Source organism: Equus asinus, chromosome 27 (genome assembly GCF_041296235.1).
Source record: "Equus asinus isolate D_3611 breed Donkey chromosome 27, EquAss-T2T_v2, whole genome shotgun sequence".
Lineage (NCBI taxonomy): Eukaryota > Metazoa > Chordata > Mammalia > Perissodactyla > Equidae > Equus > Equus asinus.
Window position 1 is genome coordinate 41326252 of NC_091816.1, and position 72089 is coordinate 41398340.

Below are 72089 nucleotides of genomic sequence, written 5' to 3' on the forward strand. Positions count from 1 at the left end.
AGCAGATGTGAGCTCAGCGATGCACTTCTGCCAGAACAAAACCGATTCCAAGTTGCAAAGCATAGAGAAACTGAAGCTGAAAAGAAAAAGTGAAAAACTGCATGCCAGTGAGAAGGCTGAGATCTCTATGAAGAAACTTAGCAGAACAGGTGAAAGCCATGGCAATGCAAAACTAACCAACGTTGGGGGAAAGAAATTCAAGAAGACACAAGGAGAAAGAAGGAGATTCCAGGATCTAGGAGTGGAAGCATCAACACACTGGAAACGTCCCTACCAGAGCAAGGAATCTCTGGATTCCATGCAATCCCAGTCAAAGTTGCAGCAATGTTTCCCACAGAGACAGAAGAGGGAATCCTAAAGTTTCTAGCCAGCAACAAGAGACCCTGACTAGGCAAAGGAATCCTCAGGAAAACGAAAAAAGCAGGACGTGGCACACTTTCCGATTTCAACATATAGGACGAAGCACTAGGTACCGAGACGGCACAGTCTGGGCCCCAAAACAGGCACACAGACCCATGCAACAGAATCGAGAACCCAGAGCCCAACTCAAACCTACATGGACAGCCCATTTTCGACCAGGGAGCCAAGAGGAGACAGCGGAGAAAGGAGAGCCTCTACCATAAACGGTGCTGGGAAGCCTGCACAGCCACATGGAACACAACGAGAGTACACCATGATGTTACACCTGGCACACACACCACCTGAAATGGATCAAAGCCTTGAATGGCAGACTTGAAACCGTGAACCTTGTAGCCGAAGACCTAGGCAGAGTGCTCTTTGCCATCTGTCTGAGCCGCCTGTTTGGAAGAAGCAAGTCCGACTGGGCCAGGGCAACCAAGTCAACAAGAAACCAACGGGACCACGTCAAATGCGGACGCTTCTGCCCAGTGAAGGAAACCATCGACTGAATGCAAAGATAGCACAACGACTGGGGGAGGATGTTTGCAAACCACACATCGGACAAGGGGTGAAAAGCGCAAAGATGCAATCATCTCGCACGTCCCCACAGGAAAAAAGAAAAAAAAAACAACAAGCCAATGAAAACCTGGGCAGAAGATGGAAACAGAGATTTCTGCCAAGAAGATGGAAAGAAGGCCAATGGGTGCATGAACACTTGTTCACCGTCATGAAGTCTCAGGCCAATGCAAATGCAAACTGCAAGGGCACAGCAGCTCACTGTGGTCAGAATGGCTATAAGGAAGCAGACAGGAAGCCACAAGTGTCAGAGAGGAGGTGGAGAGAAGGGAAGCCTCCTGCACCGTTGGTGGGAGTGCAGACCGGTGCAGCCACTAAGCCAAGCGGTGTGGAACTGCCTCAGAACTTGAAGAATCCATGTCCCATATGATCCAGCTATTCCTCTGCGGCGTGTTGATCCAAAGAACTCGGAAACACTCCTGCATAAAGACATGTGCACCGCTGAGTTCACCACAGCGTCGCTCCCACGACCCAAGGCTTGGAAGCCTCCCTGGAGCCCAGCAAGGGACGAGTGCAGAAGGAAGATGGGCTATAGCCACGCAATGGCATACCAGTCAGCCGGAACCAAGGATGCAATCCAGCCATTTGTGACCACCAGAATGGCTGTGAGGGTTTTAGGGAAGTGAAACAAGCCCCAGGGAGCAAGGCAAGTACCGTAGGACCTCACTTAAGAGTAGGAGAAGCCAAAACAAGCGGTCAGGAACAGGTGGCACGGGACATTTGATTGGGGGTTCCCAGAGACAAAGCGGGGAGGTGTGAGAGGGTGAAACAGATGATGAGGCACAAGTGTGTGGTGAGGGCCTGCTATTAGGCTTACGCAGGGGAAGATGATGTCAGCTACACGGAAGTCTACATCGATGAGGATGCAAATCGGAAAGATATAGGATGTTCTAATGCAGGGTTGCGGCAATAAATTCACCTAAAAGCAAAAAAAATCCAAAATGGGGTCCAGAATGACGGCATAAAGCTTTGGGGCTGAAAGAGATTAGAGAAGGTGAACTTCCAAGGCTGGAAAGTCACCTCAAAATGCGTACTGATGCTACAGAAAGGTAGACCATTCCAAATAGATGAAGAGGAATACTACCCACAGAACATGCTGCCTGCTAAACCCATGCACCCACGGAAAAGGTTACCGTCCAGGATGTTACTACTAATCACCTTCACGAATAATCCAAACAGGCCCACGTGTTCCCAAGCTCAGGCAAAAGGTTGGTCCAAAAGTCCAATTCAGGGCCGGCCCTGTGGCGGAGCGGGTAAGTGCCCACATTCCGCTTGGCCGGCCCAGGCCTCACTGTTTCACATCACGGGTGCAGATCACATTAGCAGTGTTAGGAAATATAGATTTCATGGTACGGTGCGGACAGGGATCATAAACTAAGTAGCAATGGTGAGGTCACCTTATCAATATGCACCAGAAAAAGAACCGTGAGGCTTTTACAATCCATGAACGCCTCTGGTACACTTCCCCAGAGGAAGAAGGAAGGAAAACATGGGACCTGCCAAGGTGGAATCGGCAGAGTGCTAGGAGATGACACGATCATTGCGCATCAGAGGATGGCCCGGGCAACTTCAACCTGGGAGGGAGTCCAGGACTTTCTCTGGGGAACGTCCACCCACTTGGCCATCTACATAAAATGTAAGAGGAGAAACCCAGGATCATCTTACAGGACAGAAACCAGTGTCTAGAGAGAATGTAGCAGGCCTTCCAAAGTTCGAGGGGCAAGACAGAAACCGACAAGAAATCGAGAAAAAGGAAAACTATCCTACCAGGAAAGGGTGAGGAGTCAGACTGGCCTGAGATGGCTCTGAAACTCTGTGTGCACGCAGGTTGTCAGGACAACTTCGAATTTTGAGGTTGTTTATGACATCCCGAGGATCATGTCCGCCAAGATGGCCGCACGGTTACAGACTGAGGATTGGCCTAGGCTAGGCTATTAAAGGGAGGGATACCGAGAAACAGCTTTGAGAAACAGAAAGCGGACACAGAAACTGGAAGACATAAAACAGACGCTGATTCGAGGGGTAAGAAAGGAATCCTTGGCAAGAAGCGAGAATAGAGGGACAAGCCCCGAGAGGAGAACGTTGTCATCTATTCAAGTCTATGGGGAGGCCATGCTGATTCAAGCTTGCAACTTGATTGGAAGCAAGAGGCCGGACTTGGGCCTTATCAGACCTACGTGGTCCTTCTGCCTTAAGCATAAGCCAAAGTGAAGAATGAGGTCTTGAGGACGTTGAAGAGAAGACTCGATGCCTCCTTTCCTAGGCCCCTGGCATTCTTTGCAGATCAGTCTCACTTTCCATAGCTCTGGCGTCACGGGGGCCCACCGGGTACAGGCTAATGTGTCCCAAGAGATGTCTTGGAAGCCTTGAAGGAATGGAGCCCCGTCACGCTTGGGCTATGTCTCTTTGTTTGGAAGTGCTCTACAAGGGTGCTGAAAAGCACCCTTTACCACAGGGATCCGTTCCTTCGTGAAGGCTGCCCACCCAGGCTAGTGTGCTCAGTTTGCCTCCATCGAAATTCTCTCCCCCTACCTCTTGCCGTAGAAGGATTATGGATTATGTGTTTTGACACCACATGTAAGGAAGTGGGCTGAAAATGAGAACATTACAATTCTGTTTCAAGAAAAATAAACAGGCCAGGGCTGAGGATGTAAGGCAAACAAATGGCACAGCCTATAGAAATAAAGGAAGCCCGTATCTAGACGGCACCTGGGGGAACGTTCCAGGATCAGGGGTGAAGTTCGAAACTTCCCAAATCCGGAAAGGAGACAGAAAAATATCTTTCCTGGAGAGAGGGATTCATCAGACTCGTCTAATTTGTCCTGGAAACATTGTGTCCGTGAAGGGGGATGCCAGGACCACCTCGAGTTTGGAGTTTCTGACCTCAGGATGTCAAACCAACCCAGATGACCACGTGTTCCCGGTGCTTAGTTTGACCCAGGCTAGGACAGCAAAGACTCCTTCAAGTGACCGGCGCAAATTCAAAGACAACAACCAAGAGTCACGAAAGCACTCACACCTCGGCCTAGAGAACATACGGTGATTCCAGAAATGCAAAATGAATCACTTGGAAGGAAGGGGAACGGACTGATAAGCATGTCTAAGGGGGATAGCTGAGAAATCCCATGACGATTCTCCTATGGAAAAGAGACCAAGGTCCCAGAAAATGCAACTCGAACAGAAATCACACCTGGATGATCCACAATGAAAGATGATGTCCGTCTTTCGACAGACTCTGCTGGAACGTTTGAAAGGCAGAGAAATTCACAAGCCAAAAGACGGCAGCGAAGGTCAAGGCTGGGCTAAGAGGGAAGGGTGAGTTATGAGACTGCTCCAAGCGGGCCAGGAAACCGTGTGTCCGTGAAGCTTGCCGGGACAGCAGAGACACGATTCTGACAAATCCTCTGACATCGCAGTGGACCCGAAAAACAACCTGGCCTCATCTACACAGTGCCAGAGTTGGGCTCAAGTAGCATATTCAAGTCCCATTGCCCTCAACTGCAGGTTGCCAACGGAACATGAAACGGGCCGGCCGGTGGCGCAGCGGTGAGGTCCGCACCTTCTGGGTCGGTGGCCCGGGGTGGGCCGGGTGGACCCTCGGGTGAGCCTGCTCACCACTGCTTCAGGCATTCTGGGGCAGGCGTCCGAGGTAGTGTAGAGGCAGACGGGAAGGGACGTTAGACAGGGCCAGACTTCCACAGCAAAGACAGGAGCATTGCCAGCAGATGTGAGCTCAGCGATGCACTTCTGCCAGAACAAAACCGATTCCAAGTTGCAAAGCATAGAGAAACTGAAGCTGAAAAGAAAAAGTGAAAAGCTGCATGCCAGTGAGAAGGCTGAGATCTCTATGAAGAAACTTAGCAGAACAGGTGAAAGCCATGGCAATGCAAAACTAACCAACGTTGGGGGAAAGAAATTCAAGAAGACACAAGGAGAAAGAAGGAGATTCCAGGATCTAGGAGTGGAAGCATCAACACACTGGAAACGTCCCTACCAGAGCAAGGAATCTCTGGATTCCATGCAATCCCAGTCAAAGTTGCAGCAATGTTTCCCACAGAGACAGAAGAGGGAATCCTAAAGTTTCTAGCCAGCAACAAGAGACCCTGACTAGGCAAAGGAATCCTCAGGAAAACGAAAAAAGCAGGACGTGGCACACTTTCCGATTTCAACATATAGGACGAAGCACTAGGTACCGAGACGGCACAGTCTGGGCCCCAAAACAGGCACACAGACCCATGCAACAGAATCGAGAACCCAGAGCCCAACTCAAACGTACATGGACAGCCCATTTTCGACCAGGGAGCCAAGAGGAGACAGCGGAGAAAGGAGAGCCTCTACCATAAACGGTGCTGGGAAGCCTGCACAGCCACATGGAACACAACGAGAGTACACCATGATGTTACACCTGGCACACACACCACCTGAAATGGATCAAAGCCTTGAATGGCAGACTTGAAACCGTGAACCTTGTAGCCGAAGACCTAGGCAGAGTGCTCTTTGCCATCTGTCTGAGCCGCCTGTTTGGAAGAAGCAAGTCCGACTGGGCCAGGGCAACCAAGTCAACAAGAAACCAACGGGACCACGTCAAATGCGGACGCTTCTGCCCAGTGAAGGAAACCATCGACTGAATGCAAAGATAGCACAACGACTGGGGGAGGATGTTTGCAAACCACACATCGGACAAGGGGTGAAAAGCGCAAAGATGCAATCATCTCGCACGTCCCCACAGGAAAAAAGAAAAAAAAAACAACAAGCCAATGAAAACCTGGGCAGAAGATGGAAACAGAGATTTCTGCCAAGAAGATGGAAAGAGGGCCAATGGGTGCATGAACACTTGTTCACCGTCATGAAGTCTCAGGCCAATGCAAATGCAAACTGCAAGGGCACAGCAGCTCACTGTGGTCAGAATGGCTATAAGGAAGCAGACAGGAAGCCACAAGTGTCAGAGAGGAGGTGGAGAGAAGGGAAGCCTCCTGCACCGTTGGTGGGAGTGCAGACCGGTGCAGCCACTAAGCCAAGCGGTGTGGAACTGCCTCAGAACTTGAAGAATCCATGTCCCATATGATCCAGCTATTCCTCTGCGGCGTGTTGATCCAAAGAACTCGGAAACACTCCTGCATAAAGACATGTGCACCGCTGAGTTCACCACAGCGTCGCTCCCACGACCCAAGGCTTGGAAGCCTCCCTGGAGCCCAGCAAGGGACGAGTGCAGAAGGAAGATGGGCTATAGCCACGCAATGGCATACCAGTCAGCCGGAACCAAGGATGCAATCCAGCCATTTGTGACCACCAGAATGGCTGTGAGGGTTTTAGGGAAGTGAAACAAGCCCCAGGGAGCAAGGCAAGTACCGTAGGACCTCACTTAAGAGTAGGAGAAGCCAAAACAAGCGGTCAGGAACAGGTGGCACGGGACATTTGATTGGGGGTTCCCAGAGACAAAGCGGGGAGGTGTGAGAGGGTGAAACAGATGATGAGGCACAAGTGTGTGGTGAGGGCCTGCTATTAGGCTTACGCAGGGGAAGATGATGTCAGCTACACGGAAGTCTACATCGATGAGGATGCAAATCGGAAAGATATAGGATGTTCTAATGCAGGGTTGCGGCAATAAATTCACCTAAAAGCAAAAAAAATCCAAAATGGGGTCCAGAATGACGGCATAAAGCTTTGGGGCTGAAAGAGATTAGAGAAGGTGAACTTCCAAGGCTGGAAAGTCACCTCAAAATGCGTACTGATGCTACAGAAAGGTAGACCATTCCAAATAGATGAAGAGGAATACTACCCACAGAACATGCTGCCTGCTAAACCCATGCACCCACGGAAAAGGTTACCGTCCAGGATGTTACTACTAATCACCTTCACGAATAATCCAAACAGGCCCACGTGTTCCCAAGCTCAGGCAAAAGGTTGGTCCAAAAGTCCAATTCAGGGCCGGCCCTGTGGCGGAGCGGGTAAGTGCCCACGTTCCGCTTGGCCGGCCCAGGCCTCACTGTTTCACATCACGGGTGCAGATCACATTAGCAGTGTTAGGAAATATAGATTTCATGGTACGGTGCGGGCAGGGATCATAAACTAAGTAGCAATGGTGAGGTCACCTTATCAATATGCACCAGAAAAAGAACCGTGAGGCTTTTACAATCCATGAACGCCTCTGGTACACTTCCCCAGAGGAAGAAGGAAGGAAAACATGGGACCTGCCAAGGTGGAATCGGCAGAGTGCTAGGAGATGACACGATCATTGCGCATCAGAGGATGGCCCGGGCAACTTCAACCTGGGAGGGAGTCCAGGACTTTCTCTGGGGAACGTCCACCCACTTGGCCATCTACATAAAATGTAAGAGGAGAAACCCAGGATCATCTTACAGGACAGAAACCAGTGTCTAGAGAGAATGTAGCAGGCCTTCCAAAGTTCGAGGGGCAAGACAGAAACCGACAAGAAATCGAGAAAAAGGAAAACTATCCTACCAGGAAAGGGTGAGGAGTCAGACTGGCCTGAGATGGCTCTGAAACTCTGTGTGCACGCAGGTTGTCAGGACAACTTCGAATTTTGAGGTTGTTTATGACATCCCGAGGATCATGTCCGCCAAGATGGCCGCACGGTTACAGACTGAGGATTGGCCTAGGCTAGGCTATTAAAGGGAGGGATACCGAGAAACAGCTTTGAGAAACACAAAGCGGACACAGAAACTGGAAGACATAAAACAGACGCTGATTCGAGGGGTAAGAAAGGAATCCTTGGCAAGAAGCGAGAATAGAGGGACAAGCCCCGAGAGGAGAACGTTGTCATCTATTCAAGTCTATGGGGAGGCCATGCTGATTCAAGCTTGCAACTTGATTGGAAGCAAGAGGCCGGACTTGGGCCTTATCAGACCTACGTGGTCCTTCTGCCTTAAGCATAAGCCAAAGTCAAGAATGAGGTCTTGAGGACGTTGAAGAGAAGACTCGATGCCTCCTTTCCTAGGCCCCTGGCATTCTTTGCAGATCAGTCTCACTTTCCATAGCTCTGGCGTCACGGGGGCCCACCGGGTACAGGCTAATGTGTCCCAAGAGATGTCTTGGAAGCCTTGAAGGAATGGAGCCCCGTCACGCTTGGGCTATGTCTCTTTGTTTGGAAGTGCTCTACAAGGGTGCTGAAAAGCACCCTTTACCACAGGGATCCGTTCCTTCGTGAAGGCTGCCCACCCAGGCTAGTGTGCTCAGTTTGCCTCCATCGAAATTCTCTCCCCCTACCTCTTGCCGTAGAAGGATTATGGATTATGTGTTTTGACACCACATGTAAGGAAGTGGGCTGAAAATGAGAACATTACAATTCTGTTTCAAGAAAAATAAACAGGCCAGGGCTGAGGATGTAAGGCAAACAAATGGCACAGCCTATAGAAATAAAGGAAGCCCGTATCTAGACGGCACCTGGGGGAACGTTCCAGGATCAGGGGTGAAGTTCGAAACTTCCCAAATCCGGAAAGGAGACAGAAAAATATCTTTCCTGGAGAGAGGGATTCATCAGACTCGTCTAATTTGTCCTGGAAACATTGTGTCCGTGAAGGGGGATGCCAGGACCACCTCGAGTTTGGAGTTTCTGACCTCAGGATGTCAAACCAACCCAGATGACCACGTGTTCCCGGTGCTTAGTTTGACCCAGGCTAGGACAGCAAAGACTCCTTCAAGTGACCGGTGCAAATTCAAAGACAACAACCAAGAGTCACGAAAGCACTCACACCTCGGCCTAGAGAACATACGGTGATTCCAGAAATGCAAAATGAATCACTTGGAAGGAAGGGGAACGGACTGATAAGCATGTCTAAGGGGGATAGCTGAGAAATCCCATGACGATTCTCCTATGGAAAAGAGACCAAGGTCCCAGAAAATGCAACTCGAACAGAAATCACACCTGGATGATCCACAATGAAAGATGATGTCCGTCTTTCGACAGACTCTGCTGGAACGTTTGAAAGGCAGAGAAATTCACAAGCCAAAAGACGGCAGCGAAGGTCAAGGCTGGGCTAAGAGGGAAGGGTGAGTTATGAGACTGCTCCAAGCGGGCCAGGAAACCGTGTGTCCGTGAAGCTTGCCGGGACAGCAGAGACACGATTCTGACAAATCCTCTGACATCGCAGTGGACCCGAAAAACAACCTGGCCTCATCTACACAGTGCCAGAGTTGGGCTCAAGTAGCATATTCAAGTCCCATTGCCCTCAACTGCAGGTTGCCAACGGAACATGAAACGGGCCGGCCGGTGGCGCAGCGGTGAGGTCCGCACCTTCTGGGTCGGTGGCCCGGGGTGGGCCGGGTGGACCCTCGGGTGAGCCTGCTCACCACTGCTTCAGGCATTCTGGGGCAGGCGTCCGAGGTAGTGTAGAGGCAGACGGGAAGGGACGTTAGACAGGGCCAGACTTCCACAGCAAAGACAGGAGCATTGCCAGCAGATGTGAGCTCAGCGATGCACTTCTGCCAGAACAAAACCGATTCCAAGTTGCAAAGCATAGAGAAACTGAAGCTGAAAAGAAAAAGTGAAAAACTGCATGCCAGTGAGAAGGCTGAGATCTCTATGAAGAAACTTAGCAGAACAGGTGAAAGCCATGGCAATGCAAAACTAACCAACGTTGGGGGAAAGAAATTCAAGAAGACACAAGGAGAAAGAAGGAGATTCCAGGATGTAGGAGTGGAAGCATCAACACACTGGAAACGTCCCTACCAGAGCAAGGAATCTCTGGATTCCATGCAATCCCAGTCAAAGTTGCAGCAATGTTTCCCACAGAGACAGAAGAGGGAATCCTAAAGTTTCTAGCCAGCAACAAGAGACCCTGACTAGGCAAAGGAATCCTCAGGAAAACGAAAAAAGCAGGACGTGGCACACTTTCCGATTTCAACATATAGGACGAAGCACTAGGTACCGAGACGGCACAGTCTGGGCCCCAAAACAGGCACACAGACCCATGCAACAGAATCGAGAACCCAGAGCCCAACTCAAACCTACATGGACAGCCCATTTTCGACCAGGGAGCCAAGAGGAGACAGCGGAGAAAGGAGAGCCTCTACCATAAACGGTGCTGGGAAGCCTGCACAGCCACATGGAACACAACGAGAGTACACCATGATGTTACACCTGGCACACACACCACCTGAAATGGATCAAAGCCTTGAATGGCAGACTTGAAACCGTGAACCTTGTAGCAGAAGACCTAGGCAGAGTGCTCTTTGCCATCTGTCTGAGCCGCCTGTTTGGAAGAAGCAAGTCCGACTGGGCCAGGGCAACCAAGTCAACAAGAAACCAACGGGACCACGTCAAATGCGGACGCTTCTGCCCAGTGAAGGAAACCATCGACTGAATGCAAAGACAGCACAACGACTGGGGGAGGATGTTTGCAAACCACACATCGGACAAGGGGTGAAAAGCGCAAAGATGCACTCAACTCGCACGTCCCCACAGGAAAAAAAAAAAAAAACAACAAGCCAATGAAAACCTGGGCAGAAGATGGAAACAGAGATTTCTGCCAAGAAGATCGAAAGAGGGCCAACGGGTGCATGAACACTTGTTCACCGTCATGAAGTCTCAGGCCAATGCAAATGCAAACTGCAAGGGCACAGCAGCTCACTGTGGTCAGAATGGCTATAAGGAAGCAGACAGGAAGCCACAAGTGTCAGAGAGGAGGTGGAGAGAAGGGAAGCCTCCTGCACCGTTGGTGGGAGTGCAGACCGGTGCAGCCACTACGCCAAGCGGTGTGGAACTGCCTCAGAACTTGAAGAATCCATGTCCCATATGATCCAGCTATTCCTCTGCGGCGTGTTGATCCAAAGAACTCGGAAACACTCCTGCATAAAGACATGTGCACCGCTGAGTTCACCACAGCGTCGCTCCCACTACCCAAGACTTGGAAGCCTCCCTGCAGCCCAGCAAGGGACGAGTGCAGAAGGAAGATGGGCTATAGCCACGCAATGGCATACCAGTCAGCCGGAACCAAGGATGCAATCCAGCCATTTGTGACCACCAGAATGGCTGTGAGGGTTTTAGGGAAGTGAAACAAGCCCCAGGGAGCAAGGCAAGTACCGTAGGACCTCACTTAAGAGTAGGAGAAGCCAAAACAAGCGGTCAGGAACAGGTGGCACGGGACATTTGATTGGGGGTTCCCAGAGACAAAGCGGGGAGGTGTGAGAGGGTGAAACAGATGATGAGGCACAAGTGTGTGGTGAGGGCCTGCTCTTAGGCTTACGCAGGGGAAGATGATGTCAGCTACACGGAAGTCTACATCGATGAGGATGCAAATCGGAAAGATATAGGATGTTCTAATGCAGGGTTGCGGCAATAAATTCACCTAAAAGCAAAAAAAATCCAAAATGGGGTCCAGAATGACGGCATAAAGCTTTGGGGCTGAAAGAGATTAGAGAAGGTGAACTTCCAAGGCTGGAAAATCACCTCAAAATGCGTACTGATGCTACAGAAAGGTAGACCATTCCAAATAGATGAAGAGGAATACTACCCACAGAACATGCTGCCTGCTAAACCCATGCACCCACGGAAAAGGTTACCGTCCAGGATGTTACTACTAATCACCTTCACGAATAATCCAAACAGGCCCACGTGTTCCCAAGCTCAGGCAAAAGGTTGGTCCAAAAGTCCAATTCAGGGCCGGCCCTGTGGCGGAGCGGGTAAGTGCCCACGTTCCGCTTGGCCGGCCCAGGCCTCACTGTTTCACATCACGGGTGCAGATCACATTAGCAGTGTTAGGAAATATAGATTTCATGGTACGGTGCGGGCAGGGATCATAAACTAAGTAGCAATGGTGAGGTCACCTTATCAATATGCACCAGAAAAAGAACCGTGAGGCTTTTACAATCCATGAACGCCTCTGGTACACTTCCCCAGAGGAAGAAGGAAGGAAAACATGGGACCTGCCAAGGTGGAATCGGCAGAGTGCTAGGAGATGACGCGATCATTGCACATCAGAGGACTGCCCGGGCAACTTCAACCTGGGAGGGAGTGCAGGACTTTCTCTGGGGAACGTCCACCCACTTGGCCATCTACATAAAATGTAAGAGGTAAAACCCAGGATAATCTTACAGGACAGAAACCAGTGTCTAGAGAGAATGTAGCAGGCCTTCCAAAGATCGAGGGGCAAGACAGAAACCGACAAGAAATCGAGAAAAAGGAAAACTATCCTACCAGGAAAGGGTGAGGAGTCAGACTGGCCTGAGATGGCTCTGAAACTCTGTGTGCACGCAGGTTGTCAGGACAACTTCGAATTTTGAGGTTGTTTATGACATCCCGAGGATCATGTCCGCTAAGATGGCCGCACGGTTACAGACTGAGGATTGGCCTAGGCTAGGCTATTAAAGGGAGGGATACCCAGAAACAGCTTTGAGAAACACAAAGCGGACACAGAAACTGGAAGACATAAAACAGACGCTGATTCGAGGGGTAAGAAAGGAATCCTTGGCAAGAAGCGAGAATAGAGGGACAAGCCCCGAGAGGAGAACGTTGTCATCTATTCAAGTATATGGGGAGGCCATGCTGATTCAAGCTTGCAACTTGATTGGAAGCAAGAGGCCGGACTTGGGCCTTATCAGACCTACGTGGTCCTTCTGCCTTAAGCATAAGCCAAAGTCAAGAATGAGGTCTTGAGGACGTTGAAGAGAAGACTCGATGCCTCCTTTCCTAGGCCCCTGGCATTCTTTGCAGATCAGTCTCACTTTCCATAGCTCTGGCGTCACGGGGGCCCACCGGGTACAGGCTAATGTGTCCCAAGAGATGTCTTGGAAGCCTTGAAGGAATGGAGCCCCGTCACGCTTGGGCTATGTCTCTTTGTTTGGAAGTGCTCTACAAGGGTGCTGAAAAGCACCCTTTACCACAGGGATCCGTTCCTTCGTGAAGGCTGCCCTCCCAGGCTAGTGTGCTCAGTTTGCCTCCATCGAAATTCTCTCCCCCTACCTCTTGCCGTAGAAGGATTATGGATTATGTGTTTTGACACCACATGTAAGGAAGTGGGCTGAAAATGAGAACATTACAATTCTGTTTCAAGAAAAATAAACAGGCCAGGGCTGAGGATGTAAGGCAAACAAATGGCACAGCCTATAGAAATAAAGGAAGCCCGTATCTAGACGGCACCTGGGGGCACGTTCCAGGATCAGGGGTGAAGTTCGAAACTTCCCAAATCCGGAAAGGAGACAGAAAAATATCTTTCCTGGAGAGAGGGATTCATCAGACTCGTCTAATTTGTCCTGGAAACATTGTGTCCGTGAAGGGGGATGCCAGGACCACCTCGAGTTTGGAGTTTCTGACCTCAGGATGTCAAACCAACCCAGATGACCACGTGTTCCCGGTGCTTAGTTTGACCCAGGCTAGGACAGCAAAGACTCCTTCAAGTGACCGGTGCAAATTCAAAGACAACAACCAAGAGTCACGAAAGCACTCACACCTCGGCCTAGAGAACATACGGTGATTCCAGAAATGCAAAATGAATCACTTGGAAGGAAGGGGAACGGACTGATAAGCATGTCTAAGGGGGATAGCTGAGAAATACCATGACGATTCTCCTATGGAAAAGAGACCAAGGTCCCAGAAAATGGAACTCGAACAGAAATCACACCTGGATGATCCACAATGAAAGATGATGTCCGTCTTTCGACAGACTCTGCTGGAACGTTTGAAAGGCAGAGAAATTCACAAGCCAAAAGACGGCAGCGAAGGTCAAGGCTGGGCTAAGAGGGAAGGGTGAGTTATGAGACTGCTCCAAGCGGGCCAGGAAACCGTGTGTCCGTGAAGCTTGCCGGGACAGCAGAGACACGATTCTGACAAATCCTCTGACATCGCAGTGGACCCGAAAAACAACCTGGCCTCATCTACACAGTGCCAGAGTTGGGCTCAAGTAGCATATTCAAGTCCCATTGCCCTCAACTGCAGGTTGCCAACGGAACATGAAACGGGCCGGCCGGTGGCGCAGCGGTGAGGTCCGCACCTTCTGGGTCGGTGGCCCGGGGTGGGCCGGGTGGACCCTCGGGTGAGCCTGCTCACCACTGCTTCAGGCATTCTGGGGCAGGCGTCCGAGGTAGTGTAGAGGCAGACGGGAAGGGACGTTAGACAGGGCCAGACTTCCACAGCAAAGACAGGAGCATTGCCAGCAGATGTGAGCTCAGCGATGCACTTCTGCCAGAACAAAACCGATTCCAAGTTGCAAAGCATAGAGAAACTGAAGCTGAAAAGAAAAAGTGAAAAACTGCATGCCAGTGAGAAGGCTGAGATCTCTATGAAGAAACTTAGCAGAACAGGTGAAAGCCATGGCAATGGAAAACTAACCAACGTTGGGGGAAAGAAATTCAAGAAGACACAAGGAGAAAGAAGGAGATTCCAGGATGTAGGAGTGGAAGCATCAACACACTGGAAACGTCCCTACCAGAGCAAGGAATCTCTGGATTCCATGCAATCCCAGTCAAAGTTGCAGCAATGTTTCCCACAGAGACAGAAGAGGGAATCCTAAAGCTTCTAGCCAGCAACAAGAGACCCTGACTAGGCAAAGGAATCCTCAGGAAAACGGAAAAAGCAGGACGTGGCACACTTTCCGATTTCAACATATAGGACGAAGCACTAGGTACCGAGACGGCACAGTCTGGGCCCCAAAACAGGCACACAGACCCATGCAACAGAATCGAGAACCCAGAGCCCAACTCAAACGTACATGGACAGCCCATTTTCGACCAGGGAGCCAAGAGGAGACAGCGGAGAAAGGAGAGCCTCTACCATAAACGGTGCTGGGAAGCCTGCACAGCCACATGGAACACAACGAGAGTACACCATGATGTTACACCTGGCACACACACCACCTGAAATGGATCAAAGCCTTGAATGGCAGACTTGAAACCGTGAACCTTGTAGCAGAAGACCTATGCAGAGTGCTCTTTGCCATCTGTCTGAGCCGCCTGTTTGGAAGAAGCAAGTCCGACTGGGCCAGGGCAACCAAGTCAACAAGAAACCAACGGGACCACGTCAAATGCGGACGCTTCTGCCCAGTGAAGGAAACCATCGACTGAATGCAAAGATAGCACAACGACTGGGGGAGGATGTTTGCAAACCACACATCGGACAAGGGGTGAAAAGCGCAAAGATGCAATCAACTCGCACGTCCCCACAGGAAAAAAAAAAAAAAACAACAAGCCAATGAAAACCTGGGCAGAAGATGGAAACAGAGATTTCTGCCAAGAAGATCGAAAGAGGGCCAACGGGTGCATGAACACTTGTTCACCGTCATGAAGTCTCAGGCCAATGCAAATGCAAACTGCAAGGGCACAGCAGCTCACTGTGGTCAGAATGGCTATAAGGAAGCAGACAGGAAGCCACAAGTGTCAGAGAGGAGGTGGAGAGAAGGGAAGCCTCCTGCACCGTTGGTGGGAGTGCAGACCGGTGCAGCCACTACGCCAAGCGGTGTGGAACTGCCTCAGAACTTGAAGAATCCATGTCCCATATGATCTAGCTATTCCTCTGCAGCGTGTTGATCCAAAGAACTCGGAAACACTCCTGCATAAAGACATGTGCACCGCTGAGTTCACCACAGCGTCGCTCCCACGACCCAAGACTTGGAAGCCTCCCTGGAGCCCAGCAAGGGACGAGTGCAGAAGGAAGATGGGCTATAGCCACGCAATGGCATACCAGTCAGCCGGAACCAAGGATGCAATCCAGCCATTTGTGACCACCAGAATGGCTGTGAGGGTTTTAGGGAAGTGAAACAAGCCCCAGGGAGCAAGGCAAGTACCGTAGGACCTCACTTAAGAGTAGGAGAAGCCAAAACAAGCGGTCAGGAACAGGTGGCACGGGACATTTGATTGGGGGTTCCCAGAGACAAAGCGGGGAGGTGTGAGAGGGTGAAACAGATGATGAGGCACAAGTGTGTGGTGAGGGCCTGCTATTAGGCTTACGCAGGGGAAGATGATGTCAGCTACACGGAAGTCTACATCGATGAGGATGCAAATCGGAAAGATATAGGATGTTCTAATGCAGGGTTGCGGCAATAAATTCACCTAAAAGCAAAAAAAATCCAAAATGGGGTCCAGAATGACGGCATAAAGGTTTGGGGCTGAAAGAGATTAGAGAAGGTGAACTTCCAAGGCTGGAAAATCACCTCAAAATGCGTACTGATGCTACAGAAAGGTAGACCATTCCGAATAGATGAAGAGGAATACTACCCACAGAACATGCTGCCTGCTAAACCCATGCACCCACGGAAAAGGTTACCGTCCAGGATGTTACTACTAATCACCTTCACGAATAATCCAAACAGGCCCACGTGTTCCCAAGCTCAGGCAAAAGGTTGGTCCAAAAGTCCAATTCAGGGCCGGCCCTGTGGCGGAGCGGGTAAGTGCCCACGTTCCGCTTGGCCGGCCCAGGCCTCACTGTTTCACATCACGGGTGCAGATCACATTAGCAGTGTTAGGAAATATAGATTTCATGGTACGGTGCGGACAGGGATCATAAACTAAGTAGCAATGGTGAGGTCACCTTATCAATATGCACCAGAAAAAGAACCGTGAGGCTTTTACAATCCATGAACGCCTCTGGTACACTTCCCCAGAGGAAGAAGGAAGGAAAACATGGGACCTGCCAAGGTGGAATCGGCAGAGTGCTAGGAGATGACACGATCATTGCGCATCAGAGGACTGCCCGGGCAACTTCAACCTGGGAGGGAGTCCAGGACTTTCTCTGGGGAACGTCCACCCACTTGGCCATCTACATAAAATGTAAGAGGTAAAACCCAGGATCATCTTACAGGACAGAAACCAGTGTCTAGAGAGAATGTAGCAGGCCTTCCAAAGATCGAGGGGCAAGACAGAAACCGACAAGAAATCGAGAAAAAGGAAAACTATCCTACCAGGAAAGGGTGAGGAGTCAGACTGGCCTGAGATGGCTCTGAAACTCTGTGTGCACGCAGGTTGTCAGGACAACTTCGAATTTTGAGGTTGTTTATGACATCCCGAGGATCATGTCCGCTAAGATGGCCGCACGGTTACAGACTGAGGATTGGCCTAGGCTAGGCTATTAAAGGGAGGGATACCCAGAAACAGCTTTGAGAAACACAAAGCGGACACAGAAACTGGAAGACATAAAACAGACGCTGATTCGAGGGGTAAGAAAGGAATCCTTGGCAAGAAGCGAGAATAGAGGGACAAGCCCCGAGAGGAGAACGTTGTCATCTATTCAAGTCTATGGGGAGGCCATGCTGATTCAAGCTTGCAACTTGATTGGAAGCAAGAGGCCGGACTTGGGCCTTATCAGACCTACGTGGTCCTTCTGCCTTAAGCATAAGCCAAAGTCAAGAATGAGGTCTTGAGGACGTTGAAGAGAAGACTCGATGCCTCCTTTCCTAGGCCCCTGGCATTCTTTGCAGATCAGTCTCACTTTCCATAGCTCTGGCGTCACGGGGGCCCACCGGGTACAGGCTAATGTGTCCCAAGAGATGTCTTGGAAGCCTTGAAGGAATGGAGCCCCGTCACGCTTGGGCTATGTCTCTTTGTTTGGAAGTGCTCTACAAGGGTGCTGAAAAGCACCCTTTACCACAGGGATCCGTTCCTTCGTGAAGGCTGCCCACCCAGGCTAGTGTGCTCAGTTTGCCTCCATCGAAATTCTCTCCCCCTACCTCTTGCCGTAGAAGGATTATGGATTATGTGTTTTGACACCACATGTAAGGAAGTGGGCTGAAAATGAGAACATTACAATTCTGTTTCAAGAAAAATAAACAGGCCAGGGCTGAGGATGTAAGGCAAACAAATGGCACAGCCTTTAGAAATAAAGTAAGCCCGTATCTAGACGGCACCTGGGGGAACGTTCCAGGATCAGGGGTGAAGTTCGAAACTTCCCAAATCCGGAAAGGAGACAGAAAAATATCTTTCCTGGAGAGAGGGATTCATCAGACTCGTCTAATTTGTCCTGGAAACATTGTGTCCGTGAAGGGGGATGCCAGGACCACCTCGAGTTTGGAGTTTCTGACCTCAGGATGTCAAACCAACCCAGATGACCACATGTTCCCGGTGCTTAGTTTGACCCAGGCTAGGACAGCAAAGACTCCTTCAAGTGACCGGTGCAAATTCAAAGACAACAACCAAGAGTCACGAAAGCACTCACACCTCGGCCTAGAGAACATACGGTGATTCCAGAAATGCAAAATGAATCACTTGGAAGGAAGGGGAACGGACTGATAAGCATGTCTAAGGGGGATAGCTGAGAAATACCATGACGATTCTCCTATGGAAAAGAGACAAAGGTCCCAGAAAATGCAACTCGAACAGAAATCACACCTGGATGATCCACAATGAAAGATGATGTCCGTCTTTCGACAGACTCTGCTGGAACGTTTGAAAGGCAGAGAAATTCACAAGCCAAAAGACGGCAGCGAAGGTCAAGGCTGGGCTAAGAGGGAAGGGTGAGTTATGAGACTGCTCCAAGCGGGCCAGGAAACCGTGTGTCCGTGAAGCTTGCCGGGACAGCAGAGACACGATTCTGACAAATCCTCTGACATCGCAGTGGACCCGAAAAACAACCTGGCCTCATCTACACAGTGCCAGAGTTGGGCTCAAGTAGCATATTCAAGTCCCATTGCCCTCAACTGCAGGTTGCCAACGGAACATGAAAGGGGCCGGCCGGTGGCACAGCGGTGAGGTCCGCACCTTCTGGGTCGGTGGCCCGGGGTGGGCCGGGTGGACCCTCGGGTGAGCCTTCTCACCACTGCTTCAGGCATTCTGGGGCAGGCGTCCGAGGTAGTGTAGAGGCAGACGGGAAGGGACGTTAGACAGGGCCAGACTTCCACAGCAAAGACAGGAGCATTGCCAGCAGATGTGAGCTCAGCGATGCACTTCTGCCAGAACAAAACCGATTCCAAGTTGCAAAGCATAGAGAAACTGAAGCTGAAAAGAAAAAGTGAAAAACTGCATGCCAGTGAGAAGGCTGAGATCTCTATGAAGAAACTTAGCAGAACAGGTGAAAGCCATGGCAATGGAAAACTAACCAACGTTGGGGGAAAGAAATTCAAGAAGACACAAGGAGAAAGAAGGAGATTCCAGGATGTAGGAGTGGAAGCATCAACACACTGGAAACGTCCCTACCAGAGCAAGGAATCTCTGGATTCCATGCAATCCCAGTCAAAGTTGCAGCAATGTTTCCCACAGAGACAGAAGAGGGAATCCTAAAGTTTCTAGCCAGCAACAAGAGACCCTGACTAGGCAAAGGAATCCTCAGGAAAACGAAAAAAGCAGGACGTGGCACACTTTCCGATTTCAACATATAGGACGAAGCACTAGGTACCGAGACGGCACAGTCTGGGCCCCAAAACAGGCACACAGACCCATGCAACAGAATCGAGAACCCAGAGCCCAACTCAAACGTACATGGACAGCCCATTTTCGACCAGGGAGCCAAAGGAGACAGTGGAGAAAGGAGAGCCTCTACCATAAACGGTGCTGGGAAGCCTGCACAGCCACATGGAACACAACGAGAGTACACCATGATGTTACACCTGGCACACACACCACCTGAAATGGATCAAAGCCTTGAATGGCAGACTTGAAACCGTGAACCTTGTAGCAGAAGACCTAGGCAGAGTGCTCTTTGCCATCTGTCTGAGCCGCCTGTTTGGAAGAAGCAAGTCCGACTGGGCCAGGGCAACCAAGTCAACAAGAAACCAACGGGACCATGTCAAATGCGGACGCTTCTGCCCAGTGAAGGAAACCATCGACTGAATGCAAAGATAGCACAACGACTGGGGGAGGATGTTTGCAAACCACACATCGGACAAGGGGTGAAAAGCGCAAAGATGCAATCAACTCGCACGTCCCCACAGGAAAAAAAAAAAAAAACAACAAGCCAATGAAAACCTGGGCAGAAGATGGAAACAGAGATTTCTGCCAAGAAGATCGAAAGAGGGCCAACGGGTGCATGAACACTTGTTCACCGTCATGAAGTCTCAGGCCAATGCAAATGCAAACTGCAAGGGCACAGCAGCTCACTGTGGTCAGAATGGCTATAAGGAAGCAGACAGGAAGCCACAAGTGTCAGAGAGGAGGTGGAGAGAAGGGAAGCCTCCTGCACCGTTGGTGGGAGTGCAGACCGGTGCAGCCACTACGCCAAGCGGTGTGGAACTGCCTCAGAACTTGAAGAATCCATGTCCCATATGATCCAGCTATTCCTCTGCGGCGTGTTGATCCAAAGAACTCGGAAACACTCCTGCATAAAGACATGTGCACCGCTGAGTTCACCACAGCGTCGCTCCCACGACCCAAGACTTGGAAGCCTCCCTGGAGCCCAGCAAGGGACGAGTGCAGAAGGAAGATGGGCTATAGCCACGCAATGGCATACCAGTCAGCCGGAACCAAGGATGCAATCCAGCCATTTGTGACCACCAGAATGGCTGTGAGGGTTTTAGGGAAGTGAAACAAGCCCCAGGGAGCAAGGCAAGTACCGTAGGACCTCACTTAAGAGTAGGAGAAGCCAAAACAAGCGGTCAGGAACAGGTGGCACGGGACATTTGATTGGGGGTTCCCAGAGACAAAGCGGGGAGGTGTGAGAGGGTGAAACAGATGATGAGGCACAAGTGTGTGGTGAGGGCCTGCTATTAGGCTTATGCAGGGGAAGATGATGTCAGCTACACGGAAGTCTACATCGATGAGGATGCAAATCGGAAAGATATAGGATGTTCTAATGCAGGGTTGCGGCAATAAATTCAACTAAAAGCAAAAAAAATCCAAAATGGGGTCCAGAATGACGGCATAAAGGTTTGGGGCTGAAAGAGATTAGAGAAGGTGAACTTCCAAGGCTGGAAAATCACCTCAAAATGCGTACTGATGCTACAGAAAGGTAGACCATTCCGAATAGATGAAGAGGAATACTACCCACAGAACATGCTGCCTGCTAAACCCATGCACCCACGGAAAAGGTTACCGTCCAGGATGTTACTACTAATCACCTTCACGAATAATCCAAACAGGCCCACGTGTTCCCAAGCTCAGGCAAAAGGTTGGTCCAAAAGTCCAATTCAGGGCCGGCCCTGTGGCGGAGCGGGTAAGTGCCCACGTTCCGCTTGGCCGGCCCAGGCCTCACTGTTTCACATCACGGGTGCAGATCACATTAGCAGTGTTAGGAAATATAGATTTCATGGTACGGTGCGGACAGGGATCATAAACTAAGTAGCAATGGTGAGGTCACCTTATCAATATGCACCAGAAAAAGAACCGTGAGGCTTTTACAATCCATGAACGCCTCTGGTACACTTCCCCAGAGGAAGAAGGAAGGAAAACATGGGACCTGCCAAGGTGGAATCGGCAGAGTGCTAGGAGATGACACGATCATTGCGCATCAGAGGACTGCCCGGGCAACTTCAACCTGGGAGGGAGTGCAGGACTTTCTCTGGGGAACGTCCACCCACTTGGCCATCTACATAAAATGTAAGAGGTAAAACCCAGGATAATCTTACAGGACAGAAACCAGTGTCTAGAGAGAATGTAGCAGGCCTTCCAAAGATCGAGGGGCAAGACAGAAACCGACAAGAAATCGAGAAAAAGGAAAACTATCCTACCAGGAAAGGGTGAGGAGTCAGACTGGCCTGAGATGGCTCTGAAACTCTGTGTGCACGCAGGTTGTCAGGACAACTTCGAATTTTGAGTTTGTTTATGACATCCCGAGGATCATGTCCGCCAAGATGGCCGCACGGTTACAGACTGAGGATTGGCCTAGGCTAGGCTATTAAAGGGAGGGATACCCAGAAACAGCTTTGAGAAACACAAAGCGGACACAGAAACTGGAAGACACAAAACAGACGCTGATTCGAGGGGTAAGAAAGGAATCCTTGGCAAGAAGCGAGAATAGAGGGACAAGCCCCGAGAGGAGAACGTTGTCATCTATTCAAGTGTATGGGGAGGCCATGCTGATTCAAGCTTGCAACTTGATTGGAAGCAAGAGGCCGGACTTGGGCCTTATCAGACCTACGTGGTCCTTCTGCCTTAAGCATAAGCCAAAGTCAAGAATGAGGTCTTGAGGACGTTGAAGAGAAGACTCGATGCCTCCTTTCCTAGGCCCCTGGCATTCTTTGCAGATCAGTCTCACTTTCCATAGCTCTGGCGTCACGGGGGCCCACCGGGTACAGGCTAATGTGTCCCAAGAGATGTCTTGGAAGCCTTGAAGGAATGGAGCCCCGTCACGCTTGGGCTATATCTCTTTGTTTGGAAGTGCTCTACAAGGGTGCTGAAAAGCACCCTTTACCACAGGGATCCGTTCCTTCGTGAAGGCTGCCCACCCAGGCTAGTGTGCTCAGTTTGCCTCCATCGAAATTCTCTCCCCCTACCTCTTGCCGTAGAAGGATTATGGATTATGTGTTTTGACACCACATGTAAGGAAGTGGGCTGAAAATGAGAACATTACAATTCTGTTTCAAGAAAAATAAACAGGCCAGGGCTGAGGATGTAAGGCAAACAAATGGCACAGCCTATAGAAATAAAGGAAGCCCGTATCTAGACGGCACCTGGGGGAACGTTCCAGGATCAGGGGTGAAGTTCGAAACTTCCCAAATCCGGAAAGGAGACAGAAAAATATCTTTCCTGGAGAGAGGGATTCATCAGACTCGTCTAATTTGTCCTGGAAACATTGTGTCCGTGAAGGGGGATGCCAGGACCACCTCGAGTTTGGAGTTTCTGACCTCAGGATGTCAAACCAACCCAGATGACCACGTGTTCCCGGTGCTTAGTTTGACCCAGGCTAGGACAGCAAAGACTCCTTCAAGTGACCGGTGCAAATTCAAAGACAACAACCAAGAGTCACGAAAGCACTCACACCTCGGCCTAGAGAACATACGGTGATTCCAGAAATGCAAAATGAATCACTTGGAAGGAAGGGGAACGGACTGATAAGCATGTCTAAGGGGGATCGCTGAGAAATACCATGACGATTCTCCTATGGAAAAGAGACCAAGGTCCCAGAAAATGCAACTCGAACAGAAATCACACCTGGATGATCCACAATGAAAGATGATGTCCGTCTTTAGACAGACTCTGCTGGAACCTTTGAAAGGCAGTGAAATTCACAAGCCAAAAGACGGCAGCGAAGGTCAAGGCTGGGCTAAGAGGGAAGGGTGAGTTATGAGACTGCTCCAAGCGGGCCAAGAAACCGTGTGTCCGTGAAGCTTGCCGGGACAGCAGAGACACGATTATGACAAATCCTCTGACATCGCAGTGGACCCGAAAAACAACCTGGCCTCATCTACACAGTGCCAGAGTTGGGCTCAAGTAGCATATTCAAGTCCCATTGCCCTCAACTGCAGGTTGCCAACGGAACATGAAACGGGCCGGCCGGTGGCGCAGCGGTGAGGTCCGCACCTTCTGGGTCGGTGGCCCGGGGTGGGCCGGGTGGACCCTCGGGTGAGCCTTCTCACCACTGCTTCAGGCATTCTGGGGCAGGCGTCCGAGGTAGTGTAGAGGCAGACGGGAAGGGACGTTAGACAGGGCCAGACTTCCACAGCAAAGACAGGAGCATTGCCAGCAGATGTGAGCTCAGCGATGCACTTCTGCCAGAACAAAACCGATTCCAAGTTGCAAAGCATAGAGAAACTGAAGCTGAAAAGAAAAAGTGAAAAACTGCATGCCAGTGAGAAGGCTGAGATCTCTATGAAGAAACTTAGCAGAACAGGTGAAAGCCATGGCAATGGAAAACTAACCAACGTTGGGGGACAGAAATTCAAGAAGACACAAGGAGAAAGAAGGAGATTCCAGGATGTAGGAGTGGAAGCATCAACACACTGGAAACGTCCCTACCAGAGCAAGGAATCTCTGGATTCCATGCAATCCCAGTCAAAGTTGCAGCAATGTTTCCCACAGAGACAGAAGAGGGAATCCTAAAGTTTCTAGCCAGCAACAAGAGACCCTGACTAGGCAAAGGAATCCTCAGGAAAACGAAAAAAGCAGGACGTGGCACACTTTCCGATTTCAACATATAGGACGAAGCACTAGGTACCGAGACGGCACAGTCTGGGCCCCAAAACAGGCACACAGACCCATGCAACAGAATCGAGAACCCAGAGCCCAACTCAAACGTACATGGACAGCCCATTTTCGACCAGGGAGCCAAGAGGAGACAGCGGAGAAAGGAGAGCCTCTACCATAAACGGTGCTGGGAAGCCTGCACAGCCACATGGAACACAACGAGAGTACACCATGATGTTACACCTGGCACACACACCACCTGAAATGGATCAAAGCCTTGAATGGCAGACTTGAAACCGTGAACCTTGTAGCAGAAGACCTAGGCAGAGTGCTCTTTGCCATCTGTCTGAGCCGCCTGTTTGGAAGAAGCAAGTCCGACTGGGCCAGGGCAACCAAGTCAACAAGAAACCAACGGGACCACGTCAAATGCGGACGCTTCTGCCCAGTGAAGGAAACCATCGACTGAATGCAAAGATAGCACAACGACTGGGGGAGGATGTTTGCAAACCACACATCGGACAAGGGGTGAAAAGCCCAAAGATGCAATCAACTCACACATCCCCACCAGAAGAAAAAACACAACAAGCCAATGAAAACCTGGGCAGAAGATGGAAACAGAGATTTCTGCCAAGAAGATCGAAAGAGGGCCAACGGGTGCATGAACACTTGTTCACCGTCATGAAGTCTCAGGCCAATGCAAATGCAAACTGCAAGGGCACAGCAGCTCACTGTGGTCAGAATGGCTATAAGGAAGCAGACAGGAAGCCACAAGTGTCAGAGAGGAGGTGGAGAGAAGGGAAGCCTCCTGCACCGTTGGTGGGAGTGCAGACCGGTGCAGCCACTAAGCCAAGCGGTGTGGAACTGCCTCAGAACTTGAAGAATCCATGTCCCATATGATCCAGCTATTCCTCTGCGGCGTGTTGATCCAAAGAACTCGGAAACACTCCTGCATAAAGACATGTGCACCGCTGAGTTCACCACAGCGTCGCTCCCACGACCCAAGACTTGGAAGCCTCCCTGGAGCCCAGCAAGGGACGAGTGCAGAAGGAAGATGGGCTATAGCCACGCAATGGCATACCAGTCAGCCGGACTGCAATCCAGCCATTTGTGACCACCAGAATGGCTGTGAGGGTTTTAGGGAAGTGAAACAAGCCCCAGGGAGCAAGGCAAGTACCGTAGGACCTCACTTAAGAGTAGGAGAAGCCAAAACAAGCGGTCAGGAACAGGTGGCACGGGACATTTGATTGGGGGTTCCCAGAGACAAAGCGGGGAGGTGTGAGAGGGTGAAACAGATGATGAGGCACAAGTGTGTGGTGAGGGCCTGCTATTAGGCTTATGCAGGGGAAGATGATGTCAGCTACACGGAAGTCTACATCGATGAGGATGCAAATCGGAAAGATATAGGATGTTCTAATGCAGGGTTGCGGCAATAAATTCACCTAAAAGCAAAAAAAATCCAAAATGGGGTCCAGAATGACGGCATAAAGGTTTGGGGCTGAAAGAGATTAGAGAAGGTGAACTTCCAAGGCTGGAAAATCACCTCAAAATGCGTACTGATGCTACAGAAAGGTAGACCATTCCGAATAGATGAAGAGGAATACTACCCACAGAACATGCTGCCTGCTAAACCCATGCACCCACGGAAAAGGTTACCGTCCAGGATATTACTACTAATCACCTTCACGAATAATCCAAACAGGCCCACGTGTTCCCAAGCTCAGGCATAAGGTTGGTCCAAAAGTCCAATTCAGGGCCGGCCCTGTGGCGGACCGGATAAGTGCCCACGTTCCGCTTGGCCGGCCCAGGCCTCACTGTTTCACATCACGGGTGCAGATCACATTAGCAGTGTTAGGAAATATAGATTTCATGGTACTTTGCGGACAGGGATCATAAACTAAGTAGCAATGGTGAGGTCACCTTATCAATATGCACCAGAAAAAGAACCGTGAGGCTTTTACAATCCATGAACGCCTCTGGTACACTTCCCCAGAGGAAGAAGGAAGGAAAACATGGGACCTGCCAAGGTGGAATCGGCAGAGTGCTAGGAGATGACACGATCATTGCGCATCAGAGGACTGCCCGGGCAACTTCAACCTGGGAGGGAGTCCAGGACTTTCTCTGGGGAACGTCCACCCACTTGGCCATCTACATAAAATGTAAGAGGTAAAACCCAGGATCATCTTACAGGACAGAAACCAGTGTCTAGAGAGAATGTAGCAGGCCTTCCAAAGATCGAGGGGCAAGACAGAAACCGACAAGAAATCGAGAAAAAGGAAAACTATCCTACCAGGAAAGGGTGAGGAGTCAGACTGGCCTGAGATGGCTCTGAAACTCTGTGTGCACGCAGGTGGTCAGGACAACTTCGAATTTTGAGGTTGTTTATGACATCCCGAGGATCATGTCCGCTAAGATGGCCGCACGGTTACAGACTGAGGATTGGCCTAGGCTAGGCTATTAAAGGGAGGGATACCCAGAAACAGCTTTGAGAAACACAAAGCGGACACAGAAACTGGAAGACACAAAACAGACGCTGATTCGAGGGGTAAGAAAGGAATCCTTGGCAAGAAGCGAGAATAGAGGGACAAGCCCCGAGAGGAGAACGTTGTCATCTATTCAAGTGTATGGGGAGGCCATGCTGATTCAAGCTTGCAACTTGATTGGAAGCAAGAGGCCGGACTTGGGCCTTATCAGACCTACGTGGTCCTTCTGCCTTAAGCATAAGCCAAAGTCAAGAATGAGGTCTTGAGGACGTTGAAGAGAAGACTCGATGCCTCCTTTCCTAGGCCCCTGGCATTCTTTGCAGATCAGTCTCACTTTCCATAGCTCTGGCGTCACGGGGGCCCACCGGGTACAGGCTAATGTGTCCCAAGAGATGTCTTGGAAGCCTTGAAGGAATGGAGCCCCGTCACGCTTGGGCTATGTCTCTTTGTTTGGAAGTGCTCTACAAGGGTGCTGAAAAGCACCCTTTACCACAGGGATCCGTTCCTTCGTGAAGGCTGCCCACCCAGGCTAGTGTGCTCAGTTTGCCTCCATCGAAATTCTCTCCCCCTACCTCTTGCCGTAGAAGGATTATGGATTATGTGTTTTGACACCACATGTAAGGAAGTGGGCTGAAAATGAGAACATTACAATTCTGTTTCAAGAAAAATAAACAGGCCAGGGCTGAGGATGTAAGGCAAACAAATGGCACAGCCTTTAGAAATAAAGTAAGCCCGTATCTAGACGGCACCTGGGGGAACGTTCCAGGATCAGGGGTGAAGTTCGAAACTTCCCAAATCCGGAAAGGAGACAGAAAAATATCTTTCCTGGAGAGAGGGATTCATCTGACTCGTCTAATTTGTCCTGGAAACATTGTGTCCGTGAAGGGGGATGCCAGGACCACCTCGAGTTTGGAGTTTCTGACCTCAGGATGTCAAACCAACCCAGATGACCACGTGTTCCCAGTGCTTAGTTTGACCCAGGCTAGGACAGCAAAGACTCCTCTAAGTGACCGGTGCAAATTCAAAGACAACAACCAAGAGTCACGAAAGCACTCACACCTCGGCCTAGAGAACATACGGTGATTCCAGAAATGCAAAATGAATCACTTGGAAAGAAGGGGAACGGACTGATAAGCATGTCTAAGGAGGATAGCTGAGAAATACCATGACGATTCTCCTATGGAAAAGAGACAAAGGTCCCAGAAAATGGAACTCGAACAGAAATCACACCTGGATGATCCACAATGAAATATGATGTCCGTCTTTAGACAGACTCTGCTGGAACCTTTGAAAGGCAGTGAAATTCACAAGCCAAAAGACGGCAGCGAAGGTCAAGGCTGGGCTAAGAGGGAAGGGTGAGTTATGAGACTGCTCCAAGCGGGCCAAGAAACCGTGTGTCCATGAAGCTTGCCGGGACAGCAGAGACACGATTATGACAAATCCTCTGACATCGCAGTGGACCCGAAAAACAACCTGGCCTCATCTACACAGTGCCAGAGTTGGGCTCAAGTAGCATATTCAAGTCCCATTGCCCTCAACTGCAGGTTGCCAACGGAACATGAAAGGGGCCGGCCGGTGGCGCAGCGGTGAGTTCCGCACCTTCTGGGTCGGTGTCCCGGGGTGGGCCGTGTGGACCCTCGGGTGAGCCTGCTCACGACTGCTTCAGGCATTCTGGGGCAGGCGTCCGAGGTAGTGTAGAGGCAGACGGGAAGGGACGTTAGACAGGGCCAGACTTCCACAGCAAAGACAGGAGCATTGCCAGCAGATGTGAGCTCAGCGATGCACTTCTGCCAGAACAAAACCGATTCCAAGTTGCAAAGCATAGAGAAACTGAAGCTGAAAAGAAAAAGTGAAAAACTGCATGCCAGTGAGAAGGCTGAGATCTCTATGAAGAAACTTAGCAAAACAGGTGAAAGCCATGGCAATGGAAAACTAACCAACGTTGGGGGAAAGAAATTCAAGAAGACACAAGGAGAAAGAAGGAGATTCCAGGATGTAGGAGTGGAAGCATCAACACACTGGAAACGTCCCTACCAGAGCAAGGAATCTCTGGATTCCATGCAATCCCAGTCAAAGTTGCAGCAATGTTTCCCACAGAGACAGAAGAGGGAATCCTAAAGTTTCTAGCCAGCAACAAGAGACCCTGACTAGGCAAAGGAATCCTCAGGAAAACGGAAAAAGCAGGACGTGGCACACTTTCCGATTTCAACATATAGGACGAAGCACTAGGTACCGAGACGGCACAGTCTGGGCCCCAAAACAGGCACACAGACCCATGCAACAGAATCGAGAACCCAGAGCCCAACTCAAACCTACATGGACAGCCCATTTTCGACCAGGGAGCCAAGAGGAGACAGCGGAGAAAGGAGAGCCTCTACCATAAACGGTGCTGGGAAGCCTGCACAGCCACATGGAACACAACGAGAGTACACCATGATGTTACACCTGGCACACACACCACCTGAAATGGATCAAAGCCTTGAATGGCAGACTTGAAACCATGAACCTTGTAGCAGAAGACCTAGGCAGAGTGCTCTTTGCCATCTGTCTGAGCCGCCTGTTTGGAAGAAGCAAGTCCGACTGGGCCAGGGCAACCAAGTCAACAAGAAACCAACGGGACCACGTCAAATGCGGACGCTTCTGCCCAGTGAAGGAAACCATCGACTGAATGCAAAGATAGCACAACGACTGGGGGAGGATGTTTGCAAACCACACATCGGACAAGGGGTGAAAAGCCCAAAGATGCAATCAACTCACACATCCCCACAAGAAGAAAAAACACAACAAGCCAATGAAAACCTGGGCAGAAGATGGAAACAGAGATTTCTGCCAAGAAGATCGAAAGAGGGCCAACGGGTGCATGAACACTTGTTCACCGTCATGAAGTCTCAGGCCAATGCAAATGCAAACTGCAAGGGCACAGCAGCTCACTGTGGTCAGAATGGCTATAAGGAAGCAGACAGGAAGCCACAAGTGTCAGAGAGGAGGTGGAGAGAAGGGAAGCCTCCTGCACCGTTGGTGGGAGTGCAGACCGGTGAAGCCATTACGCCAAGCGGTGTGGAAATGCCTCAGAACTTGAAGAATCCATGTCCCATATGATCCAGCTATTCCTCTGCGGCGTGTTGATCCAAAGAACTCGGAAACACTCCTGCATAAAGACATGTGCACCGCTGAGTTCACCACAGCGTCGCTCCCACGACCCAAGACTTGGAAGCCTCCCTGGAGACCAGCAAGGGACGAGTGCAGAAGGAAGATGGGCTATAGCCACGCAATGGCATACCAGTCAGCCGGAACCAAGGATGCAATCCAGCCATTTGTGACCACCAGAATGGCTGTGAGGGTTTTAGGGAAGTGAAACAAGCCCCAGGGAGCAAGGCAAGTACCGTAGGACCTCACTTAAGAGGAGAAGCAAAAACAAGCGGTCAGGAACAGGTGGCACGGGACATTTGATTGGGGGTTCCCAGAGACAAAGCGGGGAGGTGTGAGAGGGTGAAACAGATGATGAGGCACAAGTGTGTGGTGAGGGCCTGCTATTAGGCTTATGCAGGGGAAGATGATGTCAGCTACACGGAAGTCTACATCGATGAGGATGCAAATCGGAAAGATATAGGATGTTCTAATGCAGGGTTGCGGCAATAAATTCACCTGAAAGCAAAAAAAATCCAAAATGGGGTCCAGAATGACAGCATAAAGATTTGGGGCTGAAAGAGATTAGAGAAGGTGAACTTCCAAGGCTGGAAAATCACCTCAAAATGCGTACTGATGCTACAGAAAGGTAGACCATTCCGAATAGATGAAGAGGAATACTACCCACAGAACATGCTGCCTGCTAAACCCATGCACCCACGGAAAAGGTTACCGTCCCCAATCACCTTCACGAATAATCCAAACAGGCCCACGTGTTCCCAAGCTCAGGCAAAAGGTTGGTCCAAAAGTCCAATTCAGGGCCGGCCCTGTGGCGGACCGGATAAGTGCCCACGTTCCGCTTGGCCGGCCCAGGCCTCACTGTTTCACATCACGGGTGCAGATCACATTAGCAGTGTTAGGAAATATAGATTTCATGGTACGGTGCGGACAGGGATCATAAACTAAGTAGCAATGGTGAGGTCACCTTATCAATACCCACCAGAAAAAGAACCGTGAGGCTTTTACAATCCATGAACTCCTCTGGTACACTTCCCCAGAGGAAGAAGGAAGGAAAACATGGGACCTGCCAAGGTGGAATCGGCAGAGTGCTAGGAGATGACGCGATCATTGCACATCAGAGGACTGCCCGGGCAACTTCAACCTGGGAGGGAGTGCAGGACTTTCTCTGGGGAACGTCCACCCACTTGGCCATCTACATAAAATGTAAGAGGTAAAACCCAGGATAATCTTACAGGACAGAAACCAGTGTCTAGAGAGAATGTAGCAGGCCTTCCAAAGATCGAGGGGCAAGACAGAAACCGACAAGAAATCGAGAAAAAGGAAAACTATCCTACCAGGAAAGGGTGAGGAGTCAGACTGGCCTGAGATGGCTCTGAAACTCTGTGTGCACGCAGGTTGTCAGGACAACTTCGAATTTTGAGGTTGTTTATGACATCCCGAAGATCATGTCCGCTAAGATGGCCGCACGGTTACAGACTGAGGATTGGCCTAGGCTAGGCTATTAAAGGGAGGGATACCGAGAAACAGCTTTGAGAAACACAAAGCGGACACAGAAACTGGAAGACATAAAACAGACGCTGATTCGAGGGGTAAGAAAGGAATCCTTGGCAAGAAGCGAGAATAGAGGGACAAGCCCCGAGAGGAGAACGTTGTCATCTATTCAAGTGTATGGGGAGGCCATGCTGATTCAAGCTTGCAACTTGATTGGAAGCAAGAGGCCGGACTTGGGCCTTATCAGACCTACGTGGTCCTTCTGCCTTAAGCATAAGCCAAAGTCAAGAATGAGGTCTTGAGGACGTTGAAGAGAAGACTCGATGCCTCCTTTCCTAGGCCCCTGGCATACTTTGCAGATCAGTCTCACTTTCCATAGCTCTGGCGTCACGGGGGCCCACCGGGTACAGGCTAATGTGTCCCAAGAGATGTCTTGGAAGCCTTGAAGGAATGGAGCCCCGTCACGCTTGGGCTATGTCTCTTTGTTTGGAAGTGCTCTACAAGGGTGCTGAAAAGCACCCTTTTCCACAGGGATCCGTTCCTTCGTGAAGGCTGCCCTCCCAGGCTAGTGTGCTCAGTTTGCCTCCATCGAAATTCTCTCCCCCTACCTCTTGCCGTAGAAGGATTATGGATTATGTGTTTTGACACCACATGTAAGGAAGTGGGCTGAAAATGAGAACATTACAATTCTGTTTCAAGAAAAATAAACAGGCCAGGGCTGAGGATGTAAGGCAAACAAATGGCACAGCCTTTAGAAATAAAGTAAGCCCGTATCTAGACGGCACCTGGGGGCACGTTCCAGGATCAGGGGTGAAGTTCGAAACTTCCCAAATCCGGAAAGGAGACAGAAAAATATCTTTCCTGGAGAGAGGGATTCATCTGACTCGTCTAATTTGTCCTGGAAACATTGTGTCTGTGAAGGGGGATGCCAGGACCACCTCGAGTTTGGAGTTTCTGACCTCAGGATGTCAAACCAACCCAGATGACCACGTGTTCCCAGTGCTTAGTTTGACCCAGGCTAGGACAGCAAAGACTCCTCTAAGTGACCGGTGCAAATTCAAAGACAACAACCAAGAGTCACGAAAGCACTCACACCTCGGCCTAGAGAACATACGGTGATTCCAGAAATGCAAAATGAATCACTTGGAAGGAAGGGGAACGGACTGATAAGCATGTCTAAGGAGGATAGCTGAGAAATACCATGACGATTCTCCTATGGAAAAGAGACAAAGGTCCCAGAAAATGGAACTCGAACAGAAATCACACCTGGATGATCCACAATGAAAGATGATGTCCGTCTTTAGACAGACTCTGCTGGAACCTTTGAAAGGCAGTGAAATTCACAAGCCAAAAGACGGCAGCGAAGGTCAAGGCTGGGCTAAGAGGGAAGGGTGAGTTATGAGACTGCTCCAAGCGGGCCAAGAAACCGTGTGTCCGTGAAGCTTGCCGGGACAGCAGAGACACGATTATGACAAATCCTCTGACATCGCAGTGGACCCGAAAAACAACCTGGCCTCATCTACACAGTGCCAGAGTTGGGCTCAAGTAGCATATTCAAGTCCCATTGCCCTCAACTGCAGGTTGCCAACGGAACATGAAAGGGGCCGGCCGGTGGCGCAGCAGTGAGGTCCGCACCTTCTGGGTCGGTGGCCCGGGGTGGGCCGGGTGGACCCTCGGGTGAGCCTGCTCACCACTGCTTCAGGCATTCTGGGGCAGGCGTCCGAGGTAGTGTAGAGGCAGACGGGAAGGGACGTTAGACAGGGCCAGACTTCCACAGCAAAGACAGGAGCATTGCCAGCAGATGTGAGCTCAGCGATGCACTTCTGCCAGAACAAAACCGATTCCAAGTTGCAAAGCATAGAGAAACTGAAGCTGAAAAGAAAAAGTGAAAAACTGCATGCCAGTGAGAAGGCTGAGATCTCTATGAAGAAACTTAGCAGAACAGGTGAAAGCCATGGCAATGGAAAACTAACCAACGTTGGGGGAAAGAAATTCAAGAAGACACAAGGAGAAAGAAGGAGATACCAGGATCTAGGAGTGGAAGCATCAACACACTGGAAACGTCCCTACCAGAGCAAGGAATCTCTGGATTCCATGCAATCCCAGTCAAAGTTGCAGCAATGTTTCCCACAGAGACAGAAGAGGGAATCCTAAAGTTTCTAGCCAGCAACAAGAGACCCTGACTAGGCAAAGGAATCCTCAGGAAAACGGAAAAAGCAGGACGTGGCACACTTTCCGATTTCAACATATAGGACGAAGCACTAGGTACCGAGACGGCACAGTCTGGGCCCCAAAACAGGCACACAGACCCATGCAACAGAATCGAGAACCCAGAGCCCAACTCAAACCTACATGGACAGCCCATTTTCGACCAGGGAGCCAAGAGGAGACAGCGGAGAAAGGAGAGCCTCTACCATAAACGGTGCTGGGAAGCCTGCACAGCCACATGGAACACAACGAGAGTACACCATGATGTTACACCTGGCACACACACCACCTGAAATGGATCAAAGCCTTGAATGGCAGACTTGAAACCGTGAACCTTGTAGCAGAAGACCTAGGCAGAGTGCTCTTTGCCATCTGTCTGAGCCGCCTGTTTGGAAGAAGCAAGTCCGACTGGGCCAGGGCAACCAAGTCAACAAGAAACCAACGGGACCACGTCAAATGCGGACGCTTCTGCCCAGTGAAGGAAACCATCGACTGAATGCAAAGATAGCACAACGACTGGGGGAGGATGTTTGCAAACCACACATCGGACAAGGGGTGAAAAGCCCAAAGATGCAATCAACTCACACATCCCCACAAGAAGAAAAAACACAACAAGCCAATGAAAACCTGGGCAGAAGATGGAAACAGAGATTTCTGCCAAGAAGATCGAAAGAGGGCCAACGGGTGCATGAACACTTGTTCACCGTCATGAAGTCTCAGGCCAATGCAAATGCAAACTGCAAGGGCACAGCAGCTCACTGTGGTCAGAATGGCTATAAGGAAGCAGACAGGAAGCCACAAGTGTCAGAGAGGAGGCGGAGAGAAGGGAAGCCTCCTGCACCGTTGGTGGGAGTGCAGACCGGTGAAGCCATTACGCCAAGCGGTGTGGAAATGCCTCAGAACTTGAAGAATCCATGTCCCATATGATCCAGCTATTCCTCTGCGGCGTGTTGATCCAAAGAACTCGGAAACACTCCTGCATAAAGACATGTGCACCGCTGAGTTCACCACAGCGTCGCTCCCACGACCCAAGACTTGGAAGCCTCCCTGGAGACCAGCAAGGGACGAGTGCAGAAGGAAGATGGGCTATAGCCACGCAATGGCATACCAGTCAGCCGGAACCAAGGATGCAATCCAGCCATTTGTGACCACCAGAATGGCTGTGAGGGTTTTAGGGAAGTGAAACAAGCCCCAGGGAGCAAGGCAAGTACCGTAGGACCTCACTTAAGAGGAGAAGCAAAAACAAGCGGTCAGGAACAGGTGGCACGGGACATTTGATTGGGGGTTCCCAGAGACAAAGCGGGGAGGTGTGAGAGGGTGAAACAGATGATGAGGCACAAGTGTGTGGTGAGGGCCTGCTATTAGGCTTATGCAGGGGAAGATGATGTCAGCTACACGGAAGTCTACATCGATGAGGATGCAAATCGGAAAGATATAGGATGTTCTAATGCAGGGTTGCGGCAATAAATTCACCTGAAAGCAAAAAAAATCCAAAATGGGGTCCAGAATGACAGCATAAAGATTTGGGGCTGAAAGAGATTAGAGAAGGTGAACTTCCAAGGCTGGAAAATCACCTCAAAATGCGTACTGATGCTACAGAAAGGTAGACCATTCCGAATAGATGAAGAGGAATACTACCCACAGAACATGCTGCCTGCTAAACCCATGCACCCACGGAAAAGGTTACCGTCCCCAATCACCTTCACGAATAATCCAAACAGGCCCACGTGTTCCCAAGCTCAGGCAAAAGGTTGGTCCAAAAGTCCAATTCAGGGCCGGCCCTGTGGCGGACCGGATAAGTGCCCACGTTCCGCTTGGCCGGCCCAGGCCTCACTGTTTCACATCACGGGTGCAGATCACATTAGCAGTGTTAGGAAATATAGATTTCATGGTACGGTGCGGACAGGGATCATAAACTAAGTAGCAATGGTGAGGTCACCTTATCAATACCCACCAGAAAAAGAACCGTGAGGCTTTTACAATCCATGAACTCCTCTGGTACACTTCCCCAGAGGAAGAAGGAAGGAAAACATGGGACCTGCCAAGGTGGAATCGGCAGAGTGCTAGGAGATGACGCGATCATTGCGCATCAGAGGACTGCCCGGGCAACTTCAACCTGGGAGGGAGTGCAGGACTTTCTCTGGGGAACGTCCACCCACTTGGCCATCTACATAAAATGTAAGAGGTAAAACCCAGGATAATCTTACAGGACAGAAACCAGTGTCTAGAGAGAATGTAGCAGGCCTTCCAAAGATCGAGGGGCAAGACAGAAACCGACAAGAAATCGAGAAAAAGGAAAACTATCCTACCAGGAAAGGGTGAGGAGTCAGACTGGCCTGAGATGGCTCTGAAACTCTGTGTGCACGCAGGTTGTCAGGACAACTTCGAATTTTGAGGTTGTTTATGACATCCCGAAGATCATGTCCGCTAAGATGGCCGCACGGTTACAGACTGAGGATTGGCCTAGGCTAGGCTATTAAAGGGAGGGATACCCAGAAACAGCTTTGAGAAACACAAAGCGGACACAGAAACTGGAAGACATAAAACAGACGCTGATTCGAGGGGTAAGAAAGGAATCCTTGGCAAGAAGCGAGAATAGAGGGACAAGCCCCGAGAGGAGAACGTTGTCATCTATTCAAGTGTATGGGGAGGCCATGCTGATTCAAGCTTGCAACTTGATTGGAAGCAAGAGGCCGGACTTGGGCCTTATCAGACCTACGTGGTCCTTCTGCCTTAAGCATAAGCCAAAGTCAAGAATGAGGTCTTGAGGACGTTGAAGAGAAGACTCGATGCCTCCTTTCCTAGGCCCCTGGCATACTTTGCAGATCAGTCTCACTTTCCATAGCTCTGGCGTCACGGGGGCCCACCGGGTACAGGCTAATGTGTCCCAAGAGATGTCTTGGAAGCCTTGAAGGAATGGAGCCCCGTCACGCTTGGGCTATGTCTCTTTGTTTGGAAGTGCTCTACAAGGGTGCTGAAAAGCACCCTTTTCCACAGGGATCCGTTCCTTCGTGAAGGCTGCCCTCCCAGGCTAGTGTGCTCAGTTTGCCTCCATCGAAATTCTCTCCCCCTACCTCTTGCCGTAGAAGGATTATGGATTATGTGTTTTGACACCACATGTAAGGAAGTGGGCTGAAAATGAGAACATTACAATTCTGTTTCAAGAAAAATAAACAGGCCAGGGCTGAGGATGTAAGGCAAACAAATGGCACAGCCTTTAGAAATAAAGTAAGCCCGTATCTAGACGGCACCTGGGGGCACGTTCCAGGATCAGGGGTGAAGTTCGAAACTTCCCAAATCCGGAAAGGAGACAGAAAAATATCTTTCCTGGAGAGAGGGATTCATCTGACTCGTCTAATTTGTCCTGGAAACATTGTGTCTGTGAAGGGGGATGCCAGGACCACCTCGAGTTTGGAGTTTCTGACCTCAGGATGTCAAACCAACCCAGATGACCACGTGTTCCCAGTGCTTAGTTTGACCCAGGCTAGGACAGCAAAGACTCCTCTAAGTGACCGGTGCAAATTCAAAGACAACAACCAAGAGTCACGAAAGCACTCACACCTCGGCCTAGAGAACATACGGTGATTCCAGAAATGCAAAATGAATCACTTGGAAGGAAGGGGAACGGACTGATAAGCATGTCTAAGGAGGATAGCTGAGAAATACCATGACGATTCTCCTATGGAAAAGAGACAAAGGTCCCAGAAAATGGAACTCGAACAGAAATCACACCTGGATGATCCACAATGAAAGATGATGTCCGTCTTTAGACAGACTCTGCTGGAACCTTTGAAAGGCAGTGAAATTCACAAGCCAAAAGACGGCAGCGAAGGTCAAGGCTGGGCTAAGAGGGAAGGGTGAGTTATGAGACTGCTCCAAGCGGGCCAAGAAACCGTGTGTCCGTGAAGCTTGCCGGGACAGCAGAGACACGATTATGACAAATCCTCTGACATCGCAGTGGACCCGAAAAACAACCTGGCCTCATCTACACAGTGCCAGAGTTGGGCTCAAGTAGCATATTCAAGTCCCATTGCCCTCAACTGCAGGTTGCCAACGGAACATGAAAGGGGCCGGCCGGTGGCGCAGCGGTGAGGTCCGCACCTTCTGGGTCGGTGGCCCGGGGTGGGCCGGGTGGACCCTCGGGTGAGCCTGCTCACCACTGCTTCAGGCATTCTGGGGCAGGCGTCCGAGGTAGTGTAGAGGCAGACGGGAAGGGACGTTAGACAGGGCCAGACTTCCACAGCAAAGACAGGAGCATTGCCAGCAGATGTGAGCTCAGCGATGCACTTCTGCCAGAACAAAACCGATTCCAAGTTGCAAAGCATAGAGAAACTGAAGCTGAAAAGAAAAAGTGAAAAACTGCATGCCAGTGAGAAGGCTGAGATCTCTATGAAGAAACTTAGCAGAACAGGTGAAAGCCATGGCAATGGAAAACTAACCAACGTTGGGGGAAAGAAATTCAAGAAGACACAAGGAGAAAGAAGGAGATACCAGGATCTAGGAGTGGAAGCATCAACACACTGGAAACGTCCCTACCAGAGCAAGGAATCTCTGGATTCCATGCAATCCCAGTCAAAGTTGCAGCAATGTTTCCCACAGAGACAGAAGAGGGAATCCTAAAGTTTCTAGCCAGCAACAAGAGACCCTGACTAGGCAAAGGAATCCTCAGGAAAACGGAAAAAGCAGGACGTGGCACACTTTCCGATTTCAACATATAGGACGAAGCACTAGGTACCGAGACGGCACAGTCTGGGCCCCAAAACAGGCACACAGACCCATGCAACAGAATCGAGAACCCAGAGCCCAACTCAAACCTACATGGACAGCCCATTTTCGACCAGGGAGCCAAGAGGAGACAGCGGAGAAAGGAGAGCCTCTACCATAAACGGTGCTGGGAAGCCTGCACAGCCACATGGAACACAACGAGAGTACACCATGATGTTACACCTGGCACACACACCACCTGAAATGGATCAAAGCCTTGAATGGCAGACTTGAAACCGTGAACCTTGTAGCAGAAGACCTAGGCAGAGTGCTCTTTGCCATCTGTCTGAGCCGCCTGTTTGGAAGAAGCAAGTCCGTCTGGGCCAGGGCAACCAAGTAAACAAGAAACCAACGGGACCACGTCAAATGCGGACGCTTCTGCCCAGTGAAGGAAACCATCGACTGAATGCAAAGATAGCACAACGACTGGGGGAGGATGTTTGCAAACCACACATCGGACAAGGGGTGAAAAGCCCAAAGATGCAATCAACTCACACATCCCCACAAGAAGAAAAAACACAACAAGCCAATGAAAACCTGGGCAGAAGATGGAAACAGAGATTTCTGCCAAGAAGATCGAAAGAGGGCCAACGGGTGCATGAACACTTGTTCACCGTCATGAAGTCTCAGGCCAATGCAAATGCAAACTGCAAGGGCACAGCAGCTCACTGTGGTCAGAATGGCTATAAGGAAGCAGACAGGAAGCCACAAGTGTCAGAGAGGAGGTGGAGAGAAGGGAAGCCTCCTGCACCGTTGGTGGGAGTGCAGACCGGTGAAGCCATTACGCCAAGCGGTGTGGAAATGCCTCAGAACTTGAAGAATCCATGTCCCATATGATCCAGCTATTCCTCTGCGGCGTGTTGATCCAAAGAACTCGGAAACACTCCTGCATAAAGACATGTGCACCGCTGAGTTCACCACAGCGTCGCTCCCACGACCCAAGACTTGGAAGCCTCCCTGGAGACCAGCAAGGGACGAGTGCAGAAGGAAGATGGGCTATAGCCACGCAATGGCATACCAGTCAGCCGGAACCAAGGATGCAATCCAGCCATTTGTGACCACCAGAATGGCTGTGAGGGTTTTAGGGAAGTGAAACAAGCCCCAGGGAGCAAGGCAAGTACCGTAGGACCTCACTTAAGAGGAGAAGCAAAAACAAGCGGTCAGGAACAGGTGGCACGGGACATTTGATTGGGGGTTCCCAGAGACAAAGCGGGGAGGTGTGAGAGGGTGAAACAGATGATGAGGCACAAGTGTGTGGTGAGGGCCTGCTATTAGGCTTATGCAGGGGAAGATGATGTCAGCTACACGGAAGTCTACATCGATGAGGATGCAAATCGGAAAGATATAGGATGTTCTAATGCAGGGTTGCGGCAATAAATTCACCTGAAAGCAAAAAAAATCCAAAATGGGGTCCAGAATGACAGCATAAAGATTTGGGGCTGAAAGAGATTAGAGAAGGTGAACTTCCAAGGCTGGAAAATCACCTCAAAATGCGTACTGATGCTACAGAAAGGTAGACCATTCCGAATAGATGAAGAGGAATACTACCCACAGAACATGCTGCCTGCTAAACCCATGCACCCACGGAAAAGGTTACCGTCCCCAATCACCTTCACGAATAATCCAAACAGGCCCACGTGTTCCCAAGCTCAGGCAAAAGGTTGGTCCAAAAGTCCAATTCAGGGCCGGCCCTGTGGCGGACCGGATAAGTGCCCACGTTCCGCTTGGCCGGCCCAGGCCTCACTGTTTCACATCACGGGTGCAGATCACATTAGCAGTGTTAGGAAATATAGATTTCATGGTACGGTGCGGACAGGGATCATAAACTAAGTAGCAATGGTGAGGTCACCTTATCAATACCCACCAGAAAAAGAACCGTGAGGCTTTTACAATCCATGAACTCCTCTGGTACACTTCCCCAGAGGAAGAAGGAAGGAAAACATGGGACCTGCCAAGGTGGAATCGGCAGAGTGCTAGGAGATGACGCGATCATTGCGCATCAGAGGACTGCCCGGGCAACTTCAACCTGGGAGGGAGTGCAGGACTTTCTCTGCGGAACGTCCACCCACTTGGCCATCTACATAAAATGTAAGAGGTAAAACCCAGGATAATCTTACAGGACAGAAACCAGTGTCTAGAGAGAATGTAGCAGGCCTTCCAAAGATCGAGGGGCAAGACAGAAACCGACAAGAAATCGAGAAAAAGGAAAACTATCCTACCAGGAAAGGGTGAGGAGTCAGACTGGCCTGAGATGGCTCTGAAACTCTGTGTGCACGCAGGTTGTCAGGACAACTTCGAATTTTGAGGTTGTTTATGACATCCCGAAGATCATGTCCGCTAAGATGGCCGCACGGTTACAGACTGAGGATTGGCCTAGGCTAGGCTATTAAAGGGAGGGATACCCAGAAACAGCTTTGAGAAACACAAAGCGGACACAGAAACTGGAAGACATAAAACAGACGCTGATTCGAGGGGTAAGAAAGGAATCCTTGGCAAGAAGCGAGAATAGAGGGACAAGCCCCGAGAGGAGAACGTTGTCATCTATTCAAGTGTATGGGGAGGCCATGCTGATTCAAGCTTGCAACTTGATTGGAAGCAAGAGGCCGGACTTGGGCCTTATCAGACCTACGTGGTCCTTCTGCCTTAAGCATAAGCCAAAGTCAAGAATGAGGTCTTGAGGACGTTGAAGAGAAGACTCGATGCCTCCTTTCCTAGGCCCCTGGCATTCTTTGCAGATCAGTCTCACTTTCCATAGCTCTGGCGTCACGGGGGCCCACCGGGTAAAGGCTAATGTGTCCCAAGAGATGTCTTGGAAGCCTTGAAGGAATGGAGCCCCGTCACGCTTGGGCTATGTCTCTTTGTTTGGAAGTGCTCTACAAGGGTGCTGAAAAGCACCCTTTTCCACAGGGATCCGTTCCTTCGTGAAGGCTGCCCTCCCAGGCTAGTGTGCTCAGTTTGCCTCCATCGAAATTCTCTCCCCCTACCTCTTGCCGTAGAAGGATTATGGATTATGTGTTTGGACACCACATGTAAGGAAGTGGGCTGAAAATGAGAACATTACAATTCTGTTTCAAGAAAAATAAACAGGCCAGGGCTGAGGATGTAAGGCAAACAAATGGCACAGCCTTTAGAAATAAAGTAAGCCCGTATCTAGACGGCACCTGGGGGCACGTTCCAGGATCAGGGGTGAAGTTCGAAACTTCCCAAATCCGGAAAGGAGACAGAAAAATATCTTTCCTGGAGAGAGGGATTCATCTGACTCGTCTAATTTGTCCTGGAAACATTGTGTCTGTGAAGGGGGATGCCAGGACCACCTCGAGTTTGGAGTTTCTGACCTCAGGATGTCAAACCAACCCAGATGACCACGTGTTCCCAGTGCTTAGTTTGACCCAGGCTAGGACAGCAAAGACTCCTCTAAGTGACCGGTGCAAATTCAAAGACAACAACCAAGAGTCACGAAAGCACTCACACCTCGGCCTAGAGAACATACGGTGATTCCAGAAATGCAAAATGAATCACTTGGAAGGAAGGGGAACGGACTGATAAGCATGTCTAAGGAGGATAGCTGAGAAATACCATGACGATTCTCCTATGGAAAAGAGACAAAGGTCCCAGAAAATGGAACTCGAACAGAAATCACACCTGGATGATCCACAATGAAAGATGATGTCCGTCTTTAGACAGACTCTGCTGGAACCTTTGAAAGGCAGTGAAATTCACAAGCCAAAAGACGGCAGCGAAGGTCAAGGCTGGGCTAAGAGGGAAGGGTGAGTTATGAGACTGCTCCAAGCGGGCCAAGAAACCGTGTGTCCGTGAAGCTTGCCGGGACAGCAGAGACACGATTATGACAAATCCTCTGACATCGCAGTGGACCCGAAAAACAACCTGGCCTCATCTACACAGTGCCAGAGTTGGGCTCAAGTAGCATATTCAAGTCCCATTGCCCTCAACTGCAGGTTGCCAACGGAACATGAAAGGGGCCGGCCGGTGGCGCAGCGGTGAGGTCCGCACCTTCTGGGTCGGTGGCCCGGGGTGGGCCGGGTGGACCCTCGGGTGAGCCTGCTCACCACTGCTTCAGGCATTCTGGGGCAGGCGTCCGAGGTAGTGTAGAGGCAGACGGGAAGGGACGTTAGACAGGGCCAGACTTCCACAGCAAAGACAGGAGCATTGCCAGCAGATGTGAGCTCAGCGATGCACTTCTGCCAGAACAAAACCGATTCCAAGTTGCAAAGCATAGAGAAACTGAAGCTGAAAAGAAAAAGTGAAAAACTGCATGCCAGTGAGAAGGCTGAGATCTCTATGAAGAAACTTAGCAGAACAGGTGAAAGCCATGGCAATGGAAAACTAACCAACGTTGGGGGAAAGAAATTCAAGAAGACACAAGGAGAAAGAAGGAGATTCCAGGATGTAGGAGTGGAAGCATCAACACACTGGAAACGTCCCTACCAGAGCAAGGAATCTCTGGATTCCATGCAATCCCAGTCAAAGTTGCAGCAATGTTTCCCACAGAGACAGAAGAGGGAATCCTAAAGTTTCTAGCCAGCAACAAGAGACCCTGACTAGGCAAAGGAATCCTCAGGAAAACGAAAAAAGCAGGACGTGGCACACTTTCCGATTTCAACATATAGGACGAAGCACTAGGTACCGAGACGGCACAGTCTGGGCCCCAAAACAGGCACACAGACCCATGCAACAGAATCGAGAACCCAGAGCCCAACTCAAACCTACATGGACAGCCCATTTTCGACCAGGGAGCCAAGAGGAGACAGCGGAGAAAGGAGAGCCTCTACCATAAACGGTGCTGGGAAGCCTGCACAGCCACATGGAACACAACGAGAGTACACCATGATGTTACACCTGGCACACACACCACCTGAAATGGATCAAAGCCTTGAATGGCAGACTTGAAACCGTGAACCTTGTAGCAGAAGACCTAGGCAGAGTGCTCTTTGCCATCTGTCTGAGCCGCCTGTTTGGAAGAAGCAAGTCCGACTGGGCCAGGGCAACCAAGTCAACAAGAAACCAACGGGACCACGTCAAATGCGGACGCTTCTGCCCAGTGAAGGAAACCATCGACTGAATGCAAAGATAGCACAACGACTGGGGGAGGATGTTTGCAAACCACACATCGGACAAGGGGTGAAAAGCCCAAAGATGCAATCAACTCACACATCCCCACAAGAAGAAAAAACACAACAAGCCAATGAAAACCTGGGCAGAAGATGGAAACAGAGATTTCTGCCAAGAAGATCGAAAGAGGGCCAACGGGTGCATGAACACTTGTTCACCGTCATGAAGTCTCAGGCCAATGCAAATGCAAACTGCAAGGGCACAGCAGCTCACTGTGGTCAGAATGGCTATAAGGAAGCAGACAGGAAGCCACAAGTGTCAGAGAGGAGGTGGAGAGAAGGGAAGCCTCCTGCACCGTTGGTGGGAGTGCAGACCGGTGAAGCCATTACGCCAAGCGGTGTGGAAATGCCTCAGAACTTGAAGAATCCATGTCCCATATGATCCAGCTATTCCTCTGCGGCGTGTTGATCCAAAGAACTCGGAAACACTCCTGCATAAAGACATGTGCACCGCTGAGTTCACCACAGCGTCGCTCCCACGACCCAAGACTTGGAAGCCTCCCTGGAGACCAGCAAGGGACGAGTGCAGAAGGAAGATGGGCTATAGCCACGCAATGGCATACCAGTCAGCCGGAACCAAGGATGCAATCCAGCCATTTGTGACCACCAGAATGGCTGTGAGGGTTTTAGGGAAGTGAAACAAGCCCCAGGGAGCAAGGCAAGTACCGTAGGACCTCACTTAAGAGGAGAAGCAAAAACAAGCGGTCAGGAACAGGTGGCACGGGACATTTGATTGGGGGTTCCCAGAGACAAAGCGGGGAGGTGTGAGAGGGTGAAACAGATGATGAGGCACAAGTGTGTGGTGAGGGCCTGCTATTAGGCTTATGCAGGGGAAGATGATGTCAGCTACACGGAAGTCTACATCGATGAGGATGCAAATCGGAAAGATATAGGATGTTCTAATGCAGGGTTGCGGCAATAAATTCACCTGAAAGCAAAAAAAATCCAAAATGGGGTCCAGAATGACAGCATAAAGATTTGGGGCTGAAAGAGATTAGAGAAGGTGAACTTCCAAGGCTGGAAAATCACCTCAAAATGCGTACTGATGCTACAGAAAGGTAGACCATTCCGAATAGATGAAGAGGAATACTACCCACAGAACATGCTGCCTGCTAAACCCATGCACCCACGGAAAAGGTTACCGTCCCCAATCACCTTCACGAATAATCCAAACAGGCCCACGTGTTCCCAAGCTCAGGCAAAAGGTTGGTCCAAAAGTCCAATTCAGGGCCGGCCCTGTGGCGGACCGGATAAGTGCCCACGTTCCGCTTGGCCGGCCCAGGCCTCACTGTTTCACATCACGGGTGCAGATCACATTAGCAGTGTTAGGAAATATAGATTTCATGGTACGGTGCGGACAGGGATCATAAACTAAGTAGCAATGGTGAGGTCACCTTATCAATACCCACCAGAAAAAGAACCGTGAGGCTTTTACAATCCATGAACTCCTCTGGTACACTTCCCCAGAGGAAGAAGGAAGGAAAACATGGGACCTGCCAAGGTGGAATCGGCAGAGTGCTAGGAGATGACGCGATCATTGCGCATCAGAGGACTGCCCGGGCAACTTCAACCTGGGAGGGAGTGCAGGACTTTCTCTGCGGAACGTCCACACACTTGGCCATCTACATAAAATGTAAGAGGTAAAACCCAGGATAATCTTACAGGACAGAAACCAGTGTCTAGAGAGAATGTAGCAGGCCTTCCAAAGATCGAGGGGCAAGACAGAAACCGACAAGAAATCGAGAAAAAGGAAAACTATCCTACCAGGAAAGGGTGAGGAGTCAGACTGGCCTGAGATGGCTCTGAAACTCTGTGTGCACGCAGGTTGTCAGGACAACTTCGAATTTTGAGGTTGTTTATGACATCCCGAAGATCATGTCCGCTAAGATGGCCGCACGGTTACAGACTGAGGATTGGCCTAGGCTAGGCTATTAAAGGGAGGGATACCCAGAAACAGCTTTGAGAAACACAAAGCGGACACAGAAACTGGAAGACATAAAACAGACGCTGATTCGAGGGGTAAGAAAGGAATCCTTGGCAAGAAGCGAGAATAGAGGGACAAGCCCCGAGAGGAGAACGTTGTCATCTATTCAAGTGTATGGGGAGGCCATGCTGATTCAAGCTTGCAACTTGATTGGAAGCAAGAGGCCGGACTTGGGCCTTATCAGACCTACGTGGTCCTTCTGCCTTAATCATAAGCCAAAGTCAAGAATGAGGTCTTGAGGACGTTGAAGAGAAGACTCGATGCCTCCTTTCCTAGGCCCCTGGCATTCTTTGCAGATCAGTCTCACTTTCCATAGCTCTGGCGTCACGGGGGCCCACCGGGTACAGGCTAATGTGTCCCAAGAGATGTCTTGGAAGCCTTGAAGGAATGGAGCCCCGTCACGCTTGGGCTATGTCTCTTTGTTTGGAAGTGCTCTACAAGGGTGCTGAAAAGCACCCTTTTCCACAGGGATCCGTTCCTTCGTGAAGGCTGCCCTCCCAGGCTAGTGTGCTCAGTTTGCCTCCATCGAAATTCTCTCCCCCTACCTCTTGCCGTAGAAGGATTATGGATTATGTGTTTGGACACCACATGTAAGGAAGTGGGCTGAAAATGAGAACATTACAATTCTGTTTCAAGAAAAATAAACAGGCCAGGGCTGAGGATGTAAGGCAAACAAATGGCACAGCCTTTAGAAATAAAGTAAGCCCGTATCTAGACGGCACCTGGGGGCACGTTCCAGGATCAGGGGTGAAGTTCGAAACTTCCCAAATCCGGAAAGGAGACAGAAAAATATCTTTCCTGGAGAGAGGGATTCATCTGACTCGTCTAATTTGTCCTGGAAACATTGTGTCTGTGAAGGGGGATGCCAGGACCACCTCGAGTTTGGAGTTTCTGACCTCAGGATGTCAAACCAACCCAGATGACCACGTGTTCCCAGTGCTTAGTTTGACCCAGGCTAGGACAGCAAAGACTCCTCTAAGTGACCGGTGCAAATTCAAAGACAACAACCAAGAGTCACGAAAGCACTCACACCTCGGCCTAGAGAACATACGGTGATTCCAGAAATGCAAAATGAATCACTTGGAAGGAAGGGGAACGGACTGATAAGCATGTCTAAGGAGGATAGCTGAGAAATACCATGACGATTCTCCTATTGAAAAGAGACAAAGGTCCCAGAAAATGGAACTCGAACAGAAATCACACCTGGATGATATACAATGAAAGATGATGTCCGTCTTTAGACAGACTCTGCTGGAACCTTTGAAAGGCAGTGAAATTCACAAGCCAAAAGACGGCAGCGAAGGTCAAGGCTGGGCTAAGAGGGAAGGGTGAGTTATGAGACTGCTCCAAGCGGGCCAAGAAACCGTGTGTCCGTGAAGCTTGCCGGGACTGCAGAGACACGATTCTGACAAATCCTCTGACATCGCAGTGGACCCGAAAAACAACCTGGCCTCATCTACACAGTGCCAGAGTTGGGCTCAAGTAGCATATTCAAGTCCCATTGCCCTCAACTGCAGGTTGCCAACGGAACATGAAAGGGGCCGGCCGGTGGCGCAGCGGTGAGGTCCGCACCTTCTGGGTCGGTGGCCCGGGGTGGGCCGGGTGGACCCTCGGGTGAGCCTGCTCACGACTGCTTCAGGCATTCTGGGGCAGGCGTCCGAGGTAGTGTAGAGGCAGACGGGAAGGGACGTTAGACAGGGCCAGACTTCCACAGCAAAGACAGGAGCATTGCCAGCAGATGTGAGCTCAGCGATGCACTTCTGCCAGAACAAAACCGATTCCAAGTTGCAAAGCATAGAGAAACTGAAGCTGAAAAGAAAAAGTGAAAAACTGCATGCCAGTGAGAAGGCTGAGATCTCTATGAAGAAACTTAGCAGAACAGGTGAAAGCCATGGCAATGGAAAACTAACCAACGTTGGGGGAAAGAAATTCAAGAAGACACAAGGAGAAAGAAGGAGATTCCAGGATCTAGGAGTGGAAGCATCAACACACTGGAAACGTCCCTACCAGAGCAAGGAATCTCTGGATTCCATGCAATCCCAGTCAAAGTTGCAGCAATGTTTCCCACAGAGACAGAAGAGGGAATCCTAAAGTTCCTAGCCAGCAACAAGAGACCCTGACTAGGCAAAGGAATCCTCAGGAAAACGGAAAAAGCAGGACGTGGCACACTTTCCGATTTCAACATATAGGACGAAGCACTAGGTACCGAGACGGCACAGTCTGGGCCCCAAAACAGGCACACAGACCCATGCAACAGAATCGAGAACCCAGAGCCCAACTCAAACCTACATGGACAGCCCATTTTCGACCAGGGAGCCAAGAGGAGACAGCGGAGAAAGGAGAGCCTCTACCATAAACGGTGCTGGGAAGCCTGCACAGCCACATGGAACACAACGAGAGTACACCATGATGTTACACCTGGCACACACACCACCTGAAATGGATCAAAGCCTTGAATGGCAGACTTGAAACCGTGAACCTTGTAGCAGAAGACCTAGGCAGAGTGCTCTTTGCCATCTGTCTGAGCCGCCTGTTTGGAAGAAGCAAGTCCGACTGGGCCAGGGCAACCAAGTCAACAAGAAACCAACGGGACCACGTCAAATGCGGACGCTTCTGCCCAGTGAAGGAAACCATCGACTGAATGCAAAGATAGCACAACGACTGGGGGAGGATGTTTGCAAACCACACATCGGACAAGGGGTGAAAAGCCCAAAGATGCAATCAACTCACACATCCCCACAAGAAGAAAAAACACAACAAGCCAATGAAAACCTGGGCAGAAGATGGAAACAGAGATTTCTGCCAAGACGATCGAAAGAGGGCCAACGGGTGCATGAACACTTGTTCACCGTCATGAAGTCTCAGGCCACTGCAAATGCAAACTGCAAGGGCACAGCAGCTCACTGTGGTCAGAATGGCTATAAGGAAGCAGACAGGAAGCCACAAGTGTCAGAGAGGAGGTGGAGAGAAGGGAAGCCTCCTGCACCGTTGGTGGGAGTGCAGACCGGTGCAGCCACTACGCCAAGCGGTGTGGAACTGCCTCAGAACTTGAAGAATCCATGTCCCATATGATCCAGCTATTCCTCTGCGGCGTGTTGATCCAAAGAACTCGGAAACACTCCTGCATAAAGACATGTGCACCGCTGAGTTCACCACAGCGTCGCTCCCACGACCCAAGGCTTGGAAGCCTCCCTGGAGCCCAGCAAGGGACGAGTGCAGAAGGAAGATGGGCTATAGCCACGCAATGGCATACCAGTCAGCCGGAACCAAGGATGCAATCCAGCCATTTGTGACCACCAGAATGGCTGTGAGGGTTTTAGGGAAGTGAAACAAGCCCCAGGGAGCAAGGCAAGTACCGTAGGACCTCACTTAAGAGGAGAAGCAAAAACAAGCGGTCAGGAACAGGTGGCACGGGACATTTGATTGGGGGTTCCCAGAGACAAAGCGGGGAGGTGTGAGAGGGTGAAACAGATGATGAGGCACAAGTGTGTGGTGAGGGCCTGCTATTAGGCTTATGCAGGGGAAGATGATGTCAGCTACACGGAAGTCTACATCGATGAGGATGCAAATCGGAAAGATATAGGATGTTCTAATGCAGGGTTGCGGCAATAAATTCACCTGAAAGCAAAAAAAATCCAAAATGGGGTCCAGAATGACAGCATAAAGATTTGGGGCTGAAAGAGATTAGAGAAGGTGAACTTCCAAGGCTGGAAAATCACCTCAAAATGCGTACTGATGCTACAGAAAGGTAGACCATTCCGAATAGATGAAGAGGAATACTACCCACAGAACATGCTGCCTGCTAAACCCATGCACCCACGGAAAAGGTTACCGTCCAGGATGTTACTACTAATCACCTTCACGAATAATCCAAACAGGCCCACGTGTTCCCAAGCTCAGGCATAAGGTTGGTCCAAAAGTCCAATTCAGGGCCGGCCCTGTGGCGGACCGGATAAGTGCCCACGTTCCGCTTGGCCGGCCCAGGCCTCACTGTTTCACATCACGGGTGCAGATCACATTAGCAGTGTTAGGAAATATAGATTTCATGGTACGGTGCGGACAGGGATCATAAACTAAGTAGCAATGGTGAGGTCACCTTATCAATACCCACCAGAAAAAGAACCGTGAGGCTTTTACAATCCATGAACGCCTCTGGTACACTTCCCCAGAGGAAGAAGGAAGGAAAACATGGGACCTGCCAAGGTGGAATCGGCAGAGTGCTAGGAGATGACGCGATCATTGCGCATCAGAGGACTGCCCGGGCAACTTCAACCTGGGATGGAGTGCAGGACTTTCTCTGGGGAACGTCCACCCACTTGGCCATCTACATAAAATGTAAGAGGTAAAACCCAGGATAATCTTACAGGACAGAAACCAGTGTCTAGAGAGAATGTAGCAGGCCTTCCAAAGATCGAGGGGCAAGACAGAAACCGACAAGAAATCGAGAAAAAGGAAAACTATCCTACCAGGAAAGGGTGAGGAGTCAGACTGGCCTGAGATGGCTCTGAAACTCTGTGTGCACGCAGGTTGTCAGGACAACTTCGAATTTTGAGGTTGTTTATGACATCCCGAAGATCATGTCCGCTAAGATGGCCACACGGTTACAGACTGAGGATTGGCCTAGGCTAGGCTATTAAAGGGAGGGATACCCAGAAACAGCTTTGAGAAACACAAAGCGGACACAGAAACTGGAAGACATAAAACAGACGCTGATTCGAGGGGTAAGAAAGGAATCCTTGGCAAGAAGCGAGAATAGAGGGACAAGCCCCGAGAGGAGAACGTTGTCATCTATTCAAGTGTATGGGGAGGCCATGCTGATTCAAGCTTGCAACTTGATTGGAAGCAAGAGGCCGGACTTGGGCCTTATCAGACCTACGTGGTCCTTCTGCCTTAAGCATAAGCCAAAGTCAAGAATGAGGTCTTGAGGACGTTGAAGAGAAGACTCGATGCCTCCTTTCCTAGGCCCCTGGCATTCTTTGCAGATCAGTCTCACTTTCCATAGCTCTGGCGTCACGGGGGCCCACCGGGTACAGGCTAATGTGTCCCAAGAGATGTCTTGGAAGCCTTGAAGGAATGGAGCCCCGTCACGCTTGGGCTATGTCTCTTTGTTTGGAAGTGCTCTACAAGGGTGCTGAAAAGCACCCTTTTCCACAGGGATCCGTTCCTTCGTGAAGGCTGCCCTCCCAGGCTAGTGTGCTCAGTTTGCCTCCATCGAAATTCTCTCCCCCTACCTCTTGCCGTAGAAGGATTATGGATTATGTGTTTGGACACCACATGTAAGGAAGTGGGCTGAAAATGAGAACATTACAATTCTGTTTCAAGAAAAATAAACAGGCCAGGGCTGAGGATGTAAGGCAAACAAATGGCACAGCCTTTAGAAATAAAGTAAGCCCGTATCTAGACGGCACCTGGGGGCACGTTCCAGGATCAGGGGTGAAGTTCGAAACTTCCCAAATCCGGAAAGGAGACAGAAAAATATCTTTCCTGGAGAGAGGGATTCATCTGACTCGTCTAATTTGTCCTGGAAACATTGTGTCTGTGAAGGGGGATGCCAGGACCACCTCGAGTTTGGAGTTTCTGACCTCAGGATGTCAAACCAACCCAGATGACCACGTGTTCCCAGTGCTTAGTTTGACCCAGGCTAGGACAGCAAAGACTCCTCTAAGTGACCGGTGCAAATTCAAAGACAACAACCAAGAGTCACGAAAGCACTCACACCTCGGCCTAGAGAACATACGGTGATTCCAGAAATGCAAAATGAATCACTTGGAAGGAAGGGGAACGGACTGATAAGCATGTCTAAGGAGGATAGCTGAGAAATACCATGACGATTCTCCTATGGAAAAGAGACAAAGGTCCCAGAAAATGGAACTCGAACAGAAATCACACCTGGATGATCCACAATGAAAGATGATGTCCGTCTTTAGACAGACTCTGCTGGAACCTTTGAAAGGCAGTGAAATTCACAAGCCAAAAGACGGCAGCGAAGGTCAAGGCTGGGCTAAGAGGGAAGGGTGAGTTATGAGACTGCTCCAAGCGGGCCAAGAAACCGTGTGTCCGTGAAGCTTGCCGGGACAGCAGAGACACGATTCTGACAAATCCTCTGACATCGCAGTGGACCCGAAAAACAACCTGGCCTCATCTACACAGTGCCAGAGTTGGGCTCAAGTAGCATATTCAAGTCCCATTGCCCTCAACTGCAGGTTGCCAACGGAACATGAAAGGGGCCGGCCGGTGGCGCAGCGGTGAGGTCCGCACCTTCTGGGTCGGTGGCCCGGGGTGGGCCGGGTGGACCCTCGGGTGAGCCTGCTCACCACTGCTTCAGGCATTCTGGGGCAGGCGTCCGAGGTAGTGTAGAGGCAGACGGGAAGGGACGTTAGACAGGGCCAGACTTCCACAGCAAAGACAGGAGCATTGCCAGCAGATGTGAGCTCAGCGATGCACTTCTGCCAGAACAAAACCGATTCCAAGTTGCAAAGCATAGAGAAACTGAAGCTGAAAAGAAAAAGTGAAAAACTGCATGCCAGTGAGAAGGCTGAGATCTCTATGAAGAAACTTAGCAGAACAGGTGAAAGCCATGGCAATGGAAAACTAACCAACGTTGGGGGAAAGAAATTCAAGAAGACACAAGGAGAAAGAAGGAGATTCCAGGATGTAGGAGTGGAAGCATCAACACACTGGAAACGTCCCTACCAGAGCAAGGAATCTCTGGATTCCATGCAATCCCAGTCAAAGTTGCAGCAATGTTTCCCACAGAGACAGAAGAGGGAATCCTAAAGTTTCTAGCCAGCAACAAGAGACCCTGACTAGGCAAAGGAATCCTCAGGAAAACGGAAAAAGCAGGACGTGGCACACTTTCCGATTTCAACATATAGGACGAAGCACTAGGTACCGAGACGGCACAGTCTGGGCCCCAAAACAGGCACACAGACCCATGCAACAGAATCGAGAACCCAGAGCCCAACTCAAACCTACATGGACAGCCCATTTTCGACCAGGGAGCCAAGAGGAGACAGCGGAGAAAGGAGAGCCTCTACCATAAACGGTGCTGGGAAGCCTGCACAGCCACATGGAACACAACGAGAGTACACCATGATGTTACACCTGGCACACACACCACCTGAAATGGATCAAAGCCTTGAATGGCAGACTTGAAACCGTGAACCTTGTAGCAGAAGACCTAGGCAGAGTGCTCTTTGCCATCTGTCTGAGCCGCCTGTTTGGAAGAAGCAAGTCCGACTGGGCCAGGGCAACCAAGTCAACAAGAAACCAACGGGACCACGTCAAATGCGGACGCTTCTGCCCAGTGAAGGAAACCATCGACTGAATGCAAAGATAGCACAACGACTGGGGGAGGATGTTTGCAAACCACACATCGGACAAGGGGTGAAAAGCCCAAAGATGCAATCAACTCACACATCCCCACAAGAAGAAAAAACACAACAAGCCAATGAAAACCTGGGCAGAAGATGGAAACAGAGATTTCTGCCAAGAAGATCGAAAGAGGGCCAACGGGTGCATGAACACTTGTTCACCGTCATGAAGTCTCAGGCCAATGCAAATGCAAACTGCAAGGGCACAGCAGCTCACTGTGGTCAGAATGGCTATAAAGAAGCAGACAGGAAGCCACAAGTGTCAGAGAGGAGGTGGAGAGAAGGGAAGCCTCCTGCACCATTGGTGGGAGTGCAGACCGGTGCAGCCATTACGCCAAGCGGTGTGGAACTGCCTCAGAACTTGAAGAATCCATGTCCCATATGATCCAGCTATTCCTCTGCGGCGTGTTGATCCAAAGAACTCGGAAACACTCCTGCATAAAGACATGTGCACCGCTGAGTTCACCACAGCGTCGCTCCCACGACCCAAGGCTTGGAAGCCTCCCTGGAGCCCAGCAGGGGACGAGTGCAGAAGGAAGATGGGCTATAGCCACGCAATGGCATACCAGTCAGCCGGAACCAAGGATGCAATCCAGCCATTTGTGACCACCAGAATGGCTGTGAGGGTTTTAGGGAAGTGAAACAAGCCCCAGGGAGCAAGGCAAGTACCGTAGGACCTCACTTAAGAGGAGAAGCAAAAACAAGCGGTCAGGAACAGGTGGCACGGGACATTTGATTGGGGGTTCCCAGAGACAAAGCGGGGAGGTGTGAGAGGGTGAAACAGATGATGAGGCACAAGTGTGTGGTGAGGGCCTGCTATTAGGCTTATGCAGGGGAAGATGATGTCAGCTACACGGAAGTCTACATCGATGAGGATGCAAATCGGAAAGATATAGGATGTTCTAATGCAGGGTTGCGGCAATAAATTCACCTGAAAGCAAAAAAAATCCAAAATGGGGTCCAGAATGACGGCATAAAGCTTTGGGGCTGAAAGAGATTAGAGAAGGTGAACTTCCAAGGCTGGAAAATCACCTCAAAATGCGTACTGATGCTACAGAAAGGTAGACGATTCCGAATAGATGAAGAGGAATACTACCCACAGAACATGCTGCCTGCTAAACCCATGCACCCACGGAAAAGGTTACCGTCCAGGATGTTACTACTAATCACCTTCACGAATAATCTAAACAGGCCCACGTGTTCCCAAGCTCAGGCAAAAGGTTGGTCCAAAAGTCCAATTCAGGGCCGGCCCTGTGGTGGAGCGGGTAAGTGCCCACGTTCCGCTTGGCTGGCCCAGGCCTCACTGTTTCACATCACGGGTGCAGATCACATTAGCAGTGTTAGGAAATATAGATTTCATGGTACGGTGCGGACAGGGATCATAAACTAAGTAGCAATGGTGAGGTCACCTTATCAATACCCACCAGAAAAAGAACCGTGAGGCTTTTACAATCCATGAACGCCTCTGGTACACTTCCCCAGAGGAAGAAGGAAGGAAAACATGGGACCTGCCAAGGTGGAATCGGCAGAGTGCTAGGAGATGACGCGATCATTGCGCATCAGAGGACTGCCCGGGCAACTTCAACCTGGGAGGGAGTGCAGGACTTTCTCTGGGGAACGTCCACCCACTTGGCCATCTACATAAAATGTAAGAGGTAAAACCCAGGATAATCTTACAGGACAGAAACCAGTGTCTAGAGAGAATGTAGCAGGCCTTCCAAAGATCGAGGGGCAAGACAGAAACCGACAAGAAATCGAGAAAAAGGAAAACTATCCTACCAGGAAAGGGTGAGGAGTCAGACTGGCCTGAGATGGCTCTGAAACTCTGTGTGCACGCAGGTTGTCAGGACAACTTCGAATTTTGAGGTTGTTTATGACATCCCGAAGATCATGTCCGCTAAGATGGCCGCACGGTTACAGACTGAGGATTGGCCTAGGCTAGGCTATTAAAGGGAGGGATACCCAGAAACAGCTTTGAGAAACACAAAGCGGACACAGAAACTGGAAGACATAAAACAGACGCTGATTCGAGGGGTAAGAAAGGAATCCTTGGCAAGAAGCGAGAATAGAGGGACAAGCCCCGAGAGGAGAACGTTGTCATCTATTCAAGTGTATGGGGAGGCCATGCTGATTCAAGCTTGCAACTTGATTGGAAGCAAGAGGCCGGACTTGGGCCTTATCAGACCTACGTGGTCCTTCTGCCTTAAGCATAAGCCAAAGTCAAGAATGAGGTCTTGAGGACGTTGAAGAGAAGACTCGATGCCTCCTTTCCTAGGCCCCTGGCATTCTTTGAAGATCAGTCTCACTTTCCATAGCTCTGGCGTCACGGGGGCCCACCGGGTACAGGCTAATGTGTCCCAAGAGATGTCTTGGAAGCCTTGAAGGAATGGAGCCCCGTCACGCTTGGGCTATGTCTCTTTGTTTGGAAGTGCTCTACAAGGGTGCTGAAAAGCACCCTTTTCCACAGGGATCCGTTCCTTCGTGAAGGCTGCCCTCCCAGGCTAGTGTGCTCAGTTTGCCTCCATCGAAATTCTCTCCCCCTACCTCTTGCCGTAGAAGGATTATGGATTATGTGTTTGGACACCACATGTAAGGAAGTGGGCTGAAAATGAGAACATTACAATTCTGTTTCAAGAAAAATAAACAGGCCAGGGCTGAGGATGTAAGGCAAACAAATGGCACAGCCTTTAGAAATAAAGTAAGCCCGTATCTAGACGGCACCTGGGGGCACGTTCCAGGATCAGGGGTGAAGTTCGAAACTTCCCAAATCCGGAAAGGAGACAGAAAAATATCTTTCCTGGAGAGAGGGATTCATCTGACTCGTCTAATTTGTCCTGGAAACATTGTGTCTGTGAAGGGGGATGCCAGGACCACCTCGAGTTTGGAGTTTCTGACCTCAGGATGTCAAACCAACCCAGATGACCACGTGTTCCCAGTGCTTAGTTTGACCCAGGCTAGGACAGCAAAGACTCCTCTAAGTGACCGGTGCAAATTCAAAGACAACAACCAAGAGTCACGAAAGCACTCACACCTCGGCCTAGAGAACATACGGTGATTCCAGAAATGCAAAATGAATCACTTGGAAGGAAGGGGAACGGACTGATAAGCATGTCTAAGGAGGATAGCTGAGAAATACCATGACGATTCTCCTATGGAAAAGAGACAAAGGTCCCAGAAAATGGAACTCGAACAGAAATCACACCTGGATGATCCACAATGAAAGATGATGTCCGTCTTTAGACAGACTCTGCTGGAACCTTTGAAAGGCAGTGAAATTCACAAGCCAAAAGACGGCAGCGAAGGTCAAGGCTGGGCTAAGAGGGAAGGGTGAGTTATGAGACTGCTCCAAGCGGGCCAAGAAACCGTGTGTCCGTGAAGCTTGCCGGGACAGCAGAGACACGATTCTGACAAATCCTCTGACATCGCAGTGGACCCGAAAAACAACCTGGCCTCATCTACACAGTGCCAGAGTTGGGCTCAAGTAGCATATTCAAGTCCCATTGCCCTCAACTGCAGGTTGCCAACGGAACATGAAAGGGGCCGGCCGGTGGCGCAGCGGTGAGGTCCGCACCTTCTGGGTCGGTGGCCCGGGGTGGGCCGGGTGGACCCTCGGGTGAGCCTGCTCACCACTGCTTCAGGCATTCTGGGGCAGGCGTCCGAGGTAGTGTAGAGGCAGACGGGAAGGGACGTTAGACAGGGCCAGACTTCCACAGCAAAGACAGGAGCATTGCCAGCAGATGTGAGCTCAGCGATGCACTTCTGCCAGAACAAAACCGATTCCAAGTTGCAAAGCATAGAGAAACTGAAGCTGAAAAGAAAAAGTGAAAAACTGCATGCCAGTGAGAAGGCTGAGATCTCTATGAAGAAACTTAGCAGAACAGGTGAAAGCCATGGCAATGGAAAACTAACCAACGTTGGGGGAAAGAAATTCAAGAAGACACAAGGAGAAAGAAGGAGATTCCAGGATGTAGGAGTGGAAGCATCAACACACTGGAAACGTCCCTACCAGAGCAAGGAATCTCTGGATTCCATGCAATCCCAGTCAAAGTTGCAGCAATGTTTCCCACAGAGACAGAAGAGGGAATCCTAAAGTTTCTAGCCAGCAACAAGAGACCCTGACTAGGCAAAGGAATCCTCAGGAAAACGGAAAAAGCAGGACGTGGCACACTTTCCGATTTCAACATATAGGACGAAGCACTAGGTACCGAGACGGCACAGTCTGGGCCCCAAAACAGGCACACAGACCCATGCAACAGAATCGAGAACCCAGAGCCCAACTCAAACCTACATGGACAGCCCATTTTCGACCAGGGAGCCAAGAGGAGACAGCGGAGAAAGGAGAGCCTCTACCATAAACGGTGCTGGGAAGCCTGCACAGCCACATGGAACACAACGAGAGTACACCATGATGTTACACCTGGCACACACACCACCTGAAATGGATCAAAGCCTTGAATGGCAGACTTGAAACCGTGAACCTTGTAGCAGAAGACCTAGGCAGAGTGCTCTTTGCCATCTGTCTGAGCCGCCTGTTTGGAAGAAGCAAGTCCGACTGGGCCAGGGCAACCAAGTCAACAAGAAACCAACGGGACCACGTCAAATGCGGACGCTTCTGCCCAGTGAAGGAAACCATCGACTGAATGCAAAGATAGCACAACGACTGGGGGAGGATGTTTGCAAACCACACATCGGACAAGGGGTGAAAAGCCCAAAGATGCAATCAACTCACACATCCCCACAAGAAGAAAAAACACAACAAGCCAATGAAAACCTGGGCAGAAGATGGAAACAGAGATTTCTGCCAAGAAGATCGAAAGAGGGCCAACGGGTGCATGAACACGTGTTCACCGTCATGAAGTCTCAGGCCAATGCAAATGCAAACTGCAAGGGCACAGCAGCTCACTGTGGTCAGAATGGCTATAAAGAAGCAGACAGGAAGCCACAAGTGTCAGAGAGGAGGTGGAGAGAAGGGAAGCCTCCTGCACCATTGGTGGGAGTGCAGACCGGTGCAGCCATTACGCCAAGCGGTGTGGAACTGCCTCAGAACTTGAAGAATCCATGTCCCATATGATCCAGCTATTCCTCTGCGGCATGTTGATCCAAAGAACTCGGAAACACTCCTGCATAAAGACATGTGCACCGCTGAGTTCACCACAGCGTCGCTCCCACGACCCAAGGCTTGGAAGCCTCCCTGGAGCCCAGCAGGGGACGAGTGCAGAAGGAAGATGGGCTATAGCCACGCAATGGCATACCAGTCAGCCGGAACCAAGGATGCAATCCAGCCATTTGTGACCACCAGAATGGCTGTGAGGGTTTTAGGGAAGTGAAACAAGCCCCAGGGAGCAAGGCAAGTACCGTAGGACCTCACTTAAGAGGAGAAGCAAAAACAAGCGGTCAGGAACAGGTGGCACGGGACATTTGATTGGGGGTTCCCAGAGACAAAGCGGGGAGGTGTGAGAGGGTGAAACAGATGATGAGGCACAAGTGTGTGGTGAGGGCCTGCTATTAGGCTTATGCAGGGGAAGATGATGTCAGCTACACGGAAGTCTACATCGATGAGGATGCAAATCGGAAAGATATAGGATGTTCTAATGCAGGGTTGCGGCAATAAATTCACCTGAAAGCAAAAAAAATCCAAAATGGGGTCCAGAATGACGGCATAAAGCTTTGGGGCTGAAAGAGATTAGAGAAGGTGAACTTCCAAGGCTGGAAAATCACCTCAAAATGCGTACTGATGCTACAGAAAGGTAGACGATTCCGAATAGATGAAGAGGAATACTACACACAGAACATGCTGCCTGCTAAACCCATGCACCCACGGAAAAGGTTACCGTCCAGGATGTTACTACTAATCACCTTCACGAATAATCTAAACAGGCCCACGTGTTCCCAAGCTCAGGCAAAAGGTTGGTCCAAAAGTCCAATTCAGGGCCGGCCCTGTGGCGGAGCGGGTAAGTGCCCACGTTCCGCTTGGCTGGCCCAGGCCTCACTGTTTCACATCACGGGTGCAGATCACATTAGCAGTGTTAGGAAATATAGATTTCATGGTACGGTGCGGACAGGGATCATAAACTAAGTAGCAATGGTGAGGTCACCTTATCAATACCCACCAGAAAAAGAACCGTGAGGCTTTTACAATCCATGAACGCCTCTGGTACACTTCCCCAGAGGAAGAAGGAAGGAAAACATGGGACCTGCCAAGGTGGAATCGGCAGAGTGCTAGGAGATGACGCGATCATTGCGCATCAGAGGACTGCCCGGGCAACTTCAACCTGGGAGGGAGTGCAGGACTTTCTCTGGGGAACGTCCACCCACTTGGCCATCTACATAAAATGTAAGAGGTAAAACCCAGGATAATCTTACAGGACAGAAACCAGTGTCTAGAGAGAATGTAGCAGGCCTTCCAAAGATCGAGGGGCAAGACAGAAACCGACAAGAAATCGAGAAAAAGGAAAACTATCCTACCAGGAAAGGGTGAGGAGTCAGACTGGCCTGAGATGGCTCTGAAACTCTGTGTGCACGCAGGTTGTCAGGACAACTTCGAATTTTGAGGTTGTTTATGACATCCCGAAGATCATGTCCGCTAAGATGGCCGCACGGTTACAGACTGAGGATTGGCCTAGGCTAGGCTATTAAAGGGAGGGATACCCAGAAACAGCTTTGAGAAACACAAAGCGGACACAGAAACTGGAAGACATAAAACAGACGCTGATTCGAGGGGTAAGAAAGGAATCCTTGGCAAGAAGCGAGAATAGAGGGACAAGCCCCGAGAGGAGAACGTTGTCATCTATTCAAGTGTATGGGGAGGCCATGCTGATTCAAGCTTGCAACTTGATTGGAAGCAAGAGGCCGGACTTGGGCCTTATCAGACCTACGTGGTCCTTCTGCCTTAAGCATAAGCCAAAGTCAAGAATGAGGTCTTGAGGACGTTGAAGAGAAGACTCGATGCCTCCTTTCCTAGGCCCCTGGCATTCTTTGCAGATCAGTCTCACTTTCCATAGCTCTGGCGTCACGGGGGCCCACCGGGTACAGGCTAATGTGTCCCAAGAGATGTCTTGGAAGCCTTGAAGGAATGGAGCCCCGTCACGATTGGGCTATGTCTCTTTGTTTGGAAGTGCTCTACAAGGGTGCTGAAAAGCACCCTTTTCCACAGGGATCCGTTCCTTCGTGAAGGCTGCCCTCCCAGGCTAGTGTGCTCAGTTTGCCTCCATCGAAATTCTCTCCCCCTACCTCTTGCCGTAGAAGGATTATGGATTATGTGTTTTGACACCACATGTAAGGAAGTGGGCTGAAAATGAAAACATTACAATTCTGTTTCAAGAAAAATAAACAGGCCAGGGCTGAGGATGTAAGGCAAACAAATGGCACAGCCTTTAGAAATAAAGTAAGCCCGTATCTAGACGGCACCTGGGGGCACGTTCCAGGATCAGGGGTGAAGTTCGAAACTTCCCAAATCCGGAAAGGAGACAGAAAAATATCTTTCCTGGAGAGAGGGATTCATCTGACTCGTCTAATTTGTCCTGGAAACATTGTGTCTGTGAAGGGGGATGCCAGGACCACCTCGAGTTTGGAGTTTCTGACCTCAGGATGTCAAACCAACCCAGATGACCACGTGTTCCCAGTGCTTAGTTTGACCCAGGCTAGGACAGCAAAGACTCCTCTAAGTGACCGGTGCAAATTCAAAGACAACAACCAAGAGTCACGAAAGCACTCACACCTCGGCCTAGAGAACATACGGTGATTCCAGAAATGCAAAATGAATCACTTGGAAGGAAGGGGAACGGACTGATAAGCATGTCTAAGGGGGATAGCTGAGAAATACCATGACGATTCTCCTATGGAAAAGAGACAAAGGTCCCAGAAAATGGAACTCGAACAGAAATCACACCTGGATGATCCACAATGAAAGATGATGTCCGTCTTTAGACAGACTCTGCTGGAACCTTTGAAAGGCAGTGAAATTCACAAGCCAAAAGACGGCAGCGAAGGTCAAGGCTGGGCTAAGAGGGAAGGGTGAGTTATGAGACTGCTCCAAGCGGGCCAAGAAACCGTGTGTCCGTGAAGCTTGCCGGGACAGCAGAGACACGATTATGACAAATCCTCTGACATCGCAGTGGACCCGAAAAACAACCTGGCCTCATCTACACAGTGCCAGAGTTGGGCTCAAGTAGCATATTCAAGTCCCATTGCCCTCAACTGCAGGTTGCCAACGGAACATGAAAGGGGCCGGCCGGTGGCGCAGCGGTGAGGTCCGCACCTTCTGGGTCGGTGGCCCGGGGTGGGCCGGGTGGACCCTCGGGTGAGCCTGCTCACCACTGCTTCAGGCATTCTGGGGCAGGCGTCCGAGGTAGTGTAGAGGCAGACGGGAAGGGACGTTAGACAGGGCCAGACTTCCACAGCAAAGACAGGAGCATTGCCAGCAGATGTGAGCTCAGCGATGCACTTCTGCCAGAACAAAACCGATTCCAAGTTGCAAAGCATAGAGAAACTGAAGCTGAAAAGAAAAAGTGAAAAACTGCATGCCAGTGAGAAGGCTGAGATCTCTATGAAGAAACTTAGCAGAACAGGTGAAAGCCATGGCAATGGAAAACTAACCAACGTTGGGGGAAAGAAATTCAAGAAGACACAAGGAGAAAGAAGGAGATACCAGGATCTAGGAGTGGAAGCATCAACACACTGGAAACGTCCCTACCAGAGCAAGGAATCTCTGGATTCCATGCAATCCCAGTCAAAGTTGCAGCAATGTTTCCCACAGAGACAGAAGAGGGAATCCTAAAGTTTCTAGCCAGCAACAAGAGACCCTGACTAGGCAAAGGAATCCTCAGGAAAACGGAAAAAGCAGGACGTGGCACACTTTCCGATTTCAACATATAGGACGAAGCACTAGGTACCGAGACGGCACAGTCTGGGCCCCAAAACAGGCACACAGACCCATGCAACAGAATCGAGAACCCAGAGCCCAACTCAAACCTACATGGACAGCCCATTTTCGACCAGGGAGCCAAGAGGAGACAGCGGAGAAAGGAGAGCCTCTACCATAAACGGTGCTGGGAAGCCTGCACAGCCACATGGAACACAACGAGAGTACACCATGATGTTACACCTGGCACACACACCACCTGAAATGGATCAAAGCCTTGAATGGCAGACTTGAAACCGTGAACCTTGTAGCAGAAGACCTAGGCAGAGTGCTCTTTGCCATCTGTCTGAGCCGCCTGTTTGGAAGAAGCAAGTCCGACTGGGCCAGGGCAACCAAGTCAACAAGAAACCAACGGGACCACGTCAAATGCGGACGCTTCTGCCCAGTGAAGGAAACCATCGACTGAATGCAAAGATAGCACAACGACTGGGGGAGGATGTTTGCAAACCACACATCGGACAAGGGGTGAAAAGCCCAAAGATGCAATCAACTCACACATCCCCACAAGAAGAAAAAACACAACAAGCCAATGAAAACCTGGGCAGAAGATGGAAACAGAGATTTCTGCCAAGAAGATCGAAAGAGGGCCAACGGGTGCATGAACACTTGTTCACCGTCATGAAGTCTCAGGCCAATGCAAATGCAAACTGCAAGGGCACAGCAGCTCACTGTGGTCAGAATGGCTATAAAGAAGCAGACAGGAAGCCACAAGTGTCAGAGAGGAGGTGGAGAGAAGGGAAGCCTCCTGCACCATTGGTGGGAGTGCAGACCGGTGCAGCCATTACGCCAAGCGGTGTGGAACTGCCTCAGAACTTGAAGAATCCATGTCCCATATGATCCAGCTATTCCTCTGCGGCGTGTTGATCCAAAGAACTCGGAAACACTCCTGCATAAAGACATGTGCACCGCTGAGTTCACCACAGCGTCGCTCCCACGACCCAAGGCTTGGAAGCCTCCCTGGAGCCCAGCAGGGGACGAGTGCAGAAGGAAGATGGGCTATAGCCACGCAATGGCATACCAGTCAGCCGGAACCAAGGATGCAATCCAGCCATTTGTGACCACCAGAATGGCTGTGAGGGTTTTAGGGAAGTGAAACAAGCCCCAGGGAGCAAGGCAAGTACCGTAGGACCTCACTTAAGAGGAGAAGCAAAAACAAGCGGTCAGGAACAGGTGGCACGGGACATTTGATTGGGGGTTCCCAGAGACAAAGCGGGGAGGTGTGAGAGGGTGAAACAGATGATGAGGCACAAGTGTGTGGTGAGGGCCTGCTATTAGGCTTATGCAGGGGAAGATGATGTCAGCTACACGGAAGTCTACATCGATGAGGATGCAAATCGGAAAGATATAGGATGTTCTAATGCAGGGTTGCGGCAATAAATTCACCTGAAAGCAAAAAAAATCCAAAATGGGGTCCAGAATGACGGCATAAAGCTTTGGGGCTGAAAGAGATTAGAGAAGGTGAACTTCCAAGGCTGGAAAATCACCTCAAAATGCGTACTGATGCTACAGAAAGGTAGACGATTCCGAATAGATGAAGAGGAATACTACACACAGAACATGCTGCCTGCTAAACCCATGCACCCACGGAAAAGGTTACCGTCCAGGATGTTACTACTAATCACCTTCACGAATAATCCAAACAGGCCCACGTGTTCCCAAGCTCAGGCAAAAGGTTGGTCCAAAAGTCCAATTCAGGGCCGGCCCTGTGGCGGAGCGGGTAAGTGCCCACGTTCCGCTTGGCTGGCCCAGGCCTCACTGTTTCACATCACGGGTGCAGATCACATTAGCAGTGTTAGGAAATATAGATTTCATGGTACGGTGCGGACAGGGATCATAAACTAAGTAGCAATGGTGAGGTCACCTTATCAATACCCACCAGAAAAAGAACCGTGAGGCTTTTACAATCCATGAACGCCTCTGGTACACTTCCCCAGAGGAAGAAGGAAGGAAAACATGGGACCTGCCAAGGTGGAATCGGCAGAGTGCTAGGAGATGACGCGATCATTGCGCATCAGAGGACTGCCCGGGCAACTTCAACCTGGGAGGGAGTGCAGGACTTTCTCTGGGGAACGTCCACCCACTTGGCCATCTACATAAAATGTAAGAGGTAAAACCCAGGATAATCTTACAGGACAGAAACCAGTGTCTAGAGAGAATGTAGCAGGCCTTCCAAAGATCGAGGGGCAAGACAGAAACCGACAAGAAATCGAGAAAAAGGAAAACTATCCTACCAGGAAAGGGTGAGGAGTCAGACTGGCCTGAGATGGCTCTGAAACTCTGTGTGCACGCAGGTTGTCAGGACAACTTCGAATTTTGAGGTTGTTTATGACATCCCGAAGATCATGTCCGCTAAGATGGCCGCACGGTTACAGACTGAGGATTGGCCTAGGCTAGGCTATTAAAGGGAGGGATACCCAGAAACAGCTTTGAGAAACACAAAGCGGACACAGAAACTGGAAGACATAAAACAGACGCTGATTCGAGGGGTAAGAAAGGAATCCTTGGCAAGAAGCGAGAATAGAGGGACAAGCCCCGAGAGGAGAACGTTGTCATCTATTCAAGTGTATGGGGAGGCCATGCTGATTCAAGCTTGCAACTTGATTGGAAGCAAGAGGCCGGACTTGGGCCTTATCAGACCTACGTGGTCCTTCTGCCTTAAGCATAAGCCAAAGTCAAGAATGAGGTCTTGAGGACGTTGAAGAGAAGACTCGATGCCTCCTTTCCTAGGCCCCTGGCATTCTTTGCAGATCAGTCTCACTTTCCATAGCTCTGGCGTCACGGGGGCCCACCGGGTACAGGCTAATGTGTCCCAAGAGATGTCTTGGAAGCCTTGAAGGAATGGAGCCCCGTCACGCTTGGGCTATGTCTCTTTGTTTGGAAGTGCTCTACAAGGGTGCTGAAAAGCACCCTTTTCCACAGGGATCCGTTCCTTCGTGAAGGCTGCCCTCCCAGGCTAGTGTGCTCAGTTTGCCTCCATCGAAATTCTCTCCCCCTACCTCTTGCCGTAGAAGGATTATGGATTATGTGTTTTGACACCACATGTAAGGAAGTGGGCTGAAAATGAGAACATTACAATTCTGTTTCAAGAAAAATAAACAGGCCAGGGCTGAGGATGTAAGGCAAACAAATGGCACAGCCTTTAGAAATAAAGTAAGCCCGTATCTAGACGGCACCTGGGGGCACGTTCCAGGATCAGGGGTGAAGTTCGAAACTTCCCAAATCCGGAAAGGAGACAGAAAAATATCTTTCCTGGAGAGAGGGATTCATCTGACTCGTCTAATTTGTCCTGGAAACATTGTGTCTGTGAAGGGGGATGCCAGGACCACCTCGAGTTTGGAGTTTCTGACCTCAGGATGTCAAACCAACCCAGATGACCACGTGTTCCCAGTGCTTAGTTTGACCCAGGCTAGGACAGCAAAGACTCCTCTAAGTGACCGGTGCAAATTCAAAGACAACAACCAAGAGTCACGAAAGCACTCACACCTCGGCCTAGAGAACATACGGTGATTCCAGAAATGCAAAATGAATCACTTGGAAGGAAGGGGAACGGACTGATAAGCATGTCTAAGGGGGATAGCTGAGAAATACCATGACGATTCTCCTATGGAAAAGAGACAAAGGTCCCAGAAAATGGAACTCGAACAGAAATCACACCTGGATGATCCACAATGAAAGATGATGTCCGTCTTTAGACAGACTCTGCTGGAACCTTTGAAAGGCAGTGAAATTCACAAGCCAAAAGACGGCAGCGAAGGTCAAGGCTGGGCTAAGAGGGAAGGGTGAGTTATGAGACTGCTCCAAGCGGGCCAAGAAACCGTGTGTCCGTGAAGCTTGCCGGGACAGCAGAGACACGATTATGACAAATCCTCTGACATCGCAGTGGACCCGAAAAACAACCTGGCCTCATCTACACAGTGCCAGAGTTGGGCTCAAGTAGCATATTCAAGTCCCATTGCCCTCAACTGCAGGTTGCCAACGGAACATGAAAGGGGCCGGCCGGTGGCGCAGCGGTGAGGTCCGCACCTTCTGGGTCGGTGGCCCGGGGTGGGCCGGGTGGACCCTCGGGTGAGCCTGCTCACCACTGCTTCAGGCATTCTGGGGCAGGCGTCCGAGGTAGTGTAGAGGCAGACGGGAAGGGACGTTAGACAGGGCCAGACTTCCACAGCAAAGACAGGAGCATTGCCAGCAGATGTGAGCTCAGCGATGCACTTCTGCCAGAACAAAACCGATTCCAAGTTGCAAAGCATAGAGAAACTGAAGCTGAAAAGAAAAAGTGAAAAACTGCATGCCAGTGAGAAGGCTGAGATCTCTATGAAGAAACTTAGCAGAACAGGTGAAAGCCATGGCAATGGAAAACTAACCAACGTTGGGGGAAAGAAATTCAAGAAGACACAAGGAGAAAGAAGGAGATACCAGGATCTAGGAGTGGAAGCATCAACACACTGGAAACGTCCCTACCAGAGCAAGGAATCTCTGGATTCCATGCAATCCCAGTCAAAGTTGCAGCAATGTTTCCCACAGAGACAGAAGAGGGAATCCTAAAGTTTCTAGCCAGCAACAAGAGACCCTGACTAGGCAAAGGAATCCTCAGGAAAACGGAAAAAGCAGGACGTGGCACACTTTCCGATTTCAACATATAGGACGAAGCACTAGGTACCGAGACGGCACAGTCTGGGCCCCAAAACAGGCACACAGACCCATGCAACAGAATCGAGAACCCAGAGCCCAACTCAAACCTACATGGACAGCCCATTTTCGACCAGGGAGCCAAGAGGAGACAGCGGAGAAAGGAGAGCCTCTACCATAAACGGTGCTGGGAAGCCTGCACAGCCACATGGAACACAACGAGAGTACACCATGATGTTACACCTGGCACACACACCACCTGAAATGGATCAAAGCCTTGAATGGCAGACTTGAAACCGTGAACCTTGTAGCAGAAGACCTAGGCAGAGTGCTCTTTGCCATCTGTCTGAGCCGCCTGTTTGGAAGAAGCAAGTCCGACTGGGCCAGGGCAACCAAGTCAACAAGAAACCAACGGGACCACGTCAAATGCGGACGCTTCTGCCCAGTGAAGGAAACCATCGACTGAATGCAAAGATAGCACAACGACTGGGGGAGGATGTTTGCAAACCACACATCGGACAAGGGGTGAAAAGCCCAAAGATGCAATCAACTCACACATCCCCACAAGAAGAAAAAACACAACAAGCCAATGAAAACCTGGGCAGAAGATGGAAACAGAGATTTCTGCCAAGAAGATCGAAAGAGGGCCAACGGGTGCATGAACACTTGTTCACCGTCATGAAGTCTCAGGCCAATGCAAATGCAAACTGCAAGGGCACAGCAGCTCACTGTGGTCAGAATGGCTATAAAGAAGCAGACAGGAAGCCACAAGTGTCAGAGAGGAGGTGGAGAGAAGGGAAGCCTCCTGCACCATTGGTGGGAGTGCAGACCGGTGCAGCCATTACGCCAAGCGGTGTGGAACTGCCTCAGAACTTGAAGAATCCATGTCCCATATGATCCAGCTATTCCTCTGCGGCGTGTTGATCCAAAGAACTCGGAAACACTCCTGCATAAAGACATGTGCACCGCTGAGTTCACCACAGCGTCGCTCCCACGACCCAAGGCTTGGAAGCCTCCCTGGAGCCCAGCAGGGGACGAGTGCAGAAGGAAGATGGGCTATAGCCACGCAATGGCATACCAGTCAGCCGGAACCAAGGATGCAATCCAGCCATTTGTGACCACCAGAATGGCTGTGAGGGTTTTAGGGAAGTGAAACAAGCGCCAGGGAGTAAGGCAAGTACCGTAGGACCTCACTTAAGAGGAGAAGCAAAAACAAGCGGTGAGGAACAGGTGGCACGGGACATTTGATTGGGGGTTCCCAGAGACAAAGCGGGGAGGTGTGAGAGGGTGAAACAGATGATGAGGCACAAGTGTGTGGTGAGGGCCTGCTATTAGGCTTATGCAGGAGAAGATGATGTCAGCTACACGGAAGTCTACATCGATGAGGATGCAAATCGGAAAGATATAGGATGTTCTAATGCAGGGTTGCGGCAATAAATTCACCTGAAAGCCAAAAAAATCCAAAATGGGGTCCAGAATGACGGCATAAAGCTTTGGGGCTGAAAGAGATTAGAGAAGGTGAACTTCCAAGGCTGGAAAATCACCTCAAAATGCGTACTGATGCTACAGAAAGGTAGACGATTCCGAATAGATGAAGAGGAATACTACCCACAGAACATGCTGCCTGCTAAACCCATGCACCCACGGAAACGGTTACCGTCCAGGATGTTACTACTAATCACCTTCACGAATAATCTAAACAGGCCCACGTGTTCCCAAGCTCAGGCAAAAGGTTGGTCCAAAAGTCCAATTCAGGGCCGGCCCTGTGGCGGAGCGGGTAAGTGCCCACGTTCCGCTTGGCTGACCCAGGCCTCACTGTTTCACATCACGGGTGCAGATCACATTAGCAGTGTTAGGAAATATAGATTTCATGGTACGGTGCGGACAGGGATCATAAACTAAGTAGCAATGGTGAGGTCACCTTATCAATACCCACCAGAAAAAGAACCGTGAGGCTTTTACAATCCATGAACGCCTCTGGTACACTTCCCCAGAGGAACAAGGAAGGAAAACATGGGACCTGCCAAGGTGGAATCAGCAGAGTGCTAGGAGATGACGCGATCATTGCGCATCAGAGGACTGCCCGGGCAACTTCAACCTGGGAGGGAGTCCAGGACTTTCTCTGGGGAACGTCCACCCACTTGGCCATCTACATAAAATGTAAGAGGTGAAACCCAGGATAATCTTACAGGACAGAAACCAGTGTCTAGAGAGAATGTAGCAGGCCTTCCAAAGATCGAGGGGCAAGACAGAAACCGACAAGAAATCGAGAAAAAGGAAAACTATCCTACCAGGAAAGGGTGAGGAGTCAGACTGGCCTGAGATGGCTCTGAAACTCTGTGTGCACGCAGGTTGTCAGGACAACTTCGAATTTTGAGGTTGTTTATGACATCCCGAAGATCATGTCCGCTAAGATGGCCGCACGGTTACAGACTGAGGATTGGCCTAGGCTAGGCTATTAAAGGGAGGGATACCGAGAAACTGCTTTGAGAAACAGAAAGCGGACACAGAAACTGGAAGACATAAAACAGACGCTGATTCGAGGGGTAAGAAAGGAATCCTTGGCAAGAAGCGAGAATAGAGGGACAAGCCCCGAGAGGAAAACGTTGTCATCTATTCAAGTGTATGGGGAGGCCATGCTGATTCAAGCTTGCAACTTGATTGGAAGCAAGAGGCCGGACTTGGGCCTTATCAGACCTACGTGGTCCTTCTGCCTTAAGCATAAGCCAAAGTCAAGAATGAGGTCTTGAGGACGTTGAAGAGAAGACTCGATGCCTCCTTTCCTAGGCCCCTGGCATTCTTTGCAGATCAGTCTCACTTTCCATAGCTCTGGCGTCACGGGGGCCCACCGGGTACAGGCTAATGTGTCCCAAGAGATGTCTTGGAAGCCTTGAAGGAATGGAGCCCCGTCACGCTTGGGCTATGTCTCTTTGTTTGGAAGTGCTCTACAAGGGTGCTGAAAAGCACCCTTTTCCACAGGGATCCGTTCCTTCGTGAAGGCTGCCCTCCCAGGCTAGTGTGCTCAGTTTGCCTCCATCGAAATTCTCTCCCCCTACCTCTTGCCGTAGAAGGATTATGGATTATGTGTTTTGACACCACATGTAAGGAAGTGGGCTGAAAATGAGAACATTACAATTCTGTTTCAAGAAAAATAAACAGGCCAGGGCTGAGGATGTAAGGCAAACAAATGGCACAGCCTTTAGAAATAAAGTAAGCCCGTATCTAGACGGCACCTGGGGGCACGTTCCAGGATCAGGGGTGAAGTTCGAAACTTCCCAAATCCGGAAAGGAGACAGAAAAATATCTTTCCTGGAGAGAGGGATTCATCTGACTCGTCTAATTTGTCCTGGAAACATTGTGTCTGTGAAGGGGGATGCCAGGACCACCTCGAGTTTGGAGTTTCTGACCTCAGGATGTCAAACCAACCCAGATGACCACGAGTTCCCAGTGCTTAGTTTGACCCAGGCTAGGACAGCAAAGACTCCTCTAAGTGACCGGTGCAAATTCAAAGACAACAACCAAGAGTCACGAAAGCACTCACACCTCGGCCTAGAGAACATACGGTGATTCCAGAAATGCAAAATGAATCACTTGGAAGGAAGGGGAACGGACTGATAAGCATGTCTAAGGGGGATAGCTGAGAAATACCATGACGATTCTCCTATGGAAAAGAGACCAAGGTCCCAGAAAATGGAACTCGAACAGAAATCACACCTGGATGATCCACAATGAAAGATGATGTCCGTCTTTCGACAGACTCTGCTGGAACCTTTGAAAGGCAGTGAAATTCACAAGCCAAAAGACGGCAGCGAAGGTCAAGGCTGGGCTAAGAGGGAAGGGTGAGTTATGAGACTGCTCCAAGCGGGCCAAGAAACCGTGTGTCCGTGAAGCTTGCCGGGACAGCAGAGACACGATTCTGACAAATCCTCTGACATCGCAGTGGACCCGAAAAACAACCTGGCCTCATCTACACAGTGCCAGAGTTGGGCTCAAGTAGCATATTCAAGTCCCATTGCCCTCAACTGCAGGTTGCCAACGGAACATGAAAGGGGCCGGCCGGTGGCGCAGCGGTGAGGTCCGCACCTTCTGGGTCGGTGGCCCGGGGTGGGCCGGGTGGACCCTCGGGTGAGCCTGCTCACCACTGCTTCAGGCATTCTGGGGCAGGCGTCCGAGGTAGTGTAGAGGCAGACGGGAAGGGACGTTAGACAGGGCCAGACTTCCACAGCAAAGACAGGAGCATTGCCAGCAGATGTGAGCTCAGCGATGCACTTCTGCCAGAACAAAACCGATTCCAAGTTGCAAAGCATAGAGAAACTGAAGCTGAAAAGAAAAAGTGAAAAACTGCATGCCAGTGAGAAGGCTGAGATCTCTATGAAGAAACTTAGCAGAACAGGTGAAAGCCATGGCAATGGAAAACTAACCAACGTTGGGGGACAGAAATTCAAGAAGACACAAGGAGAAAGAAGGAGATACCAGGATCTAGGAGTGGAAGCATCAACACACTGGAAACGTCCCTACCAGAGCAAGGAATCTCTGGATTCCATGCAATCCCAGTCAAAGTTGCAGCAATGTTTCCCACAGAGACAGAAGAGGGAATCCTAAAGTTTCTAGCCAGCAACAAGAGACCCTGACTAGGCAAAGGAATCCTCAGGAAAACGGAAAAAGCAGGACGTGGCACACTTTCCGATTTCAACATATAGGACGAAGCACTAGGTACCGAGACGGCACAGTCTGGGCCCCAAAACAGGCACACAGACCCATGCAACAGAATCGAGAACCCAGAGCCCAACTCAAACCTACATGGACAGCCCATTTTCGACCAGGGAGCCAAGAGGAGACAGCGGAGAAAGGAGAGCCTCTACCATAAACGGTGCTGGGAAGCCTGCACAGCCACATGGAACACAACGAGAGTACACCATGATGTTACACCTGGCACACACACCACCTGAAATGGATCAAAGCCTTGAATGGCAGACTTGAAACCGTGAACCTTGTAGCAGAAGACCTAGGCAGAGTGCTCTTTGCCATCTGTCTGAGCCGCCTGTTTGGAAGAAGCAAGTCCGACTGGGCCAGGGCAACCAAGTCAACAAGAAACCAACGGGACCACGTCAAATGCGGACGCTTCTGCCCAGTGAAGGAAACCATCGACTGAATGCAAAGATAGCACAACGACTGGGGGAGGATGTTTGCAAACCACACATCGGACAAGGGGTGAAAAGCCCAAAGATGCAATCAACTCACACATCCCCACAAGAAGAAAAAACACAACAAGCCAATGAAAACCTGGGCAGAAGATGGAAACAGAGATTTCTGCCAAGAAGATCGAAAGAGGGCCAACGGGTGCATGAACACTTGTTCACCGTCATGAAGTCTCAGGCCAATGCAAATGCAAACTGCAAGGGCACAGCAGCTCACTGTGGTCAGAATGGCTATAAGGAAGCAGACAGGAAGCCACAAGTGTCAGAGAGGAGGTGGAGAGAAGGGAAGCCTCCTGCACCGTTGGTGGGAGTGCAGACCGGTGCAGCCACTAAGCCAAGCGGTGTGGAACTGCCTCAGAACTTGAAGAATCCATGTCCCATATGATCCAGCTATTCCTCTGCGGCGTGTTGATCCAAAGAACTCGGAAACACTCCTGCATAAAGACATGTGCACCGCTGAGTTCACCACAGCGTCGCTCCCACGACCCAAGGCTTGGAAGCCTCCCTGGAGCCCAGCAAGGGACGAGTGCAGAAGGAAGATGGGCTATAGCCACGCAATGGCATACCAGTCAGCCGGAACCAAGGATGCAATCCAGCCATTTGTGACCACCAGAATGGCTGTGAGGGTTTTATGGAAGTGAAACAAGCGCCAGGGAGCAAGGCAAGTACCGTAGGACCTCACTTAAGAGGAGAAGCAAAAACAAGCGGTGAGGAACAGGTGGCACGGGACATTTGATTGGGGGTTCCCAGAGACAAAGCGGGGAGGTGTGAGAGGGTGAAACAGATGATGAGGCACAAGTGTGTGGTGAGGGCCTGCTATTAGGCTTATGCAGGGGAAGATGCTGTCAGCTACACGGAT